Source organism: Pinus tabuliformis, chromosome 5_2 (genome assembly GCF_031772625.1).
Source record: "Pinus tabuliformis cultivar Carrire ecotype Pingquan chromosome 5_2, CPIR1, whole genome shotgun sequence".
Taxonomy (NCBI): domain Eukaryota; kingdom Viridiplantae; phylum Streptophyta; class Pinopsida; order Pinales; family Pinaceae; genus Pinus; species Pinus tabuliformis.
This window is the reverse complement of record NC_142306.1, coordinates 178,208,631-178,269,578: the sequence shown is the minus strand read 5'-3', so window position 1 is coordinate 178,269,578 and position 60,948 is coordinate 178,208,631. Positions and strand designations below refer to the sequence as shown.

General features: G+C 38.4%; 1 protein-coding gene across 2 annotated transcripts; it reads left to right on the top strand.

The window, feature by feature from the left end:
• Nucleotides 1–9,878: 9,878 nt before the first annotated feature.
• LOC149158120 (polypyrimidine tract-binding protein homolog 1-like) lies at nucleotides 9,879–48,998 on the top strand. Of its 2 annotated transcripts, XM_089436135.1 has the most exons (11): nucleotides 9,879–10,293; nucleotides 11,356–11,742; nucleotides 12,011–12,220; nucleotides 13,327–13,389; nucleotides 13,529–13,602; nucleotides 13,705–13,800; nucleotides 26,861–26,918; nucleotides 27,140–27,244; nucleotides 27,361–27,442; nucleotides 47,671–47,783; nucleotides 47,946–48,998. In XM_089436135.1, the coding sequence occupies exons 2-11, from the start codon at nucleotides 11,557–11,559 to the stop codon at nucleotides 48,543–48,545; spliced, it is 1,587 nt and encodes a 528-aa protein (XP_089292261.1). In that variant the 5' UTR covers nucleotides 9,879–10,293; nucleotides 11,356–11,556; the 3' UTR covers nucleotides 48,546–48,998. The 2 variants fall into 2 exon arrangements, with proteins under 2 accessions (XP_089292261.1, XP_089292262.1); XM_089436136.1 differs by lacking the exons at nucleotides 9,879–10,293; nucleotides 11,356–11,742 and adding an exon at nucleotides 12,400–12,520 and having other exon boundaries at nucleotides 12,058–12,220.
• The last annotated feature ends 11,950 nt before the right edge of the window (nucleotides 48,999–60,948 follow it).

Genomic DNA, 60,948 nt, shown 5'->3' with positions numbered 1-60,948 from the left:
GTAATGTTCACGAGCATCTATGAGATACAACCTAGGAGAGTTTCTTGGGGTGATAACATTAATTGGCGTTGTTGTCGGGGAGAGGAGATTGAAGCTCAGCTTCCCTGGGAGAACGACACAGTTCTAGATTTTGATGATAGACAAGGTCTGGGCACATTTCTGGTTGTAATCATCTATCTGGCGACTCCACTGGAGGAAGACCAACCTTTGGCGACTCCACATTGAAGTTTTGGCTCGGTTTGTGAGACATACTCGAAGAAATCATCAGAAATCACCAGCTGAATCAGTGCCTGACCCAGAGAGGACTGTCAAAACGAAGGAAAGCATCGTAGAAAGGAGCATCAGGACCAGGTAAGCCTTAGAAATTCCATGTATCTCTGTTAGTGAAAGTCACCTTCAGAGATTCATAAAGCTCCTTAGTCATTCATCTCCCTTTCGAATTTCAGTTCAAAGAAAGAAGCTTTCCATGTTGTCCATCATATTCCTCTGTCTCTATCATTCTTTTCATTGATTCATACCACTCAGTCCACCAGTATCCTTTCATATACCCTAGTCATGGCAGGTCAGCAAGCCCTTACAAAGATAGAAAGAATCGTTGCTGCTAGGTATGGACCCTTGGTCTTGCCTGTCCATTTGAATGCCATGCCTGCAGGAGATTATCAAGAATATATGCCTAAGTTTACTGGTGGAGAAGGAATAACTGAAGAGCATTTAGAGGCCTTTTATAGCTATGTTGATAACCTGGATATCAATGAAGAGGATGTTTGGATGAGGGTTTTTGTCGAAAGCCTAGATGGGGAAGCCAGAAAATGGTTTAGAGAATTACCCCCTAGGTTTATTGCAGACATTGAGGCCCTGGATGATGTGTTTCTAAAGCACTGAGGGAATAATAAGGATCTGCTCTTTTATCATACTGAATTTGGGAACTTGTAGAGAGAAGATGGTGAGCTTCTGTCTGATTTCAACATCAGATTCAATCATATGTACAGCAGAATGCCAGTTGAAGTAAGACCCACCCCTGCTTCTGCCATGCTCACTTATGCCCATGCCTTTGACTCTCAGTTCTGCCTGTTGTTAAGAGAAAGGAGATGTGCTTCTCTGGTTGATATGCAAGATGCAGCTTTTGAAGTAGAATCGAACATTTTGGCTGCAGAGAGAATTGAAGGTGATGCTGAAAGGAGAAGACAAGGAGGAGAGTCCTCATCATCCTCAGAGCCTGAGATCGATGAATTAGCCAGGATGATAGAGTTTTTGGCCTTTGAAGTTTCCAAACTAAAGGCTGAGCAGTATTCTGAAGAAGCAGGAGCTCATTGTTCCTTTTCTCTTCCAACTCCAAATCCAAATAGAGGAGCAAATGAGCATTTGCAAATTTTGCAAAGAAATAAAGTTACAAATGAAGATGAAAGGGTGAAGACCCTTTTACAGAATATAGTAATGGAAGAAGAGCAGTATGAAGATGAGGATGAGGTCCATGGTTTGGAAGACAACGGCAGTGCCCCTTTCTTAACCAATGCTGCATATGAAGAAGCATTATCCAATGGCACTGCTTGTGAGTTTGTTGTAGCTACAGAACAACAAGTTGATTAGCAGAAGCAGCCAGCAGAAGGTCCTACCATCCTTGAAGAAGCTGAGCCTAAAGCCAGCCCTTTCTCCCATGGCTATGCAAATCTGCAAATTAGCCAACCTGCTTTTGTTCCCAGCCCAGTGATTAGAAAGGGAGAGGAAAGCTCCCCATCATCTTTTGTCCCTCTGTCTGCTCAAGTGACAATCCCTCAAACTTGCCCCTGAACTCTGAGGCAGGCCATAATTCAAAGCCCAAGGCTGATATTGATCATCTCAGTCTTGATATTCTGATGCCTACTCAGATGGCCTCCACACAGATTAAAAAGGCAGCTTGTCAGATGACAGAGGAAGAGAGTGCACAGTCTTGGAACTCCTCCTTGGATGTGGACTGTTCTAAGAAAAATAAGGGAGCAATTGATGTCTTTGTGTCCCCTACACATGAACACATTGGTTTGCCATTCATATTAATTGTGTAGGTCACAGATGACATAGACAAGTACACAACAACCATGATTATTCAGCAGGTGTACAAAGGCTCCCATGAAGAACATCCAAGGAGGAGAGCACACAGAAGGGAGATGAAATTTGATCCATATCTGCCTATTAAGGTCAAATGCCCCAAACTTTTTGAGGTAGAGGATCAAATCAATCCAGTTTTGCAGCTCTATGATGAACCGGCCGAGAGGAGCAGAAACAATTTTGATGGCCCATCAGTTGGCCAGTTTTTGAATATTTATGTTGTTTAAAGTTTCCGGGCCTTAATGATTGTAAGCATTTTCTTTACAGGTTTTAGTGTGGACTTAGTTTGACTCCATGCCCAATGGACAGTAGGCATTGTCTTTAAGCTTGAAGGCATTGGTTTGCAGTTCTTGAGACCTCACAGGGAGGATCTCATCCCCAGAAGGAGCCAGTGTTATCTCTGCTACAATTTTCAGCATTTGGAGGACCAAATTCTAGCTCGGCCATGTGTTAATGCAGAAAAGGGAGCTCGCAACGCTTTTTTAGCTTCTTCTCCTTCATTTTTGCTTATCCTCACATCCTCTGCTATCTCCATTTTTTCCTCCATTAGGCCTTTCCATTCCCTGTTTAAACCTTCCGAAACCCAACAAGGTCCTTGATAGCCCCTTTTCTTTAGTCCCCGGGCATTTAAACTATGAACCCGCGCCCATATAACCTTCCGCCTTAACTATAGCCGTTGATTGCCATGCCTCAATCTAACGGTCTTCGTCTTTTCCCCGCATGATAAATCACGATCAGTTTCCCCGCCATCTGACCGTCCGTCGAATGATCCGACGACATTCACTCATTCCATACCTGCGAACCTGCCCACGCGATAACTCGCGATCGCAGCGGTTTTCCGCCTGTCCCATCGGCCACGTGTCGGTTGATGATTCGCATCGCACGCCCTCTTATGGAAACCACTGCGGCTCCGAAGGCGGTGCGATAAATACCGCCCGCCCCGAAACCGCCTTCCCCCCCGCTCGTTATTGTCCGTGTGTCTTTCGGGTCTGATCGCTGTCGGATCTGTCCGACCGCAATCCGACGGCCCACATTGGTTTGACCCTGTTTGTTCCCGCTTCTTTCTCGCCGATAGATCTCTACCGTTCGTGCATTGGATCCGACAGCTCACAGCTTTCTTCCGCCTCGCCTCCCGGTACTCCTTGCCGAGTGTTTTCCGCCGTTGATCTGCATGATCCTACGACCTATTTTCTCCCGCAGTTCGCCCACACGGTCCTCTCCCACAGCCTTTCCAAACTCCTAAAGGACGAAGGTGGCCTGCAGTTATGTGCCCAAGTAGTTACTCCTCAACAACTGCAATTAACCAAGAGGATGGCTGAGAAGAAGAAGGACAGCCTCGAGCAGATCTCAACATTTATCAGTTATGGCGCTCCTCTCAAACAACATTCTACCTGCTCAGGAAGGACTGCAGAACACCAGAGAAAGGTCGATTTGTTCATTAAGACAATCAAATCGTAGCAGAGACTAAATTAGAGAGTTAATGTGGTTGGTGGTCCATTAGGACCCCTCCACGCATAACATAGCAGCATATCTTTGTAAACAAACTCTATATATACCCAGCAAACAGATGTAATGGGGGTTCATGAATGTTATTTTGATGTAAAGTTCAACTTCTGGAGACTGTAACTACTGTGACACCTGCAGCGTCTGGTCTTCATTTTCAGCTAATGCAAGCTTCTTTTGCTGTTAATTGCTCACTTTCCACTTCTTCTTTGTTCCAGGCTGTGCATGTTATGCATTTTTCATGTGCTCTTGATGTTTAGCATTAGAGGGGCTATCATACCACCTCCGTGTTAGAATCTAGTAAGTATTATTGAATGCGTATGCAGGTTTCTGTTGTTTTAATGCCAGAGAGCTGTCATCCTATCTATGCATGAGGAAATAGATTTACAGACCTATTACTGGTTGCAGCGGGCCATCACAGGGTCTTGTGCATCTGCTGGTGTGGTCAGTATTCTCCATGTTCACCTATTCCTTAAACTGTGAGTAATTGGTGGTCTAAAGCCTTGTAGTATGGGGGTGTTCACCCATGTCTGGGGTTAAGCATAGTAGAAGTGGTTATCTGGCTTGAATATGCATCATTCCTTCCATTCATCCACCTATTTCCAACATTTTTGTTGAGTTTTTAATTTTCCCGAGCATCTCTGAGATACAACCTAGGAGAGTTTCTTGGGGTGATAACAATAACTATAATTATATCCAGGGTCAATCAAAATAGAAACAACTTGATTACATAGCTTACCTTCCATATAATAATAAATGCTTGGTGATTCGCCTGCTTGTTATCAAACGCTGCATACATCCGAGGAATGCTCTGTCCAACATCCCCATTTGTCTGTGCCTCCTGATCACTGTAGATCGGAGGCCTACCACCCTGATACGACAAAAAATCCTTTTTGAGATGATCCTTGTCACATATCCAACACTGTAACTGTCTCCTACCATCACCTCTATTATGTTACTCTCTAAGCTCAGACTCATGTCCCTTTTGAACTGCATTAAATTTTTTATAAGGCGCAACATTTTCTTTCTCACCTGCATCCTGAGGTCTTGTTCGCTTCAGTGTCCATTTACTTTAGTATTGTCATTCCCTTTTGAACCTTGCTTAGACTTAGTCTTACGCTTCGATTGATCATAACAGTCCTTAAACTTTCTGATTACTTCTTCCAGCGACCAAGGCTCATCATACTCAATTCGATCCTTAAATGTTAATGGCAATCCACTGATAAATCTCTGAACTTTGGTTTTATTATCCTTAAGTTACGACAAACACCTCAATAACTCCAGGAACTTAGTCGTGTACTCCTCATATGTCATGGATCCCATCTTCAACTCATAAAAATCCTTGACCTTAGTGTCATAGTATCTCTCTGATAAGTACTTCTTTCAAAAAAGCCTCTTGAATTCATGCCAATCAACTCCTCTGTCTTGATGTCTTTGACATGCTTTACATCTTCCCACCAGATGCCTGCTTTCCCTTTGAGGTTGAAAATAACTATTTTGGCCTTCATATTCTCTGTGTAATCATGTAGCTCAAAGAATTTCTTCATCCCAAACAACCATGCCTCTGCATCCTTTGACTTCTTCAACTCGTCATAAAATGTGGGTGGTTTGGCTTTCTTGAAGTCAGCCGACAAATATCCCCTGTCACTCCTCCTGTAAGGGTGATAACAACGATGACCATGATACATGTCTGATCTAGAACTAGAGTAGAACCCATATCCACTGCCTCTCCTATTAGGTGTATCCAAGAAAATTCCATCTCTGACTATGTCATCCTTGTCCGACCAGTGCCCACCATGAGACCTGCTACCATACGCCCCATTAGTTTGTCCTATTGTCCATAAATGATCAGTGGTTGCCCCTGTCTTTGCAAGCCTGACAAACTCTGAAGGATAATCGCATTGACCTCTGCTTGTTTTTCCTGTGCCCTAACAAGCCTTTCTTGTGACTGAATGATTCTATCATTGTTCACCTTGCAACTTCTGATCTCTACCTTTAGACTTCTTAAGGTTTCTGCTATGTCAGGAGAGTACTCATCTCTAGGGTGCTCATATGATCTATAAGGAGAGTCTCGTGAACTGTAATCCACCATTTTTGCTAGTCATATTTGATCCTCTTTTTCTTCATGCAAACATTCCATGTCAGATAAACCAAATATAAACACAATCAACATACCTCAATGAAGTTCAAGGGAGGCTATCTCATCTACAAAATCAACCAGATTAGCACGATACATGTATATACATAATCATATCAATATATCGACATCATGCATGCTAATATCAACTACATATAATGCCCTCATGCACTACAACCATAACCATGAAAATGCATGCATAACAATCACATAGACACTGGTATGCATGTATGACAACACATTCCGCCCATCCAGTCCAAGTGTTGAAACTGAGAGCTCTGATACCAATCTGTAACCACCCCTCCCACATTTACCCACTTTGACCGCCCTGCCAGGGCAAACATGAAAATAAGAGCTACTATGACATGACCCAACCTCCTAGGTTCCATCAAGGAAGTGGGGTTGACTACTAACGAACCACTGACATCTCACAACAACCTACAGGGGCTACAGGTCACTAAAAGGCTGACTAACCACCCAGGTGGCCAAAACCTAAGTTGAACACCCTTTTCTCTGACCTGGGTCCCCAACCACTCCCACAACAATCCCTCCATGTTGTTGGAAGCCTCCAACCGCATGTACAAGCCTGCATCCATGCGGTTGCAACCTAAAATGTCCAGTTCAGATCATGCGGTCCTCTATTCTGAGCCTAGATTCTAGGTCAACCTCCAGACCACTGCCCATAATTCAGTGAGACTTTCCATAATCAATAATGACATGACAATAATGCCAACCATACAAATTTGAAGGCAAAACTTGACCTAGACTGCCTAGAACATAACATGCATTTCGTCAAACACATGAAGAACATGTAATCTACATGTCATGAATGCATATATGAACATAAGGGTCTTATACTTATATGAGAATAATCAAGAAGATCTAATGCCCTCTCATAATAGCTGCAATAACATCTATTAGATCATGCATTCAATCACAATTCATTTACCAATCAAAAGATGTTAGTAGCCATAGTTAGAACCTGTTATGAAACCATACTTATAACCAACAAATAACCGACATATTAACCATGATAGAACAACCATCAAAGCCACATAATAACAAGTACATATACTCATGAAATACAATAGGAAAAGAGCTCTTATTAACATATGCAAAAGCCAACCAAGTTAGGGACTTCCACATACCACCCGACCATATATTGAGCTAAACCAAATCTTTCTTTCAGCCAATCATCCTCGTGCCATATTCCAAGCATGAATGTGGGACTCAAGACAAAAACAACTAGGGCTTTCCGAAGATTAAACCACCTCCACCCTCATGCTCATGTGATCCCGCCAAAACCGGCCAAGGGATCACTTAAGCAAACCAATACATAAACAACTAGGGCCGCCCAGAGATTAAACCACCTCCACCCTCAGGCTTTACCGCTATTGAGTCATAAACGATCAAGGGATTACTAGGCCCAAAACAAGCTTGGATGCCTCATAATTTCTTCACTAATACCTTGAGGAATTTGTCTGCCTCCACCCTTAGGCTTTACTATCCCACGAAAACTGCTCAAGGGATTCCTAGGCCTTATGAGAATTTTCCTAAGACCACCTCACCCAATTCCAAAACCATCCGACAATCTAAAGCTCAATCAAATGAAAGAACCTCATCACACCATGGATATCCGAAAATGACAAGGCAAGGTTGAAACCACTCTCACCCTTGGCAAAATTCATACCAATGACAACAGGAGAACCAAATACACACATGCATGTACCATGCATTCACTAACTAGCTAGGAAATCACATATGCAACTTGTTACTTGCAAGTATTCCCACTGACGCTGCATGATCCAACTTTTCCTTGCTTGTCCCTTGCTTTCATTTGCTTCCTTGTCCTTCCTTTGCCTTCCTTCCTCCAATGCTGGAGTGCTCCAAGAATGCTCTAAGTGTGCAATAGTATGAGATAATAGAGAGAGCTACAAGATAAAACTGATAAAAGGTTGTGAACTAATCCTCATAAGTTTTTTTTATTTATTTATCATTGAGGCCTATTTTTTCTTCATTTTCCTCTAATTTCCTTCAATTTCCCTCCCATGCAAATCTATGACCTTTCACCTTCCCTTTCTCTTATTTTCCTTTATTTTCAAAAATAAATTCCAATTAATGCTTCTTTGCCTTTCAAATCCTTTGCCAATTTCCCTTAGCCATAATAAACCAAATGAACACCCACTAGGATGTTTTTCCCAACATTCAGCTTGGAATACGTGTCCCATGACCTTATTCTTATTTTGCCTTTATTAACTTTATTACACAAACTTTTAACTCAAGGCTGTTACAAATCTGACCAACTTAGTCGTGTTGGAATCTGTAATGCAACTAATGATATTAATGTCTTCACTAATGGGAATCCTCATGAAAAGAGAAACAACATCAAAGCTAACTAAAATATTAGAAGTGTCAAGCTTAATGTCTTTAATCTCATTGACAAATGAATAAGAGACTTTGACAAAGGAATTGGTAAGGCCAACAAGGGGCTTCAACTTTTGAGCCAACTGCTCTGCAAGAAGATAAGTGGGCCCACATATAGTGTTAACAATGGGTCTCAAAGGGGCTCCCTCTTGATGAATCTTAGGGAGGCCATAGATTCTAAGGGCGAGGGGATTACTTTCGACCAACTTTTTGGTTAATTGGTTTAGAGAATTATCAGATTTAATGGTGTTGGCGACCTCTTTAGAGATCTTCTTAAGAGGATCCTTGCTAAGATTCTTATAATTCCCAATGTTATTAAGGTGGTCCAACATTTTATCCACATAATAAATTTTGTTTAGAAAAACTATTGCTCCACCCTTATCAACGCTAAGAATGATAATGTTTGGGTTATTATTAAGAGCTTTCAATGCAAGGAGCTTGTGTTTATTAATGTTTCTCTTAGGAGGTTTAGCCCTTCTAAGTACAAAGTCACAATATTGCCTAATAACCTCTTTAGAACTGTCCATTAAATCCTTAATACTAGATTTTATACAACACATGATATCCTCAATAGAGATCCTTTTAGGAGAAATAACAAAATTTAACTCATTTTTGAAAAATATTACATACATGATTATTAAAGAGTTTCTCCAATTCATATATAAGAAAACCTAATATCTCATTCATTCACTAATATAATATCTTTACATACAAATATCATAGATTTAATATTCATTTTTTCCCTTGAAAAAATCTGGGCAGATCAACCCCAAAGAAAATATTTTAAAGCCCGTCGGCTAGACTAGCAGGACCTAACCCCAAGGACATCAAAGAGAATTAACCCTGTGACCTCCTGATTGACGAGGTACTTAACAACGGGGACCCAACCAGTTGAGCTAACCTTTGGGGCTACAAAATTAATATTCATTATTAAAATATAATATAATATATTTTATATTATTTATTAAATAATTATATCCATTATTTTTATATTTAACTCACTTATAATAATATTAATTTTTAAAATTTATAATAATATAAACATTTTTATAAATTGTAACTTCATTAAAAAAAACCAACTTCATTTAAAAAATGATAGCATTAAAGTTACTATTATAACTTAAACAAAAACCAAAAATCTAACAAAAACAAAATTTCTTGCTATGCGTAATAGTATAGATAAATTTATCGGTGTAATTTCTCAATTAAATTACCTATCACAATATAATTTAACATCACCTAAATCTAATTCATTATCCAATAATTTTGAAATAATTAATATCATTTATCAATTTAATTATAAACATCAAAATTGAAAAAAAACGTTGATATGAAATTCCAACCTTGAAAAACCCTACTTTATAAAGCACACCACAAACCAGTCAATCTTTACCCGCATGCTACAATTGGGCTCCCATGTCATTCTCACTTTCGTAATCATTATTTTGTTCAACTCCAACCCTGAAAAACTCTACTTTATAAAAATACCCACCAAATAACATTCACACACCACAAACTAGTCAATCTTTACCCGCATGCTACTACTGGGCTCCCATGTCATTCTCACTTTCGTACTCATCATTATTATTATATAACCAAAAAGGAGGGGTTTTATCATAAAATGACATCGTACTCCTCATTATTATTATATGAGAAAAAAAGCATTTTAGCATTTTAGCAATATTAAAAGATGAACTATTCTTTCAAGTTCTGTTTATAAAATTAAAAAAAAAATGATTTAATAGGACGGTCTGTCCAAGAACTGTAATTTAGAAACCAAAAACCCAACCCTGTGCGCTTTTAATCACATATCTCCTGGGAATCAAACTAGTTCACACTATATCAGTACATTCTCAGTTTCAAAGAAGATGAATGATTTGCCTATAATACGCAAAACATAGGTAGTATACATGCTGCCTCGCGATTTGCACCAGGAAATAGGGCATTAGGATCCAATCATATACAGATTTTCCTGAGTAAAGCATTAAAATTCCAAGGTTTCAGTCTGGGGACGAAGCTTTTATTAGCTTAAGTTTGTATAGCTGCTCAGATTTACTTGTTTGAGTTGTCCAACCACCCATCAGAGCTGCATCGTTTTTGTGTCAGCGGGCTCACACGTGATTCTACCTTCCTCGAAAGATTTCCAGGTATCCCTGAGCAGATCTTTTTTGTTTGTTTGTTTGTTTCGCAGGGCATTAGAATTTTCAAAAGTTAGTATAATAGTTCATTATCATTGTACGGAATACGGGCAAAATTGCCGTCTTTTTTATGATGTTTCACCTTAAACCCAACAATTGCTTGACAAATTTTGCATTTGCCAAGTTTTTTTGTTTTGTTTTGTTTTTTTTCCCTGGTCCTCTGATTTTGTACGCGATTATTAATGAATATTGCTCGTTCTCCACGTCTGTTTGGTAGATTTTCTCCATTTTCCCCAATTTTCACATTTATTCACTGTTTTACCCCAACACTGACAATGTTCATTTCATTTTTCAAATATTCATTTCTTATTTAATAAGTCAGTTAGTGTACAAGTTTTGGCGAATTTTTGTTTAAAGGTGTATATCTAGTATGAACACTGCTATGGCCGTCCAGGGTATGCCAGAGCTGAGGATGTTTAGTGTCCTGGTTATCGCTTTATTCAGATAAAAATCGATCACTGTGCAGGAAAGTTGTTGTATGTTCTTAGTTTCAAGTTTGTTTGGATTCTTTTTGTAGTTTGGAGTTGCTGTAGATTTTTGGTTACCGGTTTGTTCTCTTGCATATTAGAACGCTTGTAATTTTTACTAGAATGGTCGATGGCTGTGTCTGGTGGATAATGCTCCCTGGACATTTATGTGTTGGACACGCTAGGGTTCAAGACTGATATTTTCGATCAGTTTTTGCTTTTTATCTGATGTTGCCCCTGCTAAGATTTTCAGCGTTTTGTATGCGAGAATATGCAAGAAGCATTTTTTTTTGGAGATATCTATTCATCTGTCTTTGGATGCATACGGGGCAATCTAAGTCATAGTCTACTACAGATGTGTAAATGGTTGAAGTATTTCAAAATTGCTCAAAATTATATAGATTTTCCATTTTTAATAATACACTAAATGTGTAAGTTGTCTGTATGGTTCATTGCTCCGCAGCTGATGTTTTGTTCATCCCCCAACTGTGTTCGTTGATTATCGGCTGCTGACTAATGAGTTGAAATTGAATTACATTTGCAGGTCTCGAGCGATGTTATCTTTCCACATCAAGGGGAAGAGACTGCTTTGATTGTGTCCTTACAGGCTTTTGTGGGGAGTTAAATTCACCACAGAGTAATATGATTGAATGCTTTTGACCTTCCCGATAGAACTTAGAAATTGTTCGTTTCTCTTATTCTGAACCAAGAGTTAGAGCGAGATTTTGAAGTGTGGTAGAAGTAAATGGCTTCCACAGCTGGACAACCACAGTTTCGTTACACTCAACCGCCTTCCAAGGTTCTGCACCTCAGAAATTTACCCTGGGAATGTACTGAAGAGGAACTTATTGAAATTGGCAAGCCATTTGGTAAAATTGTCAACACAAAAGTGAATGTCGGAGCTAATCGTAACCAGGCTTTTGTTGAATTTGTAAGTGTTTCTCTTGGCTAGATCCTCTTTCTGTGTTTTTCTAATTGTCTTTTTCATCTTGGGCTTGAGACATTCATTAACTTTGTCGAGAATGATGGCTCCCAGAAGATTTGGAAACCATGCCTTAAACATTTTAGACGGAAAATAGGTGCAATATCTGACCTTAATAATTTTGCTTAGAAATTGCATTTCCTCATGACATATAGGAATATTTTCTCGAGCAGTAATGAATTATCTTAGTTTTGATTATTGTTGTCATGCCTTATAGGCGGATTTGAATCAAGCAATTTCAATGGTTTCATATTATGCTTCATCATCTGAGCCAGCTCAGGTACGGGGTAAGACTGTCTACCTTCAATACTCCAACAGACAAGAAATTGTCAACAGCAAGAACACTGGGGATGTTGCCAGCAATGTTCTGCTGGTGACTATTGAGGGTGTAGAGGCTGGTGATGTCAGCATTGATGTTCTGCATTTGGTAAGTCTTTAAAACTCTACAATGAAAATATCAGGACTTGGAGCAGAAAAGGTATTTTAGCCTCTTTAAGTCAATGTTAATTCTGTTTTTTTGTAGTAAATTTTTTATTATATTGATCTGTTTACAAAGGAGTGTCGTAATCATGAAAATATTTTTGATGTGCCTCTTGTGAATTTCAGTTACAAACAAAGGGTTATACTTGATGTATGGCTTGTGTTTGACATAACTGTACATGGATCGGCAGGTCCATGTCACGGACACATCTTCGGTGGCTGCCTACTGCATTGGGAGAAAGCGCACGTGTGTTTGTTTCCTCCCCTTTGCTTTACCCTGCCTCTTGACCCTACTCCTACTCTTAACCCTACCTCCTGTCAAGTTGAGAATGTTGTGGATGCATCTCACTACTCTCTCCTTTATTGCCTTTTAAAGTCCTGTTTAGATCCATGTAACCCAATTTATTAAAATATTTGGTCATTGAGTGATTGCTTTCTTTGGGGCTGCCCTAATTTGAATGGTTCATGATTTGTGCCAGTTTGCTAATTTTGATTCTAAATATTATTGAAACATGACAACTAGAATTCATCTAAGAAAGTATTTGTATTTTTGGAGCTAAAGTTTTGCATATTTGTAATAATTGGGTTGGGGATGAATGATAGAGGTAGGTTGTGAAGAATCTGGATTGTGGATGTCTTTTTTATTGTGCATTGTTACATTCCGTTGTTTAAAACAGTTTAGAGTCTATACAGTGCTTTTTTGGATGTGATTTTTTGTGGCCTTTTGGAATTTAAAATTTAAAGAATAAAACAAGGCAGATAGATTTTATCTGAAAAAATATTTTGTATTCTTGAAGCAAACATGTGCAATATTGGTAATTTTTAAGAAGAATTTTGAGGGTGAATATGTAGTCCAGACTCCATATGCATTGTTTCCTATTGTTGCCTTTCATTTTAAGTGTAGTCTAGGCAATTTAAGAAGTGTGGCCATTTAATGTTTGGGCTTGTGGAACTATCTAGGAGTTTAGGTCATTGATGGAAAGCTGTCTGCCTCATAATATGATAATCCTTGTTATGCACAGGAGTCTTAATATCTACTCTTTCCTACCTCAGGTTTTCTCGGCCTTCGGTTTTGTGCACAAGATTGCAACCTTTGAGAAAAGTGCTGGTTTCCAGGTTTGAACTTTAAAAAAACGCACCAAAATTATTTAGACTTGAAAACAAAGCGATGTCAGTTTAATGATATGCGTCCTATCTCACTGTATTTTTAAGATGCTACTTTTGTGAGTTTTCTGTTAAATTATGCTTTGTTCAGGCTCTGGTGCAATTTAGTGATCCAAATACAGCCACCTCGGCAAAAAATGCACTGGACGGAAGAAGCATTCCAAGGCAAGTGTTCATTTTTTATTTTGTCCCCTGCAATTATATAATAATTATTATCTTTTTTGGATGTACTGACAATATGTTTGTGTTTCATCTATTTGAGTTTAGATATCTTCTGCCAGAGCATGTGGGGTTATGCAGCTTGAGGATCACATTTTCTGCTCACAATGACTTGAATGTGAAGTTTCAAAGCCATCGAAGCAGGTAAGAAGAAACTCCTAAGTTATTGTCTCAACGAATACATAGTGAACAGGTTAATGCTTTTTTCTTTTTTCCTTGAAGTCTATACTGCATGTGCATGCTAATCTAATTGTTGGCAGTAATATTTGTAGTTTGAATATGTTTTGTAAACATGTATTTTTGTAGATGTAGAGGCTTCTTTTATTGGCCAGGCGAGGTCTCATCTCTATATCAATGTGAATTAGTATATAAACGCCTATATTTACAAATTATAAGTTGCAGTCTTATTTATGCTTTATATATTCTCTTGGCTACATAATATCAGTATTGTTAGATCATTACCTTGATCAGTCTTAGTTCTGGCAACTTTCTCCAGTTTAATTGAAATTATTTACACAGATATAAACCTGTCTCTAATTAATTGATAATGATGTCACTTGGAATGGGGCACAGGTATGGGTTTGGAAACGACACTTTCAAATTTTTAGGAAACAAGGAAATGATCTGCCCACGCATGTGCATACACACATATTTAAGAATTTTCCGGGCTAAGAGCACTGCTATTTAGAGGTCTGAATTTTTCCTCTCTAGGGACTGTGCAGGCATTTTGTGGGCACCATACAACGCATGGGTTTGAAGAGGAGATTAAGCAGTAGTTGGGTTGAAACTTCTCACTCATTCTTGGAAGAATTTTGTAGAGGAATTTGCAGCAGGTTGAGGGAAGGAAATTGGAGCTATTGCAGCAGATATTTTGGGTTGGGCACAAAACTCATCAGTTGGGGACTTTAACACTATTTTGGGCATTCCAGGCTAGTTGGAATTAGCCCAAGAGATTTCTGGGTTTTTGTGGGTTTTATGAGCAGAGGCTCCAGTTATTTTGGCTGAATTTTTTGAGCACTTTTGAGGGCCAAAATAGAGAGTTGAAGCCAACCAACAACAATAGTATCAATGATGAAAATACCAGTATCGACAAAATATCAGCGAGGGTCTAGAAAACATCTTATCGACAAAATATTGGTGAGGGTCCAGAAAACATCTTATTGATGATATCAACGAAAATATCGGCAAACATAAAAAAATACATAATACATTCATTTTTTTTCTTCTTCAGATTTTTAAACATATAAAGCAATAACAACTTGAAATAAACACATTGGCACATAAATATGAAGAAAGCACTGATTTATATGATGTAGTGGATGTAAAATAAAAATGATACATCAAAAAGCGATACCAAATCCTGTTGATCCCTGATAATTGTCCAATCAAGGACTCAAATGTGGAGAACCAATACAACATAACATCACATATATAAAAATATCTCATCATCATGAGTTATATGTAGCAAAACAAGTAAAACTAGCAGTTATCTATTTGAAATCAGTGCCCTCTCCCTCTATTATGGGAAAACGTGATGGGTTGTTTTCCAGGCCAACCCCTAGCAGGAGAAGGCCTTGCCCTTGCACCTAATGTCAAATAATGTCTGCTGGGTATGGTGCTGTGCTCTCCTATATCTAGAGTAGATGGTGCTGACGTTGATGCTCCTACAGTCTCCTCCTCCTCCTCTTCTTCCTGCTCCTCCTCCTTGTGCTGCTCCTCCCCCGAGTCCTCCTCTTCTTGCAACCCCTGTTCTAATGGTTCCTCTGGCTCTAACCATGCAGGTGACAATACATTAATATTGTATACATTATGAGGCAAGCAAGCATAACCCTAAATCTATGAAAAAGATCATTAACATAGGGGTTTTTAAAAACATACCTGTTAATGGAAGAAATGAAGTTTGTCTCATTGTTCTTCAATCTTTGATCTACAAAAAATTCTTAGTTGGTGGTGATAATGGTTGTTTGATCCTCAATTCCTCCTTGACAACTACCACAAAGCTCTTCCCTTCTTTCTCCAAGACTCAAAAACCAAAATGAGTAAATGAAATGACCAAATTGCCTTTTCTAGCTGCAACCTAGCCCGCCCGACGATTTTTTATGTCGTCGCGTGATATTTTGCCAAAATATCGGCGATATTTCGGAAATATCGTGATATTTTCAGGCAAGGAAATATCGCGATATTTCGGCTTGCTGAAAATATCGCGATATTTCCGAATATCGCCAATATTATCAACATTCTTGTGCCACATGCCTCGTCTTAACCATAAACTGACTAGTTTCACTAGATCCATCACCACAACTACTACAGCAGATCCTACTATAGCAATCCTAGTTGCTCCCTCTGACACTTAGCTTCTTCATATTAGTTACCATGGGAGTGGCCATGGACTTAGTTGTCCATTCCCATATCTCTAAAGGATTGTGATAATATGCTTCCTTTGGCCAATGAAGATCTCACCATGCTTCTGCGACAAATCTAATTCCAAGAAGTAATGTATCCAACTAAGTTCCTTCATATCGAACTTAAAGTTCAACTCCCTTTGACAGTGAAACATGGTTTCACTGCTCCCTCTATCATGTGAGTCCTTCTGCTCCCATAAAAAACAAGTCATATAATAATAAGATCATCATACATTCATCAATTCGAGAATACCATGCTTGAGGGCTTTTCAAAGCTTTCTTTAACCTGTAGGCACGAGATTTCCTCTCATGCACCTTAAAGCCCTAAGGTAGCTCTATATACACTTCTTCCTCAATTACTCCATTGAGAAAAACAGTCTCCACACCCACTTGATGTAACTTCTAACCCATAATAGAGGCAACATAAATAATCATTCTAATAGAAGTGTACCTGATAGTTGGAGCAAACGATTCCTCATAGTCCTCTCCCGCTTCCTAGGAGAATCCTTGTTTTGTACTTTTATGTTGCCATTACTATTGACTTTGCACAGATCTCGACACAATACCATCCTTCAAACTTGTTGGCCTGCTCGCTTCCTTTGAACTAGGAGGTCTTCTTGTCATCATGCAGAATGTCAGTACAATTTCTCCCTTTGAAGCACAAATCACTGATTTTGGATAAACCTCTTGCCACAAACTTTGCTGTGTTCTTCTAATGCTTTCATCTGCTGCCAGAGCCCTGGCAACGTTCATGATGTACCTGCAACCCTTATTAGGAGGTCATGGAAGAAATGGTTATAACCCGACAAAAGAAACAAAGACAAGCGACTAACTAGTATTACGACAACAATAATGAAGGAAGAGAGAGATATAGAGTACTTAAGGAAATTGAAGGAAATTGTTAACTCCCTCTTGATCTTTAACTTCTTGCAGAATTCATCTAAATCCATCTGCAAATTCACCGTCCTCGTTCTCATCATCAACATGTTGCTTTCCTTTCCTTGCATGAGCTAGGGTTTCTTCTTTCAACATAAATATCGATCTAGGTCTTGCTCTAGGGTTTTATCCACAAACCCAAGGGCTTTCTTACCCAAGCCTTCTAGTTTGCAAGGGTTTACAAACCCTAGGACTTCCAAATACAAACTTTGTCATATGCTAATTGGAATTTGTTGCTTAATAGATGTAGAACCCTTTCTCCTTTGGATCAATCTATAATGTCAAGGACCAAGTAATGGCACCCTAGCATCGACAATGTATCTGAGCCAATGCAATCATGATCTCAACAATACAATACTAGTAGCATATGCAAGGCATATTTTGTATACTTGACAAGGGCCTCTGCAATAGTCATATTCATGCACAAATGCATATATGTTCTTGTCAACATTCACATTATTGTCGTGGGCATCAATTGTTGGTTCTCAAACCATAGTGAAATTTGACAAAGATTTGATGCCACACTTCAATCTTGACCACTTATAGCCTTGGCATAACTTCAAGAATACAACCTGGTCAAGTGAATCATAAGACTTTTGGCCATTGATTTTGCCCTACAAGAAGGTAATATTGATGGCCCTGCATACTTTTGCCTTGCAACTAAGTCAATAGGTATTGTTCTAGGGTTTCACAAACCCTTAATCAAGTCTTATCCTTTAGGTATTCTAGGGTTTTACAAAACCCTAAGTCTATCAACTCTTCCAAGAATGAGAGAGCCTTTCATCACAACTCCCTCTGGCTCTTTCAAATAGTATATACATGACATACTTGAAAGGACTACATTTGCACAACATTTTTCTTTCGGGTCTTATCTTGCCTTATACAAGATTCAACAGAGTTCTTTGACGCTGCCCAAATAGGCCTACATGCAAGTTCTCATTTGAGCTTAAAGTTGGCCTTGCAACTCATATTTCTAGAGTTCTGTTTGTTGAGAAATCAAGAGGCTTGCATATTATATTAGGTTTCTCTTACTTTGATAACTGCTTGTGAATTTAGTTAGTTTCTTATTAATTTTATTATGTTTCTTTCATCAAACAATTATCAAATATAAACATGAAGATCACAAGAGAACAAAGAACACAAGGTATAGACTCCAAGCCAGGGAAAAACCCCTCCAAGGGGAAAACTTGGAAAAATTCTTTTCTTATAGAATCAGATCAGAATGAGATATCCAAGGCCCATGACCAACCTTCTAGATGCCAAGTCAAACCCTTCTACAACAAATTTGTTAACAACAAGAGACCAACAACAAATCTTCACCAAGAGATAAGATAAGACATAACTTCCACAAGCCCTTATCTAGCTTCAGATTTTGGCTCTCCTTTTTTTGCGAAATTTCAGAACTAATTGAGCGAATTGTGTGTTTCCAAATGAGCTCCATCTTCCCTCTATTTATACTGTTCAGAGGGGTGCGAATAGAGATGACCTTTGGGGCAGAGCTGACTTGACTGGTAGGGCCGACTTGGCATCTAGAGGGTTTTGACACAAACTACATTTTAAAAATTCATTTTCCTTTTTCTTTACAATTGGTCCAAATAGGACTTTGATTCTTTGACTCAACAAATCCTAGAAGCATGAAGAACATGCTTATCTAATAAAATAATAATAATAATTTTTTCTTCTTTTTTTTCTTTTACATAAAATATACAATGATATAAGTACAAAGATCATTATGAAGACCGAACCTAGTTACATTTTCTAACACTCCCTCTTAACTAGGGAGGTATTCATAATTCCATAACCAGTACAAGGATACTTCTCAAATTGAAATATTCTCATAAGAAGAGTCGAATTGATAAGCCATCTTTAAGCATCAACATCATAACTAGCATTGTCAAATAGCAACATAGTAAGGCCTTTTGACTAACAAGCTCTAACTCTCCACAAGATTAGAGTACAATGCTGGGAGGCATACATATGGACACCTCAGCTTCTCAAGGCACATACTCCATTTGAATGTTCACTAGGTATGTCCTTCCAAGACTATTCTTATCTTGGATTTCCAATCCTCAAAGAATATCGGTCCTCTTCGACCACTCTTATCTTGGATACCCTGTTAGATCCTCAAAGAGTGTTGATCCACAGGACTACTTCCTATCTTGGATTCCTAATCCTGAAGGAGTATTGGTCCCAAATGCTTAGTAATCATCCATTCTCTCTCCTAGTGTGATACAGTAGATGTACGATGGTTAGTCCTAACCTAGTGCATTACACATATGGAGGATATGGTGTCCACCATCTCTCCCTCTCAACCAGGGAGGAGGTCCTTAGTCCTCAAACATGGAGGCATAGTTCCACCAAGTTTCGGGACGAGGGAGTGGGGAAACGCAAGAGCTGCCTATGCAAAATCTCCCCACCAATTTTTAGGAAACGTGGGGGGACATCCGGGTCTTTAACACAAGGGACCCCGACAAAAATAGTAAATACTAAAAAATTATAAATATATCATTGAAGTTTTATAATTTAACTATCTTTATCATTATATAACACTTACATCATGAAGGATAAATCGATGAATCATATCACTGAAACAAATTTAAAACAAAAAGCATGATACAATCGTACATGTAATTGTAACATTATACAATGAAAATAAAAGTTTAAACCATATTGAAGTTCCAACTGTGAATACTGAATATTGAAATAAAAGTCAAGTCTGATACATCAAGATTCAAATTTTTATAGAGTCAAGTCTAATATATCATATATCAAGATTCAAAACAAACTAAAGTCTACAATTGAAGTCCAAAACAGAAAAGCAGATAACATAAGAACATATCAAATGACAAATGAGCATAATTGCTCAAGGTAATGCCCCGCTAGTCGCTGCATCTAGCTGCTACATGAATAAATCAAGATAAAACCATGTCACCATTTGAATCAGAAACACTTGCATTCTCAAACATGCTTAGTGGCACACCATCCAACCCCATATGTGTCTCATCAAGTCCTTGTCCATATCTATCTGTGCATCATCCTCTGGATCAACATCCCATTGTGTTGTTGGTCCCTTCAAATATGAAATAACCAAACCACCACCCCTTCCCCCCCAATCCCCCAATTGATTCTTAGTATATTTATAATATTTTATAATTTTTTTAGGGATTTGTCTTTTTTCTTTTTATGATTTGACCTCAATTTTTTTTGAAATGCAAGAAATATTTCCTTTTTTGGGAGGAAATGCCCCCCCTTTGAGTTTCATTGCGTTTTCGTTTTTGGGAACATGGGGAAACGTCTCCAGACATCCCCACGTCCTTGGAGCGCAAGGAACGCGGTGACACGTTTCCCAAGTGGGGGGATGCATCCTGTGGAACACTGCATGGAAGAGATTTCTTACTCCCTCTCAATTAGGGAGACATCATCACAGTCCTTAGCTGGTCTCATACTTCAACAATGCATCAACCACTTGTTCTTCCATGGAGATCTTAGTGGTAGCTGCAAAGATTCCTATTTCGCAATATATCATATTTGAGCTTTCACATTTCATCTTCATGACAGGGTTTCTCGACAACTAGCAACATCATGTCATATCAAACTTCGAGCTTCCTGGATCTTGTCAATCATTAAATGTTTCATCTATCATCTTCAAGGAGTCGATCTTCTTCACAGTTGCTATCACATGTCTTCTTCCTTCATAACATAACTCTATATTATATTCTTCAAAGTGTCATATTAGCTTTCCATTATCAATTTTGTCCTTGTGCTTGTCCGAGCCATCAAAAGTGCCATCCACATAATTCATGTGATCCATGATCAAACCACAACTCTGTAGGTACAACATCATTAAGCAAATTTTCCTTCTAGCCTCTTCAAATGTTCAAGCAAATTATCAATATTAGAGTTGCCAAATTCTAATATCTTCTAGACTGTCATGTCAAATTCTGCTACTTGCTTCCGCTTCGACTTTGAATTATCAATGTATTCTAGGAATATGCTCATCAACTGGAAACTTCAATATCATCAGGGTTCCTGCAACTCCCTCTTTCCAACATGCTCATCATTATCAAGGAGTACGAATCTCGCTTTACTTTGTTCTTCCATCCTTCTCATCGTGCTTCCACTTATTTTTGATAGGCTTCGTGATGTGGCTGCAATCATTAGCAAGTACAACCAAGCAAAATATATAAAGACAAGAGCATGGTGTCAATTTTGTTAATCTGGGGTTCCTATGATTTCTCAAAAGGTATTTCTAGGGTTCTAGTTACAAACTCTAGATACTTCTAGGAATGCAGATCACAAAAATACAAGCGATTGCCATGTATGTGAGCTTCAAAATATATACATCGAGCAATGTCATCACAAGGATGTATACATGCCATAGGAAAATTTGATCCAAGTCTTGTGTCCCAGAAGTAAATGCGAGTCACGAGCCATGAGTACTATGCCATAGAGATATGAAATTCATAGTGTAAACTAGCCAAATCGAGTTGTTGTATAAAACAATATGGACCATGCGAGTTATACAAGTTACGATCCAATCAGAAGCGATCTGCATAGAGTATCCAAAATCATAGAGTATAGAGTTATAATAGATGCGAGCTTCTACAAATATGTAATATAATGAGCCTCTTTCAAGGATGCATTAATCCATGAGCCAACAGAAGTGATCTTCAGGCCTCCTCATCCAAACCTTAGCTTTGATACCATGTTAAGGAATCAGGAGGCTTGCAGATTATATTATATTTCTCTTACTTGTCAACTGCTTGTGAATTTAGATAGCCTCTTATTAATTTTATTATGTTTCTTTCATCAAACAATTATAAACATGAAGATCACAAGAGAAAAAAGAACAAATGATATAGGCTCCAAGCCAGGGCAAAACCCCTCCAAGGGGAAAACCCGGAAAAATTCTCTTCTTATAGAATCAGATCAAAGTGAGATATCCAAGACCCATGACCAACCTTCTAGATGCCAAGTCACCCTCCTACAGAAAATCCGTCAACAACAAGACACCAGCAACAAATCTTCACCAAGAGATAAGATAAGACAAAACTTCCACAAACCCTTCTCTAGCTTCAGACTTCGGCCCTCCTTTTTCTGCGAAATTTCAGAACTAATTGAGTGAATTGTGTGTGTCCAAATGAGCTCCAACTTCCCTCTATTTGTACTGTTCATAGGGGCGCGAATAGACATGACATTTGGGGTAGAGCCTACTTGACTGGTAGGGCCGACTTGGTATCTATAGGGGTTTTTGACCCAAATTACATATTTTAAAATTCTTTTTCCTATTTCTTTGCTGGTCAAAGAGGCTGGTCAAACTTTGCTGGTCTCCTCTCTTCTTCGCACATGTGAACAGAGCCTCAGAAGTTATGATGTGATCCGAATTTTCTTGCTCCAAATTATGAGATTGAATGGTAATATATAGTAATTTTTTATCTCAAATTCGGAAACCAACTCCCTCTTGCACTGAACAATCACTACTTTGGCTCCTGTCAGAAGCAAATCATCTACATATAAAACAATATCAGGGGTTCACTGTCAACAATCTTGAAATATAGATTTTGATCAACCTCACTCTTCTTGAAGCCAAGACTCAACAGATAACCATCAATACAGAAGTACCATACATGAGGGGCCTACGTCAGGCCATACAAGGCCTTCTTCAATTTGCAAACACGTGTCTCTCTATTGGGGACCTCAAAACCTTGAGGTTGTTCAATGCAGACTTCTTCTATAATGACCCCATTCAGAAAAGCTGATTTGACATCCATTTAATGCAACGTCCAACATGCAATAGATGCAAGAGCAATAACAAATCTAATAGATGCATACCTGGCAAAATGGGAGCAAATGTGTCTTCATAATCCTCTCCCTCTTTTTGGGAGAATCCACGAGCCACGAATCCAGCCTTGTATTTTTCAACACATCCATCAGCAACATGTTTTTATCTTGTAGATCCATTTTCAAGATACAACAGATTTAGCCTCAGGTCTTGGCACAATCTCCCAATCATCGTTTTTCAATATGGATTTATATTCTTCAGTCATTGCTTCTTTCCATACTTGCTCTTCAACAACTTCTTTGTAGGAGGATGGTTTGGACTCAATCATCTTGCACATCAGGGTTGTATAACCAGAGTACTTTTTAGGCTTCTTGCTTTCCCTGCAAGTCCCATGAGCAGCAACATGACCTTCAACTTCCTTCAATGTTTTCTCTAACCAGGCAGGTCTCTTTCTTGTCTCGACAATAGGAGCTTTTGTAGATTCAACAGGTTCATGATCAGTGTATTCTTCATGTGGAGATTCATTCATAGATACAGGTTCCAGGGGCTTTGGTTCCACATTCTTTAGAGTAATTTGTACTTCATCATCAAAATCCAAGTGTGGCCCTTGGATTTCCAGATTGCAGCATCCTCAGCAAATATAACATCCTTGCACGTTTCAATATATCATTGCCCTGGAATATAGACCCTAAAGGCCTTTGAATTCTCACTGTATCCAACAAAGGTACCCTTCTTCCCGGATGGTTCCAACTTTGTCTTTTTCTCTTTGGGTACATGAACAAAAACTGGACAACCAAAGATTCTTAAATGTTCAACATTTGGTCTCTCACTTGTAAAGACTTCTTTGGGAGTCTTATAATCCAAGACTCCATGTGGGCATCTATTTTGAACGTAGACAACAGTCCTTGCAGCCTCACCCCAAAGAAACATTGGCAACTCTTGATCATGAAGCATTGCTTTGACAACTTCCATTAAAGTTATATTCTTTCTCTGTGCAATTCCTTCCATTAATTTCAACATCCCTGCAGAAATCAATTACTTCATTTGATACATACTCCCCACCATTGTCAGACCTTAGAGTCTTGATTCTTCTGCCTGTGGCATTTTCAACCTGTGCTTTGAATTCATGAAACTTTTCAAACTTTTGATCCATGGTCTTCAAAAGATAAATCCAAGTTTTGCAAGAATAATCATCAATACAAGATACATAGTATAAGCATATACCCAAGGTTTTATCAGGCATGGGCCCACAAACATCAGAATGTATAATATCCATTATTCCTTTGCATACTCGATCATGATTTGTCTTAAGTTCAGGTACTCCTTTAACAAAATCTTTCAATCTATCTAAAGCTTTGTAGTGCATATGAGTGTACCTTCTATGCCAAATCTCACTAAGTTCTGTAGTGTTGTGAAAAAGAGCTTTGGAATGAACAACTAAGGATACAATATAGTCCTCCAATTTATACCCCAACGACTTTAGCAGATTCAAAGGATGCATTTTTCTTCCATACTAAGACTTGTCCATCAACAAAAGCAACTCTATATCCTTTGTCTTCAAGAGATGATATGGACAACAAATTCTTCTTTAAACCAGGAACATATAAAATATTGTTAATGGATACATTACCTCCAGATTCCAATTGGAAAGATGACATACCAATGCCCTTGACTTCATATTTGCCATTGTCTCCAAGCTCGACCTTTTGAGAGAACTTCTTTTCAAGTAATTCAGATAGATAATCACAGTTTCCAATCATGTGCCTAGAAGCACCATTGTCCACAAGCCAAATTTCATCATGATTTTCAATGGAACTTGTAAGAGCATAAATAAATGAGTGTTCAGATTCAGAATCATTTCTCCTATGCCTCCTCTTTGATGATGGCTCATTAGATCAGCAGCAGATGCATGATGTCTTCTTCTTCTTTTACGATCATCATCCCTTTCATAGTCTCTTTGATTCCTTTGAGGACATTGAGCTTGATAATGACAATAAGCTTGACAATGAAAGCATTGAACATTTGTTAGATCATTTCTGTCTTTTCTAGCTCTTCTATCTCTTCTACTTGGAGAGGGAGGAGGAGGTCTTCTATGAGAGGTGGAATCCTTCCTTGAAGCAGATCTTGGAACTTGTCTTTTACCTACACTTCTTTGGAATTTGCCAAAATTTGGTTTCTTCTTGTTTCCTTTTGCATGAGCTGCAAATGCTTCTATACTTGGATCTTCAATTTCTCCTCTAGAATAGAGTCTTGACTCTTCTTGAGTGCATGCTGCTCATAGCTTGTCAAAGGTTGGAGCATTTTCTCTTGCGCTAATAGTAAATACCTGATGCAAATGAGTCCGAAGATCTATGGAGACAACTCAAAGCAACAACTACCAATTCCTTATCAGATACTTCTTCATCAATGACTTTGAGTTGGTCTCTAATTTGAGATATCTTGACAAAATATGATGCCACTGTGTCATTCTTTGTCATCTTGATATTACAAAGTCGACCTCTTAGATGGATGGATTGAATCACATTATTAATGGTATACAACCCAATGATAGCATCGTACATAGCCTTAGCAGTATTATGTTCAACAATATAGGGAATCAAATGGTCCCTAACAGAATCCAATAAAATACTTCTAGCCAAAATGTCATCTCCATGATACCTCTCCTTTCCAGCTTGATCAGATGGTTCAGTAACTTTACCTGTGACAATTCCCAAGACTTTTTCCTTTCAAGAATGAACTCAACCCATGCCTTCCAAGCCTTGTAGTTAGTGGCTCCTTCAAGCTTGCTTTCAGTCTTCATGAAGGAAGAATTCACGATGAAGATTGTTGATCACAATAGAGGACAGAACCCAAAAACTTTTCGATACCTTCAAGTGCTCTTCAAGATGATCTCTCTGCTCTTTTTCTTCACCAAAGCTCTGATCCCATGTTGAAATTCTAGTGTAATGACTAGAATAGTTTTTCACACTTGATAACTACTTCTATTGATTCAAATAGTTCCTTCTTTATCTTTTAAACAACAAGCAACTATATATGAAAATCTTCAACCATTAATTTTTCAACAAGAGGAGTAAATAGAGATCTCAGTACACAATGAACAATAGACAATAAGCAAGAGACAAGAGACACCAAGATTAGGCTCACAGCCAGAGCAAAATCCACAAGGGGGAAACCCAAAAATTCTTTCCTTATGAGAAAGAGATTCTGTCCATTAATAGTACATCAGGATGTTCCAACAAATCCAAAATAGTCAACAATGTAATACCAATCAAAGTATGCTCATAGAAGGAGAGAAAATTCACTTCTGTCCAATGAATAAAGTATGCAGAAAGAGGCCGAAATTCTGGCCTGAGAACCATGTCACAAGAGGCCAAAAATAGTCCTGTAGAAATGTCAACAAACTGTCCACAAACTCAACCCAATAATTGCAGTCAAAACCCTCGGTCAGCTTCAGGTGAACATCACATCAAGGAAGCGAGGTTACAGTCAACAAGAATCAAGGTTTTACTGAAGTATTTGGCCTCCAAACATGAACAGAACAGAAGTTAAGATTATCCCAAAAGCACCCAAATCACTGTAGTTAACGAGCCTTTGAAGGAGATAGAAATCGCAGCCAAAAAGAATCCTTTATCCTCTTTGCACGTGTGGATAATCTCTGCAATAGAAGACTGAACTTGTTGTGTGATTGTGGTGGTGCAATGAGAGCCAACGAGCACTCATATATAGGCGTCATGTGAGGGCTGATTAGCCCTAATGGGGTCAACATGAGATCTTCTTGGAGCCGACTTGTAGGGGGGCTTAGTTGGGCTGACTTGCAGGGATCAAAAATTTATTTCTTCTCCATGTTTGCAATGAAAAATCCCGACCATAGCTACATTATTTTTCAACAATTGGTAATGTGAGGATTACCAAATTTTATTGTTTGAACATTAAAGCATGCCATTTGAGAATGATGTAATTCTATCAAATCACCTTGTGCAGCATTTAAGAAGGTTAATATTTTGAAAGCAATCACTGTATTTTTTATTTCATTTCACTTCAAAAGTTAACAGTCATAATTGTTTTGTAAATATTAACCATGCAGGGACTATACAAATCCTTACTTGCCTGTTGCTCCCTCTGCTATAGATGGCGCTGGTCAGGTATGTATACCTTTTTTGTTATCTTGAGAAAATGAAAGAATTGATGCAGGTTTGTCTCTGTTATATTTTTTGAATACTGTTGATATTCACTCTTCTCTCCAATTGGGTTGCATGTAAAAGATGTTTATGGTTATTTGAGAATGAAAAGGTTAATTTAGCCCAGCATCTCTTGGCTTTAAGAATACTATTGAACACCTTCAAAATATTTGGGTATCTTGTAGTTTGGCATAGGACCTGATGGGAAGAGAAGAGAGCCAGAGAGTAATGTTCTTCTAGCATCCATTGAAAATATGCAGTATGCAGTTACACTTGATGTTTTACGCACGGTATGATGAATTTATGTTACTCATTTCTGCATGGCTCAAAAATAGTAAAAAAAATATCCGGATTTCAAATTGTCTCGCTTTGAATAACAAGAATCTTTGTAATTTTATAATATTAGGTATTCACAGCGTTTGGTACAGTTCAAAAAATAGCAATATTTGAGAAGAATGCAGGATTTCAGGCATTGATTCAGTATCCAGGTATGCCTAAATATGAGATTTCAATGGAAAACTCGCTTATGATAACATCTTTGTTTAGCTGTCAATTAACTTTGATAACATTTTTATGTTGTTTTATTTAGATGTTCATTAAAATCCCTAATTTGATAATAACTTGAAGAAGATATATTATGGGCACCTTTGCATTCAGTTTTTGGCATTCTTATGCAATATTGGATTGAATGGGTTTACAAGCGTGCTATCTGGTGGTATTGTGTTTGGATGTTCTTGAAATCAAGAAGATATATGTCAAGGAAAAAGGTTTCAGCTAAATTGAACAAAGCGGGGATTTAACTGGAGCGAGAACCGGGTTTTAAAATCTCGAACTGGGTTTTGAACTGGCCCACCCATCTCCCCTTACTTTCATCATCATCACATACATCATCACATTTGCCATGCTCTGATTTGGTTCTTTTACGGTGATTTCTATGATGGCGATTGTATGTTACAACAGTTGGTTCATACCTGTCCTTCGCATTTCAACAAGAAGCAGATTGATGACCTCAAATTTCCTGGCACGTCCCAGTTTACCTTTCATAGTTGTGTAGGAGTGCTCATGATGCATAAATCCTTCCTGTCGAAGAAATTCAAGGCTAAGCCTGTTGAATTCGATTGCTTGTAGATGCAATCAGTAGATTGTGTAATATTAGTCCTGTTAAATGGTGATGACCCACTGAACTTTCACTCTATATGAGGCTGATGCTGTTGCTTGTTACTGCTTTTATGATCTCCACCTTGAACATGCAAAAGTTCAACTATGATTGGTCCTTTCTTGATTATATCACCTTGTAGAGAAACAGCCTGACTGTCCCCAAAAAATGCACCCTCTTTTTCAGTAGTTTTCTCATGATCCAAGATCTTCAAAGTGTCATCCTTCTGCAGGCAATAATTTTAGCCTATGTTCCTCAATACTCTCCTTATTAGGTGTAGTAAAAGAACTGATGTCATCCTCAAAGGCATCATCATGTCCTTTGAGCCCATTAGTAGGTTGGAGTTGCAAAGAAACTGCCAGAGATTCTAACTGAGTTTGCATCATATGATCTTTTCCTTCCTCGGCAGCCTCTGCTCTGGCAGAATTAACATTATCAGTTGCTGAAGAATCGGACAATGATGGCATCCCTATCAAACCAACACCTTCTTTCATGGATTTTGGATTTTCTGTGACTTCTGAAGCAGGCATGTTATCCTTATGTTGCATCTGGGATGTGTCTTCTTTCTCTTCGTATGGAACTTTCTTTTGTTTAACCATGGCCACTTCGTGTAGTTTTAATAACTTGAACTGATCACCTAATGGATGGAGGCCATCCAAAATTGTCTGAACCACAACTTCATTGGATAGGGCATTCTTGGAAAATGGGTGTTTCAACAGCATTTTTTAGACGGTCTCTTTGTAGGATCTTCTACCAAGCACGTAGCTATTATTTCTAGGAAAGACTTAGAAATCCTTTTGTGTCTCTCATAGACATTCTTGTGAGTTCCATTTTGCAAAGCTATCTTCAAAACCTTCATAGGAGAATACTTCATAAATGGAGCATGACCATTGAGACAACTCCAATGCTGTTATTCTAGAGGACCATATATCAACTTTAGGACAATAAGCATGTCGTTCCTTCAATTCTGGCTCAGTCCATTAAGACGTTCCCCAAAATGTGTTTATTGCCAATATTGAAAATTATATATCCATGCAGAAACACCAAAGTCAGTTAATGCAACTGCACCACTTGCATCAACTAAGACGTTTGCAGCCTTGACATTTCCATGTATCTGTCCTTGACTGTGGAGATAGTCCAGTGCCTCTAAAACTTGAAGCAAGCAAGCTGCAATAACTAGCTGCAATAACTAAGCCATTTGTATAGACAACTTTCATTAGATGAAGACAAGATCCTCTGGCCATATATGGCATTACAACCCAAAGATTATGATCTACTACAAAGGAATAATGCATTCTCAAAACATCTGGATTGTTAACCAAGGCAATTGTACACGTGTCACAACATATCTCATCCTGAGATGCAGCAGCACTAGCATCCCTTTTAACTACGGAGTCGTGGTACCCTTCAGTGGCTCCTAAATAATGCAATTTTGGAGTCTCTTCATTAAGTAATCTCTGATCTTTTTGAACAATGTGTGAAACCAAGGTAAACTTCTTACTGTATTCTTCATCAGCTTGAATTTCATTGTTTAATCACTGCTATACTGGAACTTCCAGAATTGGATCATCATGGGTAAATTCCTCATTCCAGTTTCCATCGGCCGAAACCACAATCTGTTCTTCATTGGTGGTTTCATCAGTAATGTCTGAATCATGCGATTTGTCTCCACCTTTGTCACAAAGGAGTTCATTGTCATCTTCTTGCTGTTCATCGAGGCATACCATGTCAAATTTTCCTCTGTTCTGTGCAAAAAACACATTAAGGTTGCAGTGTATGTCAGGGCTGCTGCCTTCCCCATCATGATTGTTCTGTACTTCAGTTATGAGAGATGGGGGTCTCTTTAGTTCTATTTCTGAGCACACAATTTGTGTTAAAGTTTTCCTAAAAATGCCATCACATGGCCCTCCTTCCCATTCTTGATAGAAGCTGTCCTTTTCCATTTCTCTTTGTTTTCTTTGTTGACATCAACTGCTAACATTATCACAATTCGTTGAGCTGGACATGGGACCAGACTTATCATTCTTTTTCGAGGATATAACCATGACCAATCATTTGGTCGTGCCTTTGCCCCTACTTCAGCGTCTCTTGTACCTTGTTTTTCTGTCTTGGGGTCACCATCAATATCACTCGATCTGTTTTTCTTGCATCTAGCCTAAAAATCGTCCCATTTCCTTATGCCTGTTTTCTGCTGTTCACCCCCGTGTTGCGAACATCTCGATAACATCCCTATTTTATCTCGAAATCACGAATTTTTGGCCTAGTCGATGTTTGCCGATTTTTAAAGATATTTTTATGGTATCTTAATTTTGCTGATGTTTGCCGATTTTTACAGATATTTTCCTGATTTTTACGATTTTTTTGTTTTCCGGACCCTCGCCAATTTTATCCCAATGCCGATGTTCGCAACATTGGTTCACCGTTATCATAAGGTTTAAGAGATTGATCCCTTTTATTTACAGGAGTAGATATCCACGTACACTGCCCTGGTTGTGCCTCTCTTCCTCAAACACATGCTTTATGACTGGGTACTTATGAAGATCAGTGATAGGACTAGAGCAAAATTCCTTCCAATCCTTCATGACTACTTTGGGAGAAGTCACCACTCTGGTGTGAAATAGTGCTGGTCACCAACAATTAGATTTCATTGTAATCCCTCAGTCTGGCAGGACGCACAACTCTGATACCACTGTAATTATCCAGGTAATTTTTTTTCCCTAGGGTTTCTTAAATAACTAGGTTTTTCGTAAAGATTCGTTTTGCTTATTTAGACACGAAACATGTAGACCATTCAGTAGTACATTAATAGTGTTGTTCACAACAAGTAGTAGTGTCATTCAATAATATGTAGCCCAGTATTCCAACCAACACAGTTCCAAAATAAATTCCAAATTTAACAGATCTTCGATCAATCAGCAAATATACCCAAGGTTCCTTTCAAATGATCTAAACATATCCTAAAGAGTACTGGATGTGGTTACACAGATTGAAATCCATCTGACCAGAAGAAAAGTCGAAATGACTTCTGGACAAACCCTAATTCTGCTACAGAAAATTAGTCAAAAGATACTGAACTTCATGAATGGGCCAAGTCACCACAAAATGACAATCGAGCTATTGGAGAGGATGATAAAGCTCTTTTTTAGGATCTGTGTTAAGTCTCCCCTCCGAAATACCTCAGAAACTGCTCCGAATTTATCTCAGAAAAGTTCAGTTCCTCCCCAGACTTCAACCAACCCTCCGACTAGTGTCAGAAAATTCGTTTTCTGCTTGGTTGATCTCGATCTGGTCTCAGAAAGTTCTTCGGTACTTGCGAGCCCCTGCGGTTGCGGCTCCTGTGCCTGCGGCCAGTAATTTGCTGCTGTCAAAAATTGCTGTATTCCCTTCAGTGAATTCTCTGAGGATATTCTAGCATTGATTCAGCCTCAAAGTCTCGTTCTCCTTCGGAAAGTTTGTCCCTTATTTGCCTAACATAGATTCATATAGCCCTTAAGATAATTTGGTTGATTTGCTTCAAAATTCCCAAAAAATTTTGCCTGCTCTTCTAGAGTAGATAAATCCCTGTTGCATGAACAAAATAAAAGTGACTAGGTAGGGTGGGATCACCTCCACCGAAACTAGTCCAAGGAGAAAAGGGGTCTTAAATCCCTTAGAGCCTCAGGCTCAAAGAAAAATTAGAGACAAATGATCCAATCCATTGCTGGCTCAAATGAATCTAACCCTCTTGTATTTATAGATTTCCTTGAGGATTTTTATCCTTAATTAATTGAGTGGGGTTCACAACAAACCCCAACGTACCCCAACTTTGGGCTGTTTTGCCCCAGCTGTCCCAAAGCTTGCCCTCCGCTGCCCAAACATTGGGTCTTTTGGGGATTTCCCCTTTATCAAGGATTATAGCCTATGGGGATCGATAGGATACTTTGTCCCTTGGGCCAATTAATCCCTTGGGGACATTACATGGTACACAAAGGGCTTCATGCTCTTGATTAAATGTCGATCCCATACCATCATACATGATAGAATTCAATGAAAATGTTGCAATCCTACCAATCCTAAAATCTCGAAAACCGTTAGTCTGTTGAATTTTGAGTGGGATCTGAAATTCTACTTTCTCCATATGAAGTTCAATAAGGTTGGAGTGGAACCATGGATCTGAAACTCGCCCCACACATGTGAGATATGACTGGCTTGGTTTAGAGCGGGAGCGGCTGGTTCAAGCTGGTTGGTATTGGTTAGGTAACCGATCATCAAACTGGATTTTTCTACTGGGTCATTCACTGATGGTTGGTGATTGGTCATCGGTTCAAATCGGTCAGTTTTTAAAACTATGATGCTATCGGTGCAATACACATGTCACACACACATACATATATATTAAACCTCTCAAATAAATGGTAAAAAAGCAGTTAATTCAAATTGTACAATTCTACAAGAGAGAATATAGTTAGAATTTTATGTGCCTTGTTATAACTCGGAAAATTTGAAAGCTAGGTGTTACCTCTTGATCTTGCACTTCAAGTGGTAAAGCCCTAAAACACAAGTGCAACCCCATGGGAGCTCATGTTAGGATTTCAAGCTGTAGGTGACTAATGTCCTTATGATCTCAATCAAATGAATAGATTTTTGAATTTAATTAATGCTAAAATTAATTTTTTTGACCATAGCATCAATCACACATAGCTAGAAATTAAATAGTGGAAGCATAAAAATTAATTTCATATACATGTAGGTAATTACTCCTTCGAATTGGCTTTTCATTGCTTCCTACAAGGAAACCTCCATACACTGACAAACAAAACAACATGCACAGATACCAAAAATGCCTGCCCTCAACTAAGCTTGTACAGTTCAAACTGGGTTTTGAACTGGACGCCTATCTAACTGGGATTCGAACCAAAACTGTATTTAATAAACCAGAATTGAAAAAAATACATAAAATAATTAATTTTTAATTGAAAAAAAATATTTTTAAGATTACAAACCATGATTCTAAACCATTAGAGACAAAATATGCGAAGTTTGCTCATCTATATACCATGTAAGGTTGCGTTATATAGAACATATCAAAATCATGCTGAGTGCAATACATATCATCAACAAAATACATAACCTTTGAGGCTCTAAATGGTTTATGGAGCCCAAAAACAATGCTACAACTCAAACTACTAGGCCACTAGCCTACTACAAATCACTGAACAATATGATCACTCATCAAACTCATCACCACTATTGCACATGGGATCATCACGATGAGCTACACAAACGTCATCTGGCTCAAAGTTTGAGGACTCCTCAAACTCTTCTGCAACCTTGGTAGCAGTGTTAGCAGTGGAAACAACACTAGGCCTAGGTTGCCTAGCAAAACTAGAAGCATAAGTTCGCTGAGCTGCACGACTACTGCTTCCGTCACCATGTGCCATCCTTGGTTTTACTTGTTAGCTTCCTTTAGCTCCTGGTTCAACTATTAGATCTGCATTGGGATCAACACCCACCAACTCAATGGCATTGATATCAAAATTATGATCGAACTTAGTTGGTTGAGTCTCCTCCACCCATTTTGAAGTTGGACCAATATCATCCAACACAATGGGATTTGTATTAGTTCTTTTGTTCAACAACTTGTTTCACCTTAGTCGAAGGTTGTACTGCACGAAGACAAGATCATTTAATTGTTTTTGTTCCAAATGATTCTCTTCATTTGAATTCGTTCGAAAATAGAGCAATTGTGTTCACACTCAGAAGCACTACAAGTTTGGCTAGAACTCTAATTGCAAACTTTTGCAATTGAGGATATTGGCTGCCAAATGACTCCCACCAATGTGTTGCAAAGACAAAGATTAATGTTAGTTCATTTTTCAACAAATTAGATGGTAACTTGGTAAGTTTGAACTTTGACTAAAAAAGCAAGTATTTACAATTTGAATTTTTAACAATTGAACTTAAAAAAAAATAAATTTGAATTGCTTACTCAGTTGGTCCACATCTCTTGCAATCTTAGCCAAATGTACCTGTGGCTCTAGTGATAGTAGTGTTGAAAATAGCAACAAGGAATAATAAAATAGAAATGCTAAAAATAGAATTACTATAAATAGCATCTCAGGTACCAGTGTTGGAAATAGCAACGAGGAATGATAAAATAGAAATGCTAAAAACAGCATTGCTATAAATAGCATTTCGGGATAGATTCCAATTTTAGTTAGTCCCTGAACTAAAATTGAGAAGTAAAATTCGAATTTGATCTTAGCCGTTGTTTGTAAAATAATTAATTAATTCATCTTGAGTTAATTAGTTGTAGGAAATCAAACATGAAGTCTATGTGAAGACATGCAACAGTTTCTCCATTGATTAAGGAAGTTATCCTTTGATTAAGGAGATCAGGATGAGTTGTATTTTGAGTTGTAATTAGTTAGCTTAGTTATCTGAATTAAGTCCAGCTAGATTAGTTCCAACAGTTTGTGGAACTGATTGTGAGTTCAGTTAGTTAATGCATGCACGCATGTAACTGCTACACTTCAGATAACTGAATATTCTCTCATAAATATCTCATGCATGTCAGTTTAGTTAGAGACCCAATTGAGATCAGAGGAAGGGAGAGTGTATTATCAGTTGGAGGATTTTTCCTATATAGGAAACTCATCCATGCAGAAGGAATTATCTCCTTTAGGACTGCGCAGTTACTTTTGAGTTTAATGTGTTGTGTGAGAGGTAAATTCACACAGGTGGCAACATTGGACACCAAGAGAAACTGCGCGAGGAAATAGGAGGCTTGGAGGGCAAAGGAGAAAGTTCGTGAGAAGCCTTTGACTGTCTATGAGCAGCGGAGGGATTGTACTGAGAGCAGGATAGCTTGTGAGCTAATGCTTTGTGTAATCCAGACTTATTTCCACTTGTATGATATTACAAAGATCGGGGTTTTAGGCTGAGGCTTTCCCCGGAGTATTCTTCTGTGTTCATGTGTGATTGCTTTCTCATTCTCAGTTATATGTGTTCTATTTGATCTTGCTCATATTAGATTAAGCTTTCACAAAGTTTGTTGTAGAAGTAGATTTTGTATTTTGCTTTAGTATATTGCATAATCTGTTGATCTATAGTGAGAAATTCTACAAGTAGTGAGCTATCGATGTCTTTCCAATTGCTGCGACTCTTCAAGGACCATGTGCTCCAAGCACTCATTCAACCCATCTTTGACCTCCATAGTCTAATCTCCTAGCTGACCTTTATAATGATACTTTTGGTTCAGGAAATACCTTGTTGTATGTATAGGATGATGGAGTTGATTGTTTCATCTATTTGTTCAACAACTTGTTTCACCTTAGTCAAGGGTTGTACTGCACAAAGACACGATCATTTAACTGTTTTTGTTTCAAATGATTTCTCTTCATGTGAATTTGTTCAAAAACAGAACAATTGTGTTCACAGTCAGAAGCACAACAAGTTTGGCTAGAACTCTAATTGCAAACTTTTGCAATTGAGGATATTGGTTGCTAAATGACTCCCACGAATGTGCTGCAAAGACAAAGATTAATGTTAGTTCATTTTTCAACAATTTAAATGGTAACTTGGTAAGTTTGAACTTTGACTAAAAAGGCAAGTATTTACAATTTGAATTTTTAACAATTGAACTTAAAAAAAATTAAGTTCACCTTTATCTCCTATTTGACCTTTATAATGATACTTTGGGTTCAGGAAATACCTTGCTGTATGTATAGGATGACGGAGTTGATTGTTTCATCTATTATTAATGATTTCTCATATAGGCCCATATTTACCTACTCTATCCTTGTAGGCTGCCCGTACCTCCTCCTTTGCTTGATCCATAGTCTCATAGATGTAGTCCATGGCCAATTTTTTCCCATCCACCAACTGAACATCTTAACAAGGGGCTCACCAATTTTCACAAGCTCTGCTATTTTCTTTTCCAAAAAGTGATGTCAAAAACTTTATTTTTGGTGTCTTTTCTATTTGCTCCGTCAGCCCACCAAGATGCATTCCAATCATGACTAGAAAATATTTTCTGCAAGTTTTGTTGTTGGGAAGTGAGAGATTGCAATGTGAGGAAGTGATTTGCAAATCTCGTGATGGTAGGCCTAACAAGCTCCTTGCCCATAGTGTTTTCCCTCATTAGGTTCAATAAGCATGAGTGATTGTAGATGTATTTTCTGATACTGTTGGCATGCCCTACATTGTTATTTACCCCCTCCATTTTTTCAATGTCCTCAAGCATGAGCTCTATGCAATGTGCAACACATGGAGTGCAAAATATGGTCCTACATTTGGACTCTAGCATTTTTCTAGGAAGATCATAATTTGAGGCATTATCTGTGATGACCTGCACAACATTATGCTCCCTTACTTTCCTAACCATCTCATCCAAAAGCTCAAAGAATAGATGACATCTTTTACCTTATTAGATGCATCAACCAATTTTAAAAACATGGTTCCTTGAGGGTAAGAGACAAGGAAATTTATGATAGTTTAGTTTTTTCCATCAGTCCATCCATCTAACATGATGAACAAATTGTTTTGGCCCATGACTCCTTAAACTCAATCAAATATTCTCCAATGGATAAAACCTCTCTTTGTAAAGGAGCTCCCCTCAGGTCATGCATGCGAGAGCCTTTGAAGCCCTTTTTGCAACTATATCAGAGTCTCACATAGCTTGGTAATAAGGTGAGTGGGTAGCATTAAAGGGGATATTTGCATCATACCACCATTTGGCAATGTATTTAAAAACAACTTCTTTGCATTTCTCTTTCCAATGAAGTATCTAAGGTGGGTGAGTTAGACTTGGTTTGGAGGCAGTGGCACTAGCAAAGGCAAAGGTGAAGGAAGGTGTGAAATAGCTCTTAATGTTCATCCTCTTTTTACCTTTAACTTGACTTTGAGAGTGAGATCCAACAAGGGGAGGAACATAACGGAAGGGGTCATGGAGATTGGTGGAAGGGATAGAGGAGGAGTCTTCAAGGTAAATAATCAAATCCACTTGCTTCTTTCCTAGCCATAGCTTCTGCAAGTTCCTTCTTCCTTGCAATTTCTGCATGCATAGCTTTTGCTTCCTCAAACTTCTCAAAGTTTTCAAGGTATTTTTCCCTAATAGGTCCTATCACTTTAGCTGGTGCATCATAGGGGGTTACTTGGCCTTTTATACCAGCCAAGTGTTGTTTCAGCCTAAAAATAGCTCGCCCGCCCCTCCCTTCCCATTGGATGCTTGCAATATTTGCACAACATTTTGCCATCATGAACATCCCAGTGAACCTATGCAACATATTTGGCTCTTGGGGCCATGGTGGATGATGAAATTTCAGATTTGAATGGAAATAGATCTGCAAATAGAAACTCAAAATGGAAAACCTATGATAAATTTCAAAATAAAAAGAGACATTTAGCCTACAAATAAGGGTTGTTTTTTACTTGAAATAGGGGAAAAAATTAAAAACAGGGACAACAATCAAATATGGAAATTTTCAAGAGAGAAATCATACATGGGAATGAAAATCGATTGCTAAAGCCTCCTTTCAAAGATGCCAACTTTACTAAACTCCAAACCAACTCCAATATGACAAAGGACCTCCAAACTTGTTCCTGTTGCTCCAAAACTCAATGCTATTGCAGAACTGCCCAAGCTCTCATATGTTCACAAACACTAGAAATCAGATGTGTGAGGCAAAAAGGAGCTTAGGCTTGCTTTTATAAGCTTAAGGGGGCAGATTTAGGAGGGAAATTGCCCATGGTTTGCAAAAAAAACCATCTCCAAAACTGGCGCGGGCCCCATATCCTCGCTGAGTGTTGGTTTACCTAACCGGGCTGGTTTTTTGTAGACTTGACTGGTCAGGATCGGTTGGTACCGATGAGGTACCAATTGGTCCTTGGATAAGATTTTTTGCCCTGGTTAGCACTGTGGATTTTTTTGCACAACAATACATAAATGTATGTATTGTTGTCTTGAAGTGCGTAGTGCTTTGGATAGCCTCTTCCTTGGTTGCATGCTACCTGCCCACTGCTCAACTGCTCAAGTGTGTGTGTAAAAGCCTCTACCTTGCCTTGTTTATAGTTTTAGCTAGAGAATCTATTTTTTAAGATTGCTCCTAGTCTAAGTACAATGTTAGACTTAATTGCTAAAAATAAGAGATTATTTTACTAAAATGAATTACAAAATAGAATACTTTTCCAAAATTAGAATTACTTTTCCAAACTATCTAGAACTACTTCTCGCATATTCACAATGAACATGTGTTGAAGTTCCTATCTAGTTATAATTCTCAACACTCTCTTAGCAAGGAAGTTTGTAGCAATTCAGTCTTTGAATGCCTCAAACTTCCCTTTTACCAAGAGCTTGGTCATAGTTTCAATTACCTATTTGTGGGAATATGCTAGAACTTCGTTGCTCCCTTCAGAACCCTGTCTTGTATGAAGTGATATTTGATATCGATATGCTTAGACATGTCATGATACATTGAATTTTTAGGAAGTTTGATACAACTTTGATTATCATAGTAAATGATTGTAGGCTTTGAATTTTGATCAAACAATCTTGTAAGGAATTTGCAAATTCAGATGGCCTCACAACTAACAATACTAGTTGCCTAAGTGCCATAGACCTCTACTTGCTGCTGAACCATGACCATCACTAATCACAAACTAAAGCAACACCCAAAGGTGCTATACCTGTCTGTTGAACTGCCTACCCAATTTGAATTTGAGTAACCTTGCAACATCACTTTACTTTACCATCTTAAAAATATATGAGATCAGACTCAAATGTGCCCCTCAAATACTTGAGCACATGTTTTGCTGCTACCCAATGCTCTTGCTTAAATGCTTTGGCTCCACTATGAACCGAATCAACGTGTTCACTAGTTTGGTGTTGACCAAATACAATAGGGAACCTATTCGCTGCTTGTACTTGTGGGATCCACTAACTCCCAATTTTAAGCTGTCACCTTCTTCAGATTAGTGATCATCAATGTGTCCATAGGTTTGTAATCCTCCATCTGAAACCTATTTTGGGATCTTAATTGCATATGTACCCTTGCCTAGGGAAAATTGTCATTGGTCTTTGCCAAACCTCCAACCCCAAGAATTAATCCATCAAGTCAGTGTCCTTCATCTTGAACTCAACTGCCATGTCTTCTTTGCATCCTATAATGAGCTTTTCTGCATTGTCAAACATATATTATAAGTTAGAGTCTGCTTTGTTTTTGGGGAAGCTCATAATTTGTAAACATCCATCAATCCTGGAATGCCATGCTCTAGGTGTTTGCTTGAGTCCATACAAGGCTTTCTTAAGCCTGCACGAGATTCCTTTCCATCTACCTTGAAGCCTTGAGGTTTTTGCTCTATGTACATTTCTTCCTTAATGATTCCAGTGAGAAAATCTATCTTTACATCTGCATTTGATGTATCATCCATCCCATAAATGAAATCAAGGTCATAATAACACTAATATAAGTGTACCTAGCTCGTAGTCCACTCCCTGTCTTCTTTAGAACCCTTTCACCACAAACCTCACTTTGAACTTCTCAGTGTTAACATCTGTAGCATGCTTGATCTTGTAGAGCCACCTAGAACTCACTATTGACTTCTCCTCTGGTCTTGGCACACTATCTCAAACATGATTCTTCATGATGGAGGTGTTTTCCTCCACCATGGAGTTTCCAGACCATACCTGCTAGTCTGTGACATCTTGAAAACTTGAAGGCTTGGAATTTCAAATGTTGCTCATTAATGACATATAGTCTGGAAACTTCTCTCGAGGTCTGATCTCTTTGAAAGCGCTGCTAGGAGTCTCAACATGCCTCTGAACACCCCTCGATGTCTGACTAAACCATCAAGGTTTTTAGACAAGGGGCTCCCATCTTCTCTTCTTCTCCAGAAGACCACTGTATTTCTCTGGAAATCATTTGTGACCCTAGATCAACCTTGGAAGCTTCCCACTCCTCATCCTTTGTCAACAAAACTTCCTAGACTTATGGGACTTCCTAGTTGCAAAGTCTTCATCAAACTTTACATCCTGATTCACTACTATCTTCCTTTGTTTTAATATATAGGCTGTGTAAGCCTTTTAAGTCTCATTGTAATCCACAAGTGAACCCTTCATTATGGAGGGATTCAACTTGGTCCTCTTTTCTATTAGTGCATGGATATAAATTAGACAACCAAAGATGAAAAAATGACTCACCTTTAGCTTCACAGGGAATAATTAATTAAAAAGTGACTGAGGAAAAAGAATACCATAAAGTCACTTTATTAAAAGAAGAAAAAGACCCATGGTATTCAATTGACTTATGGTTTTGACCAATGGTATTTGGATAGCCATATCAATAAAAGAAAAGGAGGAGCTCATTCATGTTGAAATATGTAACTAGGTTCGGTCTTCATAATGACACGCGTAATTATGATTTTATGTATTTGATGTAAAGAAAATAAATAAGTTTATTATTGTCATTCTTGATGCATGGGTTTCATGCTGAAGGTTATTTTATTCATAGGTCATGTACCTATTGAGTGTTTCTAGGGATTGTCATTGAGTCAACAAGTCAATTGAGTCATTGTCATGTATGGAAGACCATATTGGGCTTATTGTATCATGTCAAGAAAATTTATTTGAGTCAATATTAGAGTCAAAGACCCTCCAAGACCTTGTCAACGTGCAAGCAACAAGTCAGCCTACCAAACAATGAAGTTGGCCTCCTAGAGATGGCTTGTCGGCTTAAAAGGGCTCTCTAGAAGCCTATATATAAGAGGGAAGTCAACCACGTTTCGAGAGAATCCAAGAAGCTATAAGAAGTTCAATCAAGAGAAGATAAGGAGACCTAGAACCAATGAAGAAGGAGAAGATTCTAAGGAAGAAGAATCCGAGTTTTTGGGCTGAAGTTTTCACACGTGCAAAGAGGAAGTTAGGGCATCCCTACAACTACAACAAGACTGAATTGCTGATAGGTTAAGGAGCTTAGTCAAGGGTCAAGAAACATCAGAAATACAAGCCGAACAGTCAAAGAAAGGAAGACAATCCCAACGAAGGAAAAAGAAGGAAGAATTCTCCATTATTCTCTCACACGTGCCAAAAGCTAGGGTTACTGCAGTAGTTGAAGTTGCAGGTCTGAAAAGGAAGGTCAAAGGAGAAGTTGTAGCTGTTGGAAAGCTAGTTTGACTGATGTTGACTTTGTGGAAGAGAAGCTCATTAAGGAGAGGTATGACTTGGGTCTTTGTCAAGGGTCTTAGGTCTTGGAATTCGTCATTTGGAAGTTCTATAAGAAGAGAAGAGTTCTTGTGGGTTTTCCTCTTAAAGGAGAGGTTTTGGCCCTGGATGATAGCCTATATCTTGTGTCCTGTTGTCTCATTGATCTTTATTTGTTTGGTAGCTGTTTGATTAGAAAACACAATAATAATCAAGTTGAAGAAGAAGCTAATCAAGTTAAGTGAAAAAACATCACAAGCAGTTATGAAAGTGAGAGAAATCATCTAATTAAGTCACCCCTAGATTTCTCAGCAATTCAAAGATATGATTGGATATTTGGTGAATTGTTTTTATTGGGCTCATGGAGCTTTGCGTGAGGGTTTGTAACCCTAAGTGTAGATATTTTTTGGTGGTGAACTATCCTCCCTAGGGATCAATTTTGCAACGATACACCCTAGCTAGTCAGATTCCTCACTAGGTTAATTTGTGGAGTTTATTATAGGTGTAAGGAGGAACCAACCAAGTTTCTCATTTGATCTTGATTGGTTAATTTTGTTTGTAATTTACTGAAGGTTTGTGAATCGGTGCAACATCCATTGTGACAGGGAATAGAATCAAGATATTGGCAACTACAACTAAAGGAGCTCACGATATTTCCCAAGCCCGGAGGACCAACTACTATTTGGTCGAGTTATTGAAGTGTTTCCACCAAATTTTGTATGGCAAAATCAATATCACACTGAGGATAAGAATTCCATGGGCCGAAGTTATATGTAGACAAATTTAGGGCACCAAGACTCACCTCGCTAGAGGTTGATTTTCCTTTCAACATGCAACCATGTTAGGGCTGAGTTGTTAAAGTGTATTCTATGGAGGCATCCATTGTTTGTGCTAAGGTCGAATGGATTATTTACTTAAAGTCGATTTGCAGGTATGCTCTCTCTATAGCTGTAGGAAACACAAATATGCTGCCTACAGGGGATCGAGGGTGCCAACATATGGAGCAAATCACTACGGGCTAGCTAATAAATCACTGTGACACCTTTGGCATTGATGCTGGGGCAACCAAATATTCAACCAACGATAGACTTTTGACAAAACAACGATAGGAGGTTGAGAGCATATCTTGGGAGTCAGTCGAAGTCAAGTGTAGGAGCTATCATGACCCGAGTGGTAGAGGATAGATTGGGTCACTCCATGTGCTCAATCAAGTATCAGGAGGGCCAAGTCAAATCAATGGGCATGAGTTAGTGGGGAGCTGGAGCAACATTATTATTGTGACAATCACAATGTAATAGATCCCCTCCTCAGTGACCACAACAATGAATTTACTGATCTATCTCTTTGTTATATCTGTGGGTTCAGGTTGAACAAGGATCAAAGCTGGATCAAGTCACTAAACAAATCCAATATGCAGTGGAAGCGAGTTAGTCACAAAATGTTGAAGGTTGTAGCTCGGGTAAGTACTTTTGTACTTGCTGAAGGTCTTCTAGCCATGTGTAGAAAGACCTTGTTTTGCCTCTTTAGGAGTTTGCATGCGACACACAAAGTGTGCAAGTGAGTTGCATGCATGCAGTTCTGTTGCTTGTGACATGCATGCAAAGAAAGCTAAATTTATGATTTATACTTGAGTCAAAGTAAAGTAAGCTAAAGATGGGAAAGTTAACTAAAGTCTTGAATCTCGTAAGCGCAAAATTTTGAGCATTTAAGAGGAAAATTGGCGACTAAAGAGTAGAGCGATATGGATCTTTTGGGGGAAATAAAAATTCCAAATTTTTCCATAAATATGCCACTAAAGGGCAGAGAGAGAATACTATATGGGGTTTGAAGGATGGGGAGGATGTTCACATAACTTCTCTAGCAGACTTGCAAAAGGAAGCTGTTAAATTTTTTGGCAACCAATTTCATGCTAGGTCAGGGGTTGACATTGAGAATCAGTTGGAATATATTCATCTTTATCCTAAAATGTTCAGTGAGGAGGAAAGTGATTTTATTGGTAGAGAGATTACGTCTGATGAATTGGCAGTGGTTCTAAAATCTATGGCCAGGGACAAAAGTCTAGGACTAGATGGTTGGTTTGTTGAGTTATATATCGATTTTTTGGATATCTTGGGTCCTGATCTTGTTGTTATGGTTGAGGAAGCAAGGGCTCAATGTGATATTTCAAGTGCTTGAAATGCCACATTCATTGCTCTAATCCCTAAAGTATCAAGCACATCCTCCTTTTCGGACTTCTGTTCCATTTCTTTATGGAATTTCGCTTATAAGTTGATATCCAAAATCATCACTTCTAGGATTAAAGCGTATCTGTCAAAATTCATATCTCCAGAACAATTTGGCTTTCTGGCCAAAAGACAGATTCAAGATGCAGTAGCCATTGCACAAGGATGTTACACTCCATCAAAACTAAAAAGAAACATGGGTGTTTATTGAAGCTTCATGCGGCAAAAGCCTATGACTGTGTAGATTGAGAGCTTTTAAGGATGATTTTACACCGGATTGGTCTATCTGTTCGTGTGGTGGACTGGATTATGGCTTGCATCTCAATAGTAAGTTATGATGTATTAATTAATGGGGTCCCTTCCGCTTTCTTTCAGGCTTCAAGAGGTTTAAGGCAAGGTTGTTCTATTTCCTCCCTTTTATTCTTGCTGGTCATAGATGGTATGAGTAGAAGGATATCAAAGGTTCATCTTTGTGTTTTAATTTCAGGCTGCAGGCTCACCAAGAACATCTCAATTACGTATTTTATATTTGTTGACGATGTACTTCTCATAGGGGATGTTTTTGTCTATGAATGGAATATTATCCACCAAGTAATTTCCTCATTTGATGATGCCTTTAGACTCTAAATGAGTAAGTCCAAATCTATTTTGATTGCAGAGGCCCAAAATGTCGAATCCTTAATGGAGATTGCTAAGATTTTTGTGATCTTGATTACAGCAATGGACAAGGGTTTCAAACAAATATGGGATAAAGGATTGGGAGTGGTTGCTTGATAAATTTGAGAAAAGGCTATCTTTGTGGTCTCATAAATGGCTGTCTATGGGGGGCAGATTGATCATGGTCTAGTCAGTTCTTCGAAGTATATCTGTCTATTGGATGCACCTATACTTGCTGCCTAAGGAAATCATAAGGTGCATAAACTCATGTATTGCTAGATTTATTTGGGCATGTACCAGAGATGCCAGAAAGTTCCATCTTGTGCGGCTGGAGGTGTTATTGAGGCGTAAGGAAGAATGGGGTTGGGGGATAAAAAATATAGAACATTTTGCTTGGGCATTATTGGTAAAGAGTCTGGGGTGAGCTATATTTGGCAATGGAACATGGCAATCAATTATCAAAGAAAAATATCTCAAAATCAATCGATCCTAGAGTGGATAAAAACATTGGTGCGGGTCCCTTCTTTGGCTTCTTAATTTGGAACAGTTTGATGAAAACAAAGCACTGGCTGGTTGGAAACCTGAGATGGGAAATTGGCATTGTCTCTAACGTGGAGATGGGCTTGGACTCTATGAAAGGTTTCAAAGTGGATCACACTTTGCCGATTGCACTTATCAGGTTTTTACATAATAAAGGCGTATATTTCTTGAATCAGATTTATATATCTTGTGAGCCCTTCTCTATCTCTGTATCATGGATACGCGCTTGGGACATGGGAAAAATATCTATATCTGGCAACCTGGTTGAGATTTGGGAAAAATACATTCAAAATTGATCATTGTTGGGTATTACTTTGACAGAGTGTGAATATAGTTTATCATGGGATGGTATATCTATAGATGGTGAGATCTCAGATAAGGAGGCATATGATTATATCTCTCCTGCGCTACAGGTCAATGGGGAGCGATGCTGGTTCTGGAAAATATGGAAGTGGAACCTTCCCCTCAAGCTCAAAATTTTCGGGTGGTTGAACTGGCAGAAGGACTAAGATTGCCTCATAGTTCTTACTCTAAGTTGTAAGAAGCAACTTCCCCTAGATATTTCAAAGCCGGAAATGTTTCGGAATGCTGAAACATGGGAAATGGCTTGAAACTCTTTGGGCTTTGTTTCCAAATTTGGAAATGTGGGCTGAAACATATTCGATGTTTTTGTCGTGTTTCGTTTTGTGAAGCCCATGTTTCAGTGTGATTTTCCTAGTGTTTTGGGCCTACTCAAGTACCAAGAAGGATTGCCAGACCCAAGAGCAATGTTTTCCTATAGCAGCAAATTGCAATAAGATTTTACTAGGCATCATAAAGTGTGGGATGCGGATCTTGAATCTTCTTAGACCTCTCTCTCTCTGCTATCGATGATTATGAAACTGGAAACTCTTCTTCCATTGCATGATCCACTGTTAAACATGCATCTCTCTATTTTTGTTGGCGAAGATGGAGATGAGATGGATATGTATTAGGCTATAACTTATGTTATATTTTGGCAGTTATAGCCTCATATATAAAGGTTGGTTTTGGATATATAGCCTCATCTCTAGAGGTTGCTTCTGGATTTTGCATGACGTAATCATCTATGGGAGTTAATGGAGATATGTGTTTCTTGCTAAATTGTCATTGTTGTGTATAATTCTTATTTTCTTGCAAATAATATATTATTTAAGAAAACCTATATAATTTTTTTTTGTAATATATATATATATATATATATATATATATATATACGACATTTCCTAAATGTGGGGTGGAGGGGGTCAAGTTTCCATATTTCCATATTTTGTGCATTTTAGTTTTTAATTATTTTTGTGAGCTTGTTGTGGTGGAAAGGTGTAATTCTTGGAGACATTGGGATGACTAGAAAAGTTTGTAGAAAAATTGGGAGTACTATTCAATTGGCAAGTCTCAATCTTTCTCTAATGGTGAAAAAGGTTTAGAGCTATTTTTCATGGTGAGTCCTCTAAGCTAAATCTAGGTGAAATGATAACTTTTAAAACCAACTTTGTTGATCATGTGTTAGTGAATATAATATTTTAGGGCTGAAATTATGTTGCATTTTGATGGGATGCCTTGTCAATTGGGTTGAAGGAAGTGAAGTATCTGCTGATGTATTTAATATTTCAGATTCAGCATTAAGGTTGAAAGTTCACAAGAAATAGATCTGGGAAACCTCAAGGTTGAGGTGAAATTTCCGAATTTGCAGTGAAAGGCATTTTTCATGAACTTTCTACATTCTTGTTCTCACATTTGTTCTGAGATCATTGAGATGTACCTTTTCAAACACTCAGCTCACGCATGTGACCATTTCCCAGTCCAGATCAAGGACTTAGTCGTCCATCACTAGGTTTCTCTCACTGACTTTGATTGCTAGGAGAACTCCTGTAAGCAGTAAACAGCCTGGTCCACTCAGTGCAGGCCAAGGAGATGGTTTTCCATCACTAGGTTTCTCTCATCGGTTTTGAATGCTAGGAGCACTACTATAGGCAGCACCTAGCTTCACCCCAGGCTAACTCAGCCTGGTCCACTCAGTGCAGGCCATTTCCCAGAGAGGACATTCTTAGGATTTGTATCGGTATGTTCACAATGGTTGACATTGAAAACACTAGCTTCCTGATTCTTTCTGGTGGAGAGCAGTGCCTATATCTATTTCTTTTCTAGGATTTACCTCGTGTGTTTAGCCCTTTATATTACAGTTTACTAATCTTATTTGTGCTAGCACTCCTATAGGCAGCACCTAGCTTCACCCCAAGCTAACTCAGCCTGGTCCACTCAGTGCAGGCCATTTCCCAGAGAGGACATTCTTAGGATTTGTATTGGTACGTTCACAATGGTTGAAAAACACTAGCTTCCTAATTCTTTCTGGTGGAGAGCAGTGCCTATGTATATTTCTTTTCTAGGATTTACCTTGTGTGTTTAGCCCTTTATATTACAGTTTACTAATCTTTATTTGTACTTATTTTGGTCATTGGCATTTTGACATGCTTTCTAGTCCCATTGATCTATTTGATTGATTTGTGGACATTAATATATTTTTTCCCCTATGTTGCCATTGTTTGTACCTTCTTTTCATGATCTGGATAAAGTATTGTAACAAACACCTTTGGCCATTATCACGAGATATTTTGCACATATGCTATTAGTATTGGATGTGAAGTATAGGTTATCAAGCGTCAAATCAAGAATTGGGCAACCTTTCTTTTCCTGAACTGTCTCTTCCAGAGACTGGGAGATTTGAATCTTTCTAGTGAAAATTTCTAGTTCTTGTTGTGTTTGCCCCTGTAACTGAGCTGTAGATAGTGGCATAGGTGTGGTCTATATCTTTCTAATTGCATCATATTTGTTTTTGCCTCTCAACTTTTTGAAATGCTCCCAGTGAGAATTTCCCTTGCATAGCATTGGCCGCAGGTTTGTTTTGAAAAAAATTCTGTAAATTGACGAGTTCTCTTACTGTTCCAGATGTGGCAACTGCCGTTACTGCGAAAGAAGCTTTGGAAGGGCATTGCATATATGATGGAGGTTATTGCAAACTTCATCTTTCATACTCTCGTCACACTGACCTCAATGTAAAGGTAATCTTGTTCTAATAGACATTGTTTAAATGTGTCTCTAACCTTTTATTTATTGTGCAATAGAATTGGAGGCAGGTGTATTTTTTTCAATAGCTTATTTAGTTATTTTAGTATGCCTTTTTTTTGAACCTTCTAAGTACCTACTTCTATCATCTGATGCAGGTTAATAACGATCGAAGCAGAGACTATACAAGTCCAAACCCTGCTCTGTTGCCAAATCAATTATCAATTACAGGCCAGCAACCATCTGCCTTCCAAACAACTGTCCCAGTTGTTGGTGGAATGCAGGTTCCCCAGTCTTCTTCATTAGTGTACTCTGGAAATAATTATGCAGGTGGTGCATGCCCACCACTTCAAGATGGTGTTGCTGGGGTTCAGCCAGTGCAAGGTTGGCAGTTCAACCAGTTATCACCTCAACCACAAGGACCAAATGGCAATGTCCATTCAAGTCTGCCTCTTCTAGGATTTCCACAAAATCAGATGTACATGACTCCTGCAACAGTACCTCCCCCTCCAGTGTTTCCTGGGCAATCTCCTCCATCCCTTTCTCCATACACTTCCACTACAACCTTTCCTGGACTATCTCCCATGCAGAACCATTCAGGGCCTCCATCAAGCTATATAGCTTCAGGCGTAACATCACTCGCGGGTCAGGGGCCCCATTTTGGTGCCTCCCCAATGCCTTCATACAGTCATCAACAGATGCCTATGCCAGCTGGTGGAGGTGTTCCTCCTCCAAGTGGTGTTCCCTACTACACATAAGGTATGAACACATGTCTTTTCTGATGCTACAGGCAGCTCCATGCTTTATCCAAAATTTTTTCGGTGCTCACCGTCTCCTGCCTTGTGTTTACCTAACAAAATACTGTAGGCTGGTGACCTTCAGAGCGTTTACCTAACAAAAGACTGTAGGCTGGTGACCTTGGCCTCTGAAGCCTGTGGTTTGAGATTTAAATTATTATCTGTCTATTGAATTTGTGAGCATGTATATTTTAGAGCTGGTTTTCTATGGCCAGTATATTTAGAAAGGTAGTGATTAATTGGCTATGAAGCCTTGGATAAACAGATGTAAAACATTAATTTGGAAAAGAAACTTCCATCTTTTTGGCCAAGAATTGTAGAGATCCATTGTAGTGTACTTACGTTAAGTATACGGTGTACACTATTATTTTTTGTTAACATTTGTCAGGTGATATTTATAACTTTTAAGTAGTACATGTATTTTTTCGCTGTTATATATTGGATGGTCTCAAAATGATTTGTTAGAACACAATGAGTATGATCAATATCCTGCCAAGAGAGTTTACTGGTATCGGGTTCTATACGTTCTAAGAATTAATTCAATAAAATTGGGATGTTTGTTTTCCGTCAAATTTTTAAGAATGGCTCAGTGGCTCAGTAACAGTCGTATGTTACTCATTTTCTAAACTCAATTGGATAGACCGAAAAAAGGATGAAAAAAATGTCCATCATTTACCCTTGTTCAACAATTCAGCCATCACGATTCACAATTAGTTTTTGATTCTTGAGAAGCCGCATCTTCAGATATATAAAAGTTTATCGTACAGTTCAACTGGAATAACTTTGTTTAATCCAGCGTGATGCCTCACGCGTGAGCTGTTCAGTTTCCGCGAAATGATGCTTGCACATGTCGCTGATCAACTGCAAAGAAAAATGGATAAAACTTACGAAGGAATAGTTTTCAGGAAGAGGAACTGCAAAGACAAAATCAAAATGATGAATTTTGCAGGAAGGGGTTGGTGATAAAAAAGGATAATCAGCGTCCAGGCATTTTGCCCATTGGTTTCCTACCGAATCTTGAGGCATTCCATCTCATACTTATAAAACTAGAAATGTTGAAATTGAATAGTAACTTTGGTGTTTACATTTTAGCTGCGTGTGTTTGTCACTATCCCAAGATATGACTCTAATGATGCATAATGGTTGTGCAGATTCTTACAATGCGATATTTTTGGGGAATACAATTCTGAATTTTTCTTAATAATGACGTGTATTTTCATCAAACAAGAGGAGGCTGGATACTTACAAGTTATAAATTACCTCAGTTCTGGAGAATGATACGTGCCTTGTGCCTCCGGAGTCACAACATCAGTCATTAATCCTATATGCTGGTGTTGGACAAAAGAGTCTGGTTCCACTTTCTTTGTTTTAATCTGGGTCCGCTATGAAATTGGTGTAAGGATTGTCTTTGGAATGCTTCGAAAGCTTTACTTGAACATAAGCCAGGCAATGGTTACCTCTGGTTTGCAAGGAGGCCAGTTTTAAATGCTTGCCTGAACAAGCTCTAGAGGATTAATTCCTAGGAAACCACTTGGCACTTCAGGCTATGGAGTACCTGTAAATCCTCTGCAGAGCCTAAGAAAGTTCTCTTTCTGTGGGCCTTCATCTTGGGAGTTCTTGCTGCAGGCCATTGTCTTGTTCATCTGTGAATTACTAGTGTCCACTGGCCCAGTATCCATTCGGTAATCCTGCAAAGTGCTTGTTCTGGTTCCTACACTCTTGCCAAATCTGCACACTAGTGGGTAGAGGCCCTTTCTCCCTCAACCTCAATCTCCTGGAAAGGTGCCCTTCTAGGGAATAAATGCCTGTCTGTCATATTCCAGAGTGGGTAGCAGCTTGGGAGGATTGAAACCTTGTTTCAAATTTGGAAAAAAAATTAGATAATTTTCAAGGGTTGTGAAGGTGATTATGTATGTTAATGTTTATTTCCAGAGGATTAATAATTCAAGTTCAGAATATTGAGCTAGAGTCTAGACGTTGCCAACCTCTGCCAACTCCTGGATTATTATTATTTGAGCAGCCCCCTTGCACTATAAGCCGGGGTGTGGCAATAAGTGAACGCCGGGAGGGCTGTCACAGCTGGACACAAAGATCCCAGAATCTACCACAGAATGACAAGTTTCTCATTTTGGGTCTGGCAGTTCCTGAAAAATTAAGAAACCTCTGTAGAAGAATGATGGATGGTAGGTCAAATACCGAAAAGCGAAGTCTCCTGCGGATGGCTGGGTGGGCCACATAATGAAGACAACAATGATTTTTTAACTACTGGAATAGTTCCTCCTAAGCGTTAAATGCTCGTTCTAATGATATACTTGTTCAAATCCCCGTGAACTATGCTCATGTTAATGATATATTTGTTTAATTGTGTGAAATAAGGTGTCTAATGATCTAAACAAGTTCCTAATTACACTCAAAGGGATCACTAGGGACTCAAGTGATTATTTCATCCCCAGCTTATCTATACTGTAGGGTATCCTGACTTTTCAATCCCAGCTTATGCATAGTTAGGGGTGTTCTCACTTTTGTATGTATTAAACTCCAATTTTTTGTTGCAAAATCTTTCTTCCAAAACTTTTCGAATAAAAGGTGCAGCGTGTAAATGTTTGTTTATAAGTCTAATATTTTGTTGCAAAATCTTTCCAAATTTTTTCGAATAAACGGTGCACCATGTAAATATTTGCTCATACTATTAATTATGATATATATTGACATGTTTTTTGGGGTTATAATTCATGTTTGGTGTTTCTACTTGTTTGTTGAGTGATTAGTGTCTAACACTGGCTAATATATATTAGGGTGTTCTCACTTTTGTATCTATTTCAATTCTAAACTTTTGCTAGACGTCCTTCCTCATCCCACTTAATTTGGGTGAGGTCGGTACGGGCTCCAGGTAGCAAGAGGCTTGAAGGATCTTTGCGAAGCAAATTCGGGGCAAAGCGAGAATGGTGACAGGAGCCGAGACAAAACACGATGTGATGCAACAATCCACGTGTCTCACTTGTCTGTCAGTGCTGCTACTTGCTTCTGCTCTTTGTAATATTTCTTTTCAGCGTCATCAAGCTTCTGTCCTTGCTGAGTAAAATCTTCAAAAGTCATTGTTAGTGTTTATCCAACTTTGTTTTTCACAATTGATATTAAAATCAAACATTATGTGAAGTTAGCTCTATACTTATATTAGCTTCATTTGTAGTGTTAGATTCTCTTATTTTTTTTCTAAAACATATTCATAATAAACGTTTTTATTTTGTTTTAAACATATTCACATATATTGTTATAATTTGAGGTGCTTTTTTGCAGTGTGTAATAAGTCTGCAAAAAATTGGGATTAAATCTTAAAATTGCGATTTTTTCAACAAAACGATTTAATCTTCCGATTTTTTGCAGACTTTTTCAGAAACGAAAAAATCGCGATTTATTCGTTGTATGCCCGATTTTATCCCACGTCAACCGAAAAAGTCTGCCATCTCTGCTGAATGTGGGATATCACAGTGGTATTTAAGGGCTATCATATAGTGATTTGATAAGCAAAATTACTATGAGTTGCAACCACTGTTAGAGCTGTTATACAATGAATTTGAAGAGGCAAATTTGCTGTGAGGAGGCTGAACAATAAGGGTTTTGGACAACTAGTATTCAGTGTCTTGGAAGGGCCAAACCATTGTGAGTTGATGATATACTTTGATGCTGATTGTACAGTGATTTGGTGGTCAAATCCACTTGAGAAGTAGATCTGGTTAGGGCTGAGTATATTGTGTATTTTGGAGCAGCAAATACTCAGTGAGCAATTGATGGCAAATGAGGCAAAGGACCTGCCAGGTGTCAAGGACAAAAAATGCAGAAAGGGTTGATCTAGATGGGCTACTTCAACAAGTAAGCTATATGTTTGTTCTTGTTTATTTCTCATTGGTTAGATTGCAGATCTGATGTTGCAGACTACAAGCCCTAATGAACTATGGATACTCTAGATGTTAAAAAAATAAAAATAAATGAATATTTTTGTGTTTTTGTTTTGTTTGTTTGTTTGTTTTTTTTTTTTAAATTTGCCGACTTTTTCAAAAAACTCTAGACTTTAACGAGTTTTTCGACTTTTGGACCCTTGCCGATTTAATCCCGACTTCGACTTTTTCTACATTGCTTTTTTGTTATATATATATATATATATATATATATATTTGTTTTGTAGTTAATCCTCGGGGTTTGTGTTAGGAAGCAATACAAATCAAGGTTTCGATAGAGATATACATATAATCAATAATTTGAGTTATTTTGTTATTTCCAACTTAATTACAAAGGTTTTGAATTTAGTTGGAAAGCTATTGTTTATCCGAGTCTATTGCAGTAACTAGTTTTCAACTCAATCTTGGTGTTAGTACATCAGAGTATTAGATCTCCTTGTTTTGGTTAGTATTATGATGGATCACCTCTTACCAACCAAATAGGATAAACCTCTTGCCACTTGGATACATTCTCAAGCTGAGTTACGTCCAAAGATGACTCTCTATGTTGAGCGCGTCACAATGAGGAGGGATGGACTTATTGTTTGGCCCCATTACATGATTTTCCATTGGATGCATGGCCTTTGGATCCATTTCACTCTCATAGACTATGGATTGAGATTTACCACTAAATTTACCGTTCAAACATGATTTGCCATTTGTGCCATCTCTGAGAGATTGAGGCTAAGGACCATTTCATCTTCCGCTACCCCATTTATTATTGAGATCCGAGGGAGATTCATTGCTTGTTCTAGACTTTATCTAGTTTCTTTCAATACTAGATGTCTAGCCTTTTACATGTAGGAGGTCCTCAAATCTCATTCCCACATTCTCTAGTTTCCTAAACTAGATCTTGTTCAATGGTTTACATCCTTCTTCATCGATGTTCTCATTAGCTAGGGGCACTATGAGACATAGTGATAGTAGCATTGCTCCAAATCGGTGTGGACCCAAGGGACCATACCTTTTCCATAGACCTCAAAGACGTCGCCTGACCAAATCTTTTACCAACAAGCAGTGGAGGTCCCCTAGACAAGAGCGAAGGGTTACTTCTTCCTGGTAGTAACACAATAAAGGGTCTAGATCTTCTTGTATCTCTCCCGCGGGGCACTATACTATCTTGAGTTTTCTTCATTCGACCTAGAGTGTTAGGAGAGATAGCTCTACTGGAACATGATCTAGTCCCTAAATCCTTTCCGCGACTGCTTGCACTCGAAGTTTAAGGTTTTCCATGTTTTTGCATGTAGACATTATTTTTTTATTTATCTCTTGTTCTTTTTATTTAGGAGATTGTTTGGTATTCCTACTTTTATCGACATCATTGTACTTCATTGTCCCATTGACTTACTTTTGTAGTCATTTGTTGGATATTAATATCATTATTTTATCTTATCTAATGGTATATTGTGATATAATATTTTGTAGTAAGGCTAAGGTAAAATGAGCATAACAAGCCTAATAATGGTTGCAATTGGGGCTTCAATCAACATGATATGACATGGGGTTCCCATATGTCCAACCTTTGAGATGTGAAAGGTGGTGTGAGCATACAAAACCTAGAGTTTAATAGGCATTTATATTCCATGCTAATTATGCTCACCAATCCATCCGCCTTGTATGTAAGTTCTAGACAAAGATTTGGGAAGGTTCCTTTTTCTTTTGGCTATCCATGAGAATGCTATGGCTGATGTTAATGCCAAGTAGAACTTTTGTGGATGGTAGCACCACAAGCAATCGTTCATTGGTGAGATTTCGTATCAGTGACATTGAACGTATTGCTCATTTGACAGGAATGATAGTGATATGCTAGGGCAAGGGTGACTTGTAACATACCCCTTGCTATCCCCAACCCCTTCTTAGGGTAGGAGGGAGTTACTATGCTGATCCAACAAAGGTACAATTATGGATGTGGGGTCTAAAATTTTCGCTCCTTTTTGACCTTTTCAAAACTCAAAACTAACAACACCATTATGTTTGTCTCGTCAATACTTTTCCAATGATATAAAATTTGCCTCAATTCGCTTCTCGGATTGAGAGTTATGACCATTTGAAATTTGTCATCTTAGACTTGGCCATGACCTCTTGGGTTGCTGCGTGGCAACCACGTGGTTGTCTAGATGAGCGCCCCTCATTCTTATGTGGCTGCCACCATGGCTTGCCATGTCACTTTGGCTTAAAGCCATGGGCATTCCTCCTAGCGTCTTCATGCAATTCGTTCGATGGTCGGGAGGCGGGGTGGCAATTCCTTTTACATTAACAGATGGGAGGGGGTTCCATCTATCGAGGTTTGTCACCATCGAAACCCGGTTCCTACACACCTTAACATAGCTTTGAATACGCTCAGTGGCTGGTGAATTTGCGAATTCTTGTCAATTGTCGCCAAAGCATCTACTACTCTTCGTCAACATCAAACAACACTTACACGGGTCCCATGGCTTCTGCTGGTGCCCTGGCACCCTGGGACGACAACCATGTTGTCACCTGCTGGAGATAAATCTCCACGCCGACGTTTTTTTGTCACTGATTTCCCCAATTGCCTCCAAAGCCACATGCCTTGCGGCGTTGTCACAGATAATTTCTCTAGAAATGTCATGTAAATTTCCGTTTGTCGACACCCGTATGCTGCCAGATTTTTGAGGCCTCAATTTGTCATGATGATGTCACCTGGGCACATGGCCTCCTTGGGTGTTGAAGTTTAAATGCAAGATAAAATTTCTTAACATGATAATTACCTGTGATTGTATATATTATGGGGGGGTTAAGACCCAAGATGGCCTTTTATGCAAAGCACTTCCCACTTGCATTCACTTGTTCGAAAACATAGGAATAGCAACTATGGCTACCGCTTCATGATTATTATATAATATATACAATCACAAGTAATTATCATGTTAAGAAATTCTAATATATACAATCACAAGTAATTATCATGTTAAGAAATTCTATCTTGCATTTAAGATTCAACACCTGAGGAGGCCATGTGGATTAGGGGACAAAAGACACCAGAGGAGGCCATGTTTCCTTTTAGCCCTTACTTTATTTAGTTATGTCATGAAGCAATTATAAATTGAAAAGCATAATGAAAGTAGAGAGATCATAGTGCACAAGAGACAAAAGACACCAGGGAATAGGTCAGAGGCCATGGCAAAACCCACAAGGGAAAAACCTAGCAACCATTTTCTTATAGAATCTTTAGTTAACAAGAGAAATCCAAGTCAAAGATAAACTGACTAGTCACCCAAGTGCTAAGTCAACCCTCCATGAAACAATAGCCTTGTCATAATTTATGTCTAAGATATGCCACTTGTCTTGTCCTTAGTTCTGCTTAGAAATTTCACATGGCTTGCCTCTAAATCTTTGTATAACTGCCTCGAAGAATGTCCTCCTTTCTACCTCACAGATGGTGTACAAATTGCCCTAGAGATGCTGTATGAGCTGCCTTGGAGATGCTCGTATGCTTCAAAGATATAGTGTCATAGAGGACTCACACACTTCAGATATAATAGTCCACGTAAAGCTCACATACTTCAGATATAATAGTCCACATAAAGCTTGCATGCTTCAAATATAATAGTCCACAAAAAGCTTGCATGCTTCACATATAATAGCTTAAATTTCCTTCCATAGATGAGATCCAAATTACTTTCCAAAAGGTGGAGAATAAATGCCAATATATAGTTGTTCGTTCATGTGAAGGGACACGTCCTTTGAGCAAGCCAACTTGTCTTCTGGAGGGTCGACCATGGAAAATTGGAGGGACAAATGACGCTTTTCAAAATTCAAATTTGATTCTTTTACAAGGGTCACAAAGAACATGCTATTTTTTGTTTTGTTTTGTTTTCCTTCTGTTTTTACATAAAATACATATTGATACAATGGCAATTATGAAGACCGACCCTAATAACAATTTTAACACTCCCTCTTAATGTAATGACAAAACACAGTAACTAAAATCTGAAATACAGAAAGCCTGAAGAATTAATTTGTACTTACCTTAACTGCTGCTGATTCTGCCACTGAACTGGTGATTCTGCTGCTGGTAATGCCGTGGCTATTTTGATCCAATCTCCGGGAGACCAATACCACCCAATCAGACTGAGCAAACCTAGCTGCTCAATCCAGAAAGCTGCTCAACAGAAGCTCTCTGTCCCTCCGTGCCCAGAACCTCAGACGGCTTAAAGCTCTTCTAATAGATAATTATCTTCTCCTGGTGGATTTCTGCTCTGGTTCTCTCTGCCCCTCTCTGGTTTTTCCCCCCCTTTCTCGATCCAGAGTCCCGACTTTTATCTACGGGCCTGGCGGTGGCCGCCCTCCTACCTGCAGCCACCGCCTTCCTGCGACTCGACACGCCCTCCATGCAAATTAACTCTCAGATATTTTCCCGGCAAGGTGCGCTCTGCCATAAATTTTCAGTTGGTTTGGACGCGCCCCCCTTTTAATGGTTCCTGTAATGATTTTTAGGTATGCTATAGCATACGGTTGTTTTACGCTTAGCATATGAATATTTATAAGTTCAACTTTATCTTATATATATATATATATATATATATATATATTATAAAGTTCCATTATATAGTTTATAAGATTTATATTATAAAGTTCAGTTATATATTTTGTAAATTTAATATATGTATATTATAAAGTTTAATTATATATTTTATAAAATTTAACTTATATATGTTTATAAATCTAAATTGTATTTATAAAACTTAACATATTTATTGTTTAAATTTCATCACATTTGCTTTATTATAAAGTTTAAAACTTTATATAATGGATCAATTTAGCTGGGTCGTTACATACACTCCCTCTTCTGAGAACTTCGTCCCGAAGTTTAGAGTTTTAGGTTCAAGGTTTTAATGGACATGACCTTTTCTATCCAGGTCCCCAAGCTATTCAAAATCATCCTATCCTTCCTAATCTCTTCCGCTCCCATCCTATCCGTCCTCTACTGGAGTATGCCGTGGCGTCAGTTTCACTGATCTAACCATTCATAACTCTAAGGTGACAGCGTCAGTTATACCGACTTGATTCTCAGTAGGCATCCGGTAGTCATCATCATACGTCTAGGGGAGCGTGACTCGCACAGTCCTCCCATGACTCCAGGGTTCGAAGGATAAACGGTGGGTAACACCTCCACCCCTCCCAGTAAAATTTGGGCTAATACCTTATCATAGAATCACTTTGAGCTTTAACTGATCTGAGGTTCTGTCATCACGTGGTCATCCCGGAAATTGGATCATTTATCTGCAATCATACACTTACCCATGCATTTGTAAAATGTGCATCAGCATATTCAAAATAACTTATGTATTATTTACATATGATACTACAGCATAACATATTTTGTCATATTCTATGCATGTATTTTGACTTTTATTTAGGATGTATTCACTTCCTGTCTTCCATTCCAGTTGCTCATCTTTGACATGCATAAATAAAACAGATTTATATTGTTTCAATTTCTATCAGAAGTAAAATCATTTAACGGCCTTTAACCTTATTTGACAACTATAATTTAGTAAAACGAACCACATATATCATTTTGGTATCCATGTACCAGCAGAAATTTAAACATATATTATGCCATAAAGTTTCATGTTTATCCATAATCATTCAAAATGTTTCTGAGTCTCTGACTGTAGTGAAGTAAATATATACTAAACATAGTGTAAAGTTCTTCAAAATGGACATAAATTAGGGTATCTCTGACATATGTCCTCTGTATTTTCCCAAGTTGCTGATCCAGGACTATACTTGTCCCATTGGACCTTAACTTGGTCCACCAGGCAGTTCCTCAGCTGTCGAACTCTACGTTCCAGTATACGTAACGGTTCGACCGTTATGACTCCCTCGTCCGATACCTGCAATTCTTTTCACTGGAAGTTATGGGATAGATCAACTATATAATGTCTTAATACAGAAACATGAAATACATTATGAATTCTATGTAGGTGAGGTGGCAGGGCAAGACGATAGGCAACAGGTCTAACTCTTTCCACGACTTTAAACGGTCCTATAAATCGGGGTGACAACTTTGTCCCTTTTTCGAATCGAATAGTACTTTTATTTGGTTTGATGCGGACGAAGACCTGATCCCCTACTTCATACTTCCTATCAGTTCGGTGAGCATCAACATAACTCTTTTGTCTATCCTGTGCTTCCTTTAATCGTTGTCTAATCTGACTGACCTGCGCTTCCATTTCATGGATTAATTCTGGTCCTATTATCACTCGATTTTCTAACTTGTCCCAACTTAACGGTGTTCTGCAAGGTCTGCCATATAAAGCTTCAAATGGAGGCATCCTAATCGAACTGTGGTAACTGTTGTTGTATGCGAATTCGACTAAGGGTAAATACTTTTCCCAGTGTGATTGCTGATCCATTACATACATTCGCAACATGTCTTCAAGTACTTGATTTACTCTTTCAGTTTGCCCATCAGTCTCAGGATGGTAAGCAGTGCTTAAATTTAGCTGAGTACCTAAGGCTGTTTGCATGCAAGTCCAAAATCTGGAAGTGAATCGCGAATCTCTATCGAATATAATATTCTTAGGTACTCCATGAAATCTGATAATTTCATTTATGAATACTCGAGCCACGTCAGCAACATCATAAGTATCTCTTACCGGAATGAAATGGGCGCTTTTTTTTAATTTATCCACCACTACCAGAATGGCATTGTGTCTTTGAGAAGTAAAAGGTAGTCCAGTGATAAAATCCATAGAAATGGTCTCCCATTTAGACATAGGAATGTCGTGGGGTTGTAAGAGGCCCACTGGGTGACAATGATTTGCCTTTACTTGCTGACATTCCAAACATTTTGCAACAAATTGAGTGATATCACGCTTCATGCCTGCCCAAAAGAAGAGTTTCTTGGTATCCGCATACATTTTCCCTACTCCAGGATGAGCACAATATACTGCTTTGTGGGCTTCCCCAAGGATGGTATCTCGAAGATCTTTATTATTAGGAATGTACATCATTCCATGGAATCGTAAGATCCCATCGTCATCTAATTCATAACCCTCAAATTTAGATTCTTTTGCCTTAATACCCTCAAGACTTGCTCTCACCTTTAAATACCAGCTGTCTTTTATAAGACGATCCAGTACTCGTTGTCTTAAGTCTACTTTAATGGGTATGAGAGAAAATATCCGAGGTCTTCTGCTTAAAGCATCGGCTACTACATTTTCTTTTCCCTTAATATATGATATTCCGAAGTCATATTCACTTAGGAATTCACTCCATCGTCTTTGCCTGGCATTTAAGTCTCTTTGGGTGAACAAATATTGTAGACTTTGATGGTCGCTTTTAAGTGTAAAATTTCGTCCCACCAGATAGTGTCTCCAGATCTTTAAAGCTAGCATTACAGCGGCCAATTCTAAATCGTGAGTAGCATAGAGTTCTTCATGAGGTTTTAGCTTTCTGAAAGCATAAGCTATCATTCCCTTATCCTGCATCAACACTGCATCCAGCGCTTGCTTGGATGCATCAGTACATACCGTAAAGTCTTTGCCCATATCAGAGACCCTTAGGATTGGTGCACTGGTGAGTAGTCTTTTGAGTTCAGAGAATGCTTTATTACATTCCTCGGTCCACTCATACTTAACACCTTTACGCTGAAGGGTTGTGATTGGCTTTGCGATTTTGGAGAATCCCTCCACAAATCTCCGGTAATAACCAGCTAAACCCATAAAGCTTCGTATCTCATGTGCATTTTTCGGTATTGGCCATTCCATGATCGCTTTTACCTTCTCAGGATCTACTGAAATCCCTTCACCTGATATGATGTGACCCAAATAATGAATCTTTTCCTGAAAAAAAGAACACTTGGATAGTTTTCCATATAACTGACGTTCTCTAAGGCAGGACAATACTAGCCGCAAATGCTCTTCATGTTCTTCTTCATTCTTGGAATAGATGAGAATATCATCTAAAAAGACTTGTACAAATTTATCAAGATACTGACGGAAAACACTGTTCATAAGATTCATGAATACGGCTGGCGCATTTGTTAACCCAAATGGTACCACAGTAAATTCATAGTGCCCAAAACGTGTCCGGAATGCAGTCTTAGAGATATCATTTTCAGAAATCCTTAGCTGATGATACCCTGATCGAAGATCAATTTTTGAAAAGACAGCAGCTCCTTTCATTTGATCGAAAAGATCATCGATTCGCGGCATAGGGTATTGATTCTTTACTGTAGCTCGATTCAAGTCTCGATAGTCTATGCATAATTTTAAGGATCCATCTTTCTTCTTCACAAAAATTACAGGAGCGCCCCGAGGTGAGGTACTGGGCCGAATATGCCCTATATTGAGTAGTTCCTTCAACTAGATTTGCAATTCCTGAAGTTCTGGAGC

What these genes read in the sequence shown, in the direction of transcription:
- LOC149158120 (XM_089436135.1), top strand. Translation starts at nt 11,557, where the DNA reads ATGGCTTCCACAGCTGGACAACCACAGTTTCGTTACACTCAACCGCCT. An exon ending in GCATTGATGTTCTGCATTTG is followed by an intron (nt 12,221 to 13,326) that starts GTAAGTCTTTAA and finishes TTCCTACCTCAG; the next exon opens with GTTTTCTCGGCCTTCGGTTT. An exon ending in CTATAGATGGCGCTGGTCAG is followed by an intron (nt 26,919 to 27,139) that starts GTATGTATACCT and finishes GGTATCTTGTAG; the next exon opens with TTTGGCATAGGACCTGATGG.